Below are 71,487 nucleotides of genomic sequence, written 5' to 3' on the forward strand. Positions count from 1 at the left end.
GCTCCAATGGCCCAAGTGTCACTCCTAGATGTATCATAAGTTCAACGTGAACGGAAGGTAGCCCAGAAAACAGGTAAGACAAATCTTCATGCCATTTTTCTTTTTCTTTCTTTTCTAGTTTTTTGAGGTAGGGCCTTGCTCTAGCCCAGGCTGACCTGGAATTCACTATGTAGTCTCAGGGTGGCCTCGAACTCATGGCGATCCTCCTACCTCTGCCTCCTGAGTGCTGGGATTAAAGGCGTGCGCCACCACTCCCGGCTGCCACATTTTTTTCCTTTAAAAGCTACACACCCATACACACATTTTTTTCATGTGCATCTCAATGTACACACATTTACAAAAATTGTGTAGAATTACTTACCCCAGATAATCTCAGTGGCAATACAGTAGCTCCCCATTATCCATAGTTTTGTCTTTTGAGGTTTCAGTTACCCCCCCATCCCTCCGCCCCATCCACCTTGGTCTGAACCACTGGTAGGTAACACTGTCACAGGAGGAGTGAGCCTGTCATCTCAGCAACTGGGAGGCAGAGACAGATGTGATATGCATTTGAGGCCATTCTGGACAACAAAGCAAGATCCTGACTCCAAAGTCTAAAAAAAAAAGCATACAATCCAATAAGATGTTTTAAAAAATTATTTATTTATTTGAGAGAGGAAGAAAGAGAGAGAGAAAATGGGCACACCAGGGCCACCTCCAGCCACTGCAAACAAGATGCATACACCACTTTGTGCATCTGGCTTCTGTGGGTATAAGGAATTGAACTTGGGTCCTTAGGCTTCACATGCAAACGCCTTAGCTGCTAATCCAACCCTCCAGCCCCAGTAAGATGTTTTGAGCCATCACATTCACCTAATTTTATCACCATATTGTTACAATTATTATATTTTATTGCTAACTATTGTTGCAAATCTCTTACTGTGTCTAATTTATAAATTAAGTGCCGGGCATGGTGGCACACGCCTTTAATCCCAGCACTCGGGAGGCAGAGGTAGGAGGATCGCCGTGAGTTCAAGGTCATCCTGAGACTCCATAGTGAATTCCAGGTCAGCCTGGGCTAGAGTGAGATCCCACCTCGAAATACCAAAAACAAAAACAAAAACAAAAATAAATTAAGTATGTATGTCTGGGAAAAACACATTAAGTGGGATTTGGTACTATCCATGGCTTTTGTCATCGACTGGAGGTCTTGGGACCTCTCCTCCATGTATAAGTGGGGACTCCTGCAATGAAAACAATGAAAACAGGACAAAAGTTAGCAAAAAGTGAGAACTACATATGTGCTAGGCAATCGTCTATGTTTGTATATAGTATCTTATTTAATCCTTACAATGAAAAGGCTTACTCCATTTTCCAGACGAGGGAACTGAAGAACAGAGGATTAAATAACCTGCCTATGTTCACAGAGTTAGGAGCAGCTTGGCAGGGGTCAGACTCAGGGGCCATTCCCCAGACCCCATGATCTTCACGACTAAGGTCCCTAACACATGGATGGACATGTGACTGAAGCTAGAAGTCAATCTCCAACATATTCTCAGGACAAGTAAAAAAAAAAATTCTTGCACCAAGGAGTGGTTCTTTGTAAAGATTTATGGTCTGCATTTGGAAGCAGTTAATTCTTATTTTATTATTAAATAAAATTTATTATTATATTTTATATTTATATATTTTAATATATTTCTATTATATATTTATATTATTATTAAAACTTAAGAAACTGAATATAATATCCAGAATATTGAAATAGCTGCCTTAAAGCTGAACAGCTATAAACAAGATTATTTCTAAATTTATATTTATAACTATCTAAAAGTTGTTAGTAACAACAAACTGAAACTCAATACTAGGCTCCACAACTTTTTTTTTTCTTAAAAGGAGTCTATGTGTTACTTACATTTGACTAACAGCAGCATTCTTATTCTAGAAATGAGATGACCCACTCTTTCAAAATATACAGCAACTGCCTCTACATAATCAGTGCCAGGCTTAGGAGATTTACGGTAAAGCCATGTTTCCAAGGAGCCCAGAACAAAAAACCAGACTCTACAAGCAGTTTCTGAGACAGATACGTTTTCTGTTCATCACAGCAAGCGCCTTTTTCTCGTGATATCATAGAAAAAGCTCAAACTGAGGTATTTTTCCGCTTCCCCTGCTCCTCTGGCGTTTGGTGGCATTGCTAAGAGGCTGAGGATAAAATAAACTGGTTATCCCAGAGTCATGGAATACGTGGAACCAAAGCTCAAACATGCTCCTTATTATCGTTGTGAAGCGGGGCAAGACTGGGTCCCCGTGTGCCGGAAGTGTGAAACTTGCGTCTTAGCGTGGAAGTTCTTTTCTACCAAAGAATGGTTCCTGAGGGTCAGCGAGAAGTCCCAGACGAGGTTTCTAGTTAGCATCCTGGGACAGTTAAATAACTTGCATTTATTGCAGTATTTCAAACACATTCTGCAGACCACCCAGGGGAAGGATTTCATCTATCACAGATCCAGAATCGACCTCAGCAGGCAGGACAGGAGGGTGGTGAAGTTCTTCCTGAATCAGATGCTGGATAAAACCGTGGAACGGAAGATGAAGGAGATCCTGTACTGGTTTGCCAACAGCTCTTACCGGACTAAGGCGAATTACACTCTCTGGCTGCTGCAGATGTGCAAGCCCAAGTTACTGTTTACTGCTGCCAATGTGGTCGAGGTCCTGACTATGAGAGAGTCGAGCCACATGTCAGGTAAACAAGGCCATGGGGAATGAGAGCAGGTGAGCCCCACAGCCAGGGCGCGGGGCGGGGCGTGGTGGCGCACCCTTTAGTTCCAGGATTTGGGAGTCAGAGGTAGGAGGATCGCCTTAAATTGGAGGCCACCTGAGACTACATACTGAATTCCAGGTCAGCCTGGGCTGGAGTGAGACCTTACCTTGAAAAATGGGGAAAAGAGAGAGAGAGAGAGAGAGAGAGAGAGAGAGGGGGGGGGGGGGAGTGAGGGAGGGAGAATTTTGAAGTTAGATGATCTGGGATGTAATTAGATCGCAAGTTTCTCTTTCTCTCCTTCCATACATATAGATCTCTAATAAATTTTGTATTATAGATTTTTCTGGACGAGTCTAATAGGAATGAGTTTTTTTTTTTTGCGGGGGCGGGGCTTGGAAACTCAGAGGCCCCAAATGAAAAGAATTAATCTCTGATCTATTTTGTGTGTATACTTATCTATCTGTAGTTGTGGGGGAGTGATTTTAGGACCCTATTTGGATATCAAGATTCATGGATGTTCAAGTCTTTTTTTTTTTAATATTCATTTATTTGACAGAAAGAGGGAGGGAGAGGGAGAGAGAGGGGGGGGGGGGAGAAAGAGAGCAAGCGAGTGAGCACCAGAGCCTCCAGCCACTGCAAACGAACTCCAGAGGCATGTGCCACCTTGTGCATCTGGCTAACATGGGCCCTGGGGAATCAAACCTGGGTCCTTTGGTTTTGCAGGCAAACCCCTTAACCATTAAGCCATCCCTCCAGCCCATGTTCAAGTCTTTTATATAAAATAATGTGATATTTGTTTAAAGCCTCTGCCACCCTCCTATATACTTTAAACCATCTCTAGTTTAATTATAATACTGAACATAGTGCAAATGCATAAATTGTTCGTGCTGTATTATTTAGGGAGTAAAGGCAGAAAAATCTACATGCTCAGTGCGGATGCAATTTTTTTCTTAGTATTTTTCAACATGTGCTTTGCATGTGTCTGAGTACACAGGCCTGCAGATAAAGAGGACTGACTAGACTTAAAAGAAATACAGAAAAATCTAACCGTATCTCTTTTATCTCTTTCACTCCATTTCCCTCCACACTTTTGCTTCAAGAACAACCCTGCCTTGGTCTTTTGTTCTTCAGGGCTGCCTCGCAACGCTGCTGATGCGCTGTTTTTCCCTGAGAAAAACTACAACACCACATCTGAGCCCTCTAATGTCTATCGGGCAGCTAAACCCAAGATCTTGTCATTTCCTTTGTCCAGAGAGTCCAAAGATAAAGATGGGGCTGAAACTGTGGAGGGACATGCAACCCATACTGGTAAGTCAGCTGGTACAAACAAAGCTACTATAGACCAAGTTTGATGTCTTGTCTTAAAATTTTTTGGACTTTATTATAGGTCTACTGGAACATCACCTAATGTAAGATAGAGACCATCTGGGATTTTTGATAATTTGACTTGGATTTTTTTTGACGTGTCAATAGATTATTGGGTATTAAATGCATTTTGTTATTATTATTATTTTGAAATCAGAGTCTCATTACATAGCCCAGACTGGCTTTGAATTTATGATTTTTCTACCTCAGCCTCTTGTCACAGTCACTGACACATGCCACCATGTCCAGTTTATATAGGCTTTTGGCTTATGTATGTTTGACTTATGGGAAAGTTTTTTTTTTTTTTTTTTAGGATAGGATCCCATTTGAGTTGAAGAGCCTATGAGATGGGAAGTCTTGATGGGGTTGGAAGTTAACAGGGCAGTGATATCCGGGGATGACAGGGTTTAGAATCCAACTTTCATTAGCATCTACAATGTATTGGGCTCTTAGATTTTTTCCTCTTATTTAATTCACACAGCTGGTAAGAGGGAAATAAGATTAAAAACTCAATACTGTTATTCCCAAGTTTCACGTTTTCACCTCTCCTCCATTGTGCCACTGAGACACACCTGAAAATGGAGATCAGAAAACAAATTTTTTTGGGGGGCGGTTTTCGAGGTAGGGTCTCACTCTAGTGCAGGCTGACCTGGAATTCCCTATGTAGTCTCAGGTGGCCTTGAACTCACGGAGATCCTCCTACCTCTGTTTCCTGAGTGCTGGGATTAAAGATGTGCACCACCACGCCTGGCCAGAAAAGAAATTTTTAAGAGCTTCCTTTGGCATTCCCCTCTGTCCTAGGCCACAATCCTCCCTTTAGCCCTGGAGCTTTGGCATGGCACAAGGTGGGCCTCTATAGTCTAGCTCACCAGTTGCTGTTTTTGCAGTATTGGAATCAGTTTTGAGGGAAAAATAATGCAGTGGGGAATAAAGTTACTGACCTCAAAGGCCTCCTAAGTTGGTTTCTACAACAAGACACATACAGTCATGGGTCACTTAACAGGGGATAAGTGTGTGTGTGTGTGTGTGTGTGTGTGAGAGAGAGAGAGAGAGAGAAAGAGAGAGAGAGAGAGAGAGAGAGAGAGAGAGAGAGAGAGAGAGGCTGTCTCAGTATTCCTAAGTGGTATAGCCTACTACACACTTGGTCTGTGATGCATGTGCAGCCCATCATTGACTGGATTGTTATAATACTCCTGACTGCACATGAAATCCACGGGAAATACACAATATAGGTTCTAAAATACCTTTCACATGGAAAACGTCATGTTTTAAAAGGAGAACAATGTAACAACCATTCACGTCATCTAACTTCAACTATTATGACTGTTTTACCAATATTATTATGGTTGTGAGCTGTGGATTGAACCCAGGACCTCACACTTGCCAGGTGAGTGTTCTACCACTGAGCTACAACTCTAGCTCTGACAATCTTATTTTATTCATTCTCCCTATTTCCTTTTAAATTACCTTACATTTTTTTTTCTCATTGGGGTATTTTTTGCTTGTTTGTTTTTCAAGGTAGGGTCTCACTCTAGCCCAGGCTGACCTGGAATTCACTATGTAGTCTCAGGGTGACCATAAACTCACAGTGCTCCTTCTACCTCTGCCTCCTGAGTGCTGGGGTTAAAGGTGTGAGCCACCACGTCCAGCTCATTGGAGTATTTTTATTTAATTTTACTTATTATTTTATTTTATTTCATTTTTTGTTTTTTCGAGGTAGGGTCTCACTAGCCCAGGCTGACCTGGAATTCATTATGGAGTCTCAGGGTGGCCTTGAACTCACAGCAATCCTCCTACCTCTGTCTCCCTGAGTACTGGGATTAAAGGCATGCACCACCACGCCCGTCTTATTATTTTATTTTAGACAGAGAGAGAGAGAGAGAGAGACAATTGCTACACCAGGGCCTCAGCCACTGAAATAGAACTCCGGACACTTGTGCCACCTAGTGGGCACGTACGACCTTGTCCTTGCCTCACCTTTGTGCGTCTGGCTTACATGGGATCTGGAGAATTGAACATGTCCTTAGGCTTTGCAGGAAAATGCCTTAACTCCAAGCCACCTCTCCAGCCCTCATTGGGATATTTTTAAGGAAATACTATGCAAGATGCAATTTCAGACTTAGACACTATAAACATCTCAGGTTAAGAAGGTTAAAAAGCATTTGTATGTTTGAGTCAGTAGGTTCCTTTTTCATGTGTGAGATCAGTGGCCTAATGGTAGACTGGAAGGAGATTTCCATTTGGGGAGAGCCTTTTCTGTTGATTTGTTTTGGCACGGGACTGCAGTTACTATGGGGACAACTCAACCATATACCTTTCTGTGCCTTTACTCTAGAAGAACAAGGGAAGAGTTCACTCCAGTGTATTTCAGAGATGAAAAAGATGTTTTCTGGAAAAGCAGGCATTTCCAGGCTAGAGAAGGATCCGTGCAACTTGCTGATGAGGCTGGAGGATGTCCAAGCTCTGTCTTCTGGGTTCAGCAAATACCGGGACTTTATCCGTTACCTGCCCCTCCACCTCTCCAAGTACATCCTAAGTATGCTGGGTAGTATGGGACTTCTCAGAGCCTGCCCATTCCAGCCCTGTTCTGAGGGTCTTTAGGTCCATCTTTCTTCTTTTCCCCCAGGAATGCTGGATAAGAACAGCCTGAGCAAGTGTGTCTTTGTGAGCCGTCACTGGGCTGCTCTGGTCCAGCAGGTCAGGATGGACTTGTCAATGCAGTCCTTGCTCCAGAACCAGATTTCCTCCGTGCAGGTACTTTGAGTCGGAGAGGGGCACATTTGGAGACCTGCTTCGGTTCCCTGTGGAGGTTGAGCTTTTGTGTTTTCCTGATAGACCCTCAGCTGGCCTCCCGCCCTGCATTGGCTGTCCCGTCTTTGCACTCTGTCCTCCCAGTGCCAGTGCATCCAGCAGGGACAGCATGAGTAGAAACCTCTCAGAGACCCAAGATGGAGAGAGCCTTTCCTAACCCTCACAGGGCTGGGGCAGTAGCCCAGGCTGGAGCACTTGGGTCACATATGTGAGGCTCTCGAGTCCATCTCTAGAACTGCAAAAACGCAACCCCAGCCGAAATTCCTTTCTCCTCTCCTCACAAGGAATGATAGTTTCTGAACCAGCCTCAAAGGTTTCCCAGAAGTTTCCAAAGCCACAGTCCATGGGTGGAGGTGAATATGCCATTTCCTCTGACAATAAGCGGCTGTGGCATTTTCACTTCTGTTTCTCGCCTGAGACCTAACTTGAGGCGGAGTGGCCTTGGTCGTGGGTCTGCTGCTGTTACTACCAACCCCCACCCCCGGCAAAGGTCCATGACACAGGAAGAGAAGAAGAGAAGAGCAGCGCAGCAAGGCAGATCATCACTGCAGGCAGTTGATGTTCTGTGACCTCCTTTACTTGTCCACATGCCATCTTGGTGTAACTGGCCAGCCTGGGCCTTCCTTCCTTAGCCAGGGTTTGCCAATCTTCAGATTTTTGCCAAGAACTAGATTATTTTTCTTCTTCCTGGAGAATAGAAATGAAGGAGAAATCATTTCTTCTTTGTTAAAAGAATATTTAGGGCTGGAGGGATGGCTTAGCGGTTAAGGCATTTGCCTGCAAAGCCAAAGGAGTCAGGTTCAGTTCCCCAGGTCTCACGTGAGCCAGATGCACAAGGAGGCGCGTGCGTCTGGAGTTTGTTTGCAGTGGCTGGAGACCCTGGCGCCCCCCCATTCTCTCTCTCTCCCTCCTTCTCTGTCAAATACATGAATAAATAAAAATAATTTAGATAGAGTGCTGGCCTAGCATGCTGAAGGCATCAGGCTTGAACTCTAGCATCACAAAATATTTTCTTGGAATGGGTAGGTATTATTGCATGTATTTATCACACACAATGGGATGTTTTGGAGGATACATGCATTATGGGATGGTTAAGTGTATCTAACAAATGTATTACCTCTCATTGTTCTCATTTTTGTGGCGATAGCATTTACTTTGTAATTTTCAAGAATCCAGTATATTGTCATTAGCTATAGTGACCTGGTTGTACAATAGGTCTCTTGATTTTATTCCTCCCATCTAACTCCAATTCCATATCCTTTAAGCAACACTTCTATTTCCCACTGTGCCTTAACCACTCCAGGCTCTGATGATCATTCTGCCATCTTCTTTTATGAGATCAGCTTTGTTAGATTTCACACAATTGAGACAATGCAGTATTTGTCTTTATCTTTCTGGCTAATTTCATGTCACATAAGGTCCTCTACATCTATGCACATTACTGCAAATGACAGGGGTGTCTTCATTTTTATGACCTAATATATTTATTCACACACACACACACACACATATACATATAATCTCACATTTTATTTATAAGTCTTCAATTAATGGACCTTTACCTCCATTTTATATTTTGGCTATTGTGAATAGTGCTGCAATATACAAGAGAATTCAGATGTACAAGTATAGCCAAGTTTTGTTTTTCCCCACAGGGGTCCTACACAAAGGGTGTAGATCCTAATTATGCCTGCAAGATCTCTGTCCCAGTTCCTAAAATAGTAGAGGATGGGAAGCGAACACGTTCTAAAAGTCAGAAGTGGAAACTGAGGGCAAAGGTGGGTTGCAGAGATATCTGTGGCAAACACGGAAGTATCGTGTTTCCTTTGGCACCGAAAATCGATGTTTATACTCATCCTACAAGCAAGGCGGACTGAGGGGGGCCCTGGGGGTGCCTAGAGTTCTTGTGTACTGCTGCCCCATGAAAGCCACTTCCTCTCTGACTTCCTCACCTAGTGGATGAGTGGGGTTGATGGCTTGTCCTCTCAGGGTCCTATGTCCATAGCCTTAGGTCACCCAGTGGACAGCTCAGAGGCCAAGAGAAGTGCCAGTCATAGTTGGGAGTCTCCATAGTCCCAGCAGTTCAGGCATCCCAAGAATCCTTGAATCTGCTGCTCGGAAATGTGGACACGAGGGGAGGGCCGGGGCTGGGCCAGAATGTAAGTTTCTTCATCTCTCAGGTTCATTCTACTGCTTGGGTGTCACAGGGAGGATTAATTACCCATAGCTTTCCCTATGAATTCTAAGGCATTTTGCATCGACTATCCAGGCATATGTTACTCCAGTTAGATTCATATTCCCTGCTCTCTGCTGGAGAGTCTTTTATTTTGAAATCTATCCAGGTGGCCTAAGAAGGATACTTCATGAGGGGTGGCCTGACTTGGGTTTCCATAGGGAACCTGTGGGGTGTAGCTTAGAGTTTGAGACATGGAAGCTTCCAGAGAGGTCACTTAGCTCATATGTGTGTAGGGGTTAGGCAAGTCACATGGATGAGGGCTTGGGTGGCATGGTTATTAAAGGATGGTGAAGCTGATGATCTGGAGAGCTTGCTGCCCATCCAAAGGGCTCATTTGCTATTCAGCTCCAACCAGTTATTGCCACTGGGAATTGTAGATCAGGACCTGTCAGACCATCTGAGCTTTCAAGAGAAGACAGAAATCTGAGTTGCCATGTGAAACTTTTCGCGCTGTCAGGTGTGGTGGCACACATCTGTAACTCAAGTTGAGGCAGTAGGATTAGCTGGGCAACATAGTGAGGCCCATCTCAACATCAAACAAAATATTTTGTTTTTCTTAAATGATGGTGTCATTTTAAGGAGTTTTCCAAAACTATATCGGCCAAAGGAAACACAGTTTTGAATGTAATTTAACGCAAATTCTTATCTCTGAGTTGGTTCATCTGCTCATTTTATAAAGAAATTGAAGCCGGGTGTGGTGGCACATGCCTTTAATCCCAGCACTCGGGAGGCAGAGGTAGGAGGATCACCATGAGTTCGAGGCCAGCCTGAGACTACGTAGTAATTCTAGGTCAGCCTGGGCTAGAGTGAGACCCTGCCTCCAAAAAAGAAAAAGAAAAAAAAAAAAAACAAAAAACAGAAATTGAGGCTCAGAACAAGTCCAGGTCACCCAGCCAGTTGAGTGAGAGAAACAAGTTACACTGAGATGTGTTCTTTCCAAGTCTGTTTCTCTTTTATATCTAACAAAAATCAATAGCTTTTTTCTCTGGGTGATAGAATTTGCCCAACTAAAAGTACTACTCATATGGTGTCTGGCCACTCAGGAAAATGTCATTTACAAAAGAGGAGAGAAACGGGTAACAAGTGTGGGGACCGGAAGAGAACACGCCCAACAGCAAAGCTGAGCAGTTACAGGGGACGAGGGGACGAGGGGACGAGGCACCACAGGAACGCACTGTTGGTTTTCAACGAATGCTGGACTCAGTGCTGACCCGATGTGAGCGTGTCATTTCTTTGTTTTTCTCCATAGCTCAAGTAGGCACTGTCACTCTGTGCTTGTGGATATAAAAATGAAGCATATAATGATAGGAAACTTGCCCAAAATGTCATAGATGGCTAAGTCTATTCCTTCTAGAGCTTCTAAACTTAGGAGAGAGGCAAAAAAAAAAAAAAAAAAAAAAAAAAAAAACCCACCCTGGGATGTCTCCTATAACTCAAGCTGGGCTGTACAAATCTTCTCAGACCCCAGAGAGGAGGCAGGTTGGCAGACTCTTCTGGGGTGGTACTTGTAGATGGGCATTTTGACTTGGTTAAAGCTGAAGAGAGAGAGAGAGAGAGAGAGAGAGAGAGAGAGAGAGAGAGAGAGAGGAAGGGGAGGAAGAAAGGCATATGAGGAAGAATCAAGGACGTGGAGGAGGCTAGAATTTGAAGAAGGCGTCAGAGGTGATGTTCCCAGGACTATCAGATGCAAACCTGACGTTGTGGTCTTGGTTTGTATGATAAACTCATTCTTTCTCCTTACCAGTCTGACTATAACCTGTGGACTGCATACCAGAACCAGGAAACCCAGCAGGTGCAGATGGAAGAGAGAAATGTTTACTGTGGCACCTACAATATCTGCATTCTCTCTGACACGTAGGTACTAGGTCAGAAGGTACATCTTCAGGGACCCTTGAGTTATACCCCAATGGTCACCTGGCCATTCTCCTGACCCTTAATGACTTAAAGAACCAGCCTTTCCCCCCACTTTCCGTGTCTGAACAAATATCAGATCTGTTTGGACAACAGATGGTTGATTTTATACCATTTTCTGTAGCTTGTGGAAAGAATTTTTCCTTTATAAATTTTGGATATTTTGATCAACAAGCTTTTGTACATGGCACACACATGAAACCTTCCTTTTTCACTTGAAATATTATTTTATTCCAACTTGAGAACTAGTACATGATGACTGGAAAAAAAAATCTTGCAAATGCCAGATTTATAGAGAAATGCAAAGATCTCCTACAATCTTGATGCCTACAAACAGCCACCATCAATATGGAAGTCTAGCGTTATTTCTTTCATACGTGCTAGACATAGTACACATGCATGAAAGAAATTGGACAAGTCCATACATTTCTATAGTCCAATGCAGCAAAACATTATGATATCTTTATTTTAACTAGGAAAAGCGTATTTATAGTAATTGTGTGTGTCTGTGTGTTGGCGGTCCTGGGGATGGAATCCAGATCCTCATATAGGTTAGGCAAGCTCTCTGCCACTAAGCTACATCTCCAGGCCTCTTAATGTCAATTTTCTGCCACACGTTAGCTCTAAGTCCTCTCTCTTTATTCATAAGGCTTTGTGGAGACCACCTCTATTTCATTTTTCCAGGCTAATCTTATTACAAATTGCATCTTGGAAACAGACTTGTCTGTTTAGGGACATTTTCTGAATATTGTGGTAATAAATGCTCATTAAATGAAGAATGGTTGAACTCTAGATATGACACACAGAATGAGGAGAAAATACGAAGAAGTGCTTTTCATATTAAGAATGATTACAGGACTCAAAGGCTAGAGGTGCTTGCTTGCAAAGCCTACCAGCCTGGGTTTGCTTCCCCAGTGCCCACGTAAAGCCAGATGCACCAAGTGGTGCATGTGTCTGTTGTCCATTTGTAGTGGCAAGAGGTCCCGATGTGCCTCTCTCTCATCTGCTTACAAATAAATAAAACTAAAAACAAAAGGGGTGATTATACATTTCTGTTTACTGGAAAAATTCCACCTTATTCTGTGGTCCTAGTGGATTTAATAATAGTGAACTCTTTTTACAATAAAAAGTCTCAGGTTGGAGAAATTATTTGATCATCTGTTCATATTTCAGCTGTTTTCTAATAATTTTATTATTGGAAATTAATATAAATCATGTGGCTTTCTTAGATCTAGAGCTTATTGTGAGCAAGGTTCAATTCTTATTCTTTACATTTTCTGTAGTACTTACTAGCCTAGAACTTTGAATTTAATAACTGCTCTTTGGATATTGGTTAAGAAAAATAAAAGAGACAGAAAAAAAGAGATGTGCCTATAAACATTCTCAACTATAGTCCTCTGAAGTTTTCCATTAAAGGAAAGGTTTACATGAGGAAATATATTTAGGAAATACCACATATTCTCTTCTCTCTCTTGAGAACTTAGCATGCCTTAATAGAGTATCTTTAATCTTTATAATTTTACCTATATCTTTAGGCTTTAAGTCTCCATAGATTTAAAATTCACCCCAAGGTGAATTCTTGTCATGGTGTGAGGTGGGGATCCATCAGGGCCTATTAATACTTAGCCTGGCCTTCTGCTGCCTGCTCTGTTGAAAGGCCCCAAATTTCCTAATATATCACTGCTGTAGGAAAAAAAAAGTTAGCTGCTAAGTAAGTTCTAGGAAGAAGACTAACTCTTTCTTTTCATGCATAACCCTCCTCATTCCCACTCTGAAATGCAGGTGGGACCAAAACAGAATCATCCACTATGCCGGGGGAGATCTGGTAGCTGTGTCATTGAATCGGAAGATCCACCTGCTGGACATCTCACAATGCAAGGAGACACCCATTGAGTTCCAAGGCCATGCCGGCAGCATCAAGGCTCTCTTCTTGTGTGAAGAGGAAAACATCCTTCTCAGTGGGAGCTTTGACTTAAGCATCAGGTGAGACATGCACCGGAGGCCAGCTTAACAGTGGCTCTTGGGTGAAGTGTGATTTTTTTTTCCCCTTTTCATTTATTTAAAGTTATCCTATTACTTCTACCACAGTACCTTTTTTACTTTTTGCAAAGTCAAAGCCAAGATTTTATATACTATTTAAAATTTATTTATTCATTTATTTATTTATTTGAGAGCGACAGACACAGAGAGAAAGACATATAGAGGAAGAGAGAGAGAGAATGGGCGCGCCAGGGCTTCCAGCCTCTGCAAACGAACTCCAGACACGTGCGCCCCCTTGTGCATCTGGCTAACGTGGGACCTGGGGAACCCAGCCTCGAACCGGGGTCCTTAGGCTTCACAGGCAAGCGCTTAACTGCTAAGCCATCTCTCCAGCCCTTCTATACTATTTAAACTTAAAAAAACACTTTACTGGGTTGGGGGATGGCTTAGCGGTTAAGGCATTCACCTGCAAAGCCAAAGGACCCAGGTCTGATTCCCCAGGACCCATGTAAGCCAGATGCACAAGGGGGCACATGCGTCTGGAGTTTTTTGCAGTGGCTGGAGGCCTTGGCATGCCTATTCTCTTTCTCTCCCTCCTTCTATGTCAAATAAATAAATAAATAAATAAATAAATAAAATATAAATTTAAAAATATTTTATTTATTTAATTGAGAAAGAGAGAGAGAAGCACATAGAGAGAATGGGCATGCCAGGACCTCCAGTTACTGCAAATGAACTCCAGACACATACGCCACCTTGTTCATCTGGCTTCACATGGGTCCTGGGGAATTGGACCTAGGTCCCTAGGCTTCACAGGCAAGTGCCTTAGCTGCTAAGCCATCTCCCCAGCCCTATTTAAACTTTGAATGAAATAGATTTGTAACAGCTCGGAGATGTTGCCACTGTAATCAATTTTTTTTTTTTAGCATTCTTAGATTAAAAACATAATTTATGTTTTATTTTATAGATTCCTTTAGGGCAATGTGTTTTGTGGGTGTGAAATGTAATGTAGAAGCAAAACATTGCTTAAAATGTGTGTATTTGTATATTCTAAGACTATAAAAGCTCAGATCAGGAAGGAGGGCGTCACCTTGCCCATCACCATGTGCCCGCCCTCACTTCTTGCTTCTTCCTTCCAGCCACAGGTCATGCTACCCTAAGGTTTTTTTTTTTTTTTTTGAGGTAGGGTCTCACTCTAGCTCAGGCTGACCTGGAATTCGCTATATGGTCTCAGGGTGGCCTCGAACTCATGGCGATCCACTGACCTCCCGAGTGCTGGGATTAAAGGCATGTGGCACCATGCCCGGCTAGCCTAAGTTTTATATTGATTGCCTTCTTGTCTGTCTTTTCAGAATGTGCTTCTTGCTTATATACTTATAAACACATTAACTATGTTTGCTCATTTTGAATTTGACAGAATGGAATTGTATTTTAAAATACTGGCTTCTTACACCAGACTCTTGTAGAGATTCATCCATGTGATGTAAGCAGCACTCATTAACCTATTTTCATGGCGACACAGTGTTTTATGAGATGAACATTTGTGTTGGTTGGGTGTGTATTTATTTAGTGTGTGTGGAGTGTGTGCACATGTGTGTGCGGAGGTGTGCACTCCAAGCACCCAGAAGCAGCCTGAAGCTGATTTTTTTTTTTTCTGGTTTTTCAAGGTAGGGTTTCACTCTAGCCCAGGCTGACCTTAAATTCACTCTGTAGTCTTAGGGTGGCCTCAAGAACTCATGGCGATCCTCCTACCTCTGCCACCCCTGGGATTAAAGGTGTGCCCCACCATGCTGTGCTGTGTGTGCTTTTGAAATCTGTATCACTTCTTGGCATGGTGCTTTCAAACTTTGTACTTGTGTGTTTCTCAGATACACCCACTTAAAAAATTGTTTAAACGTTTCTTTTTATTTGTGTGAGAGAAAATGAGAGAGAGAGAGAGAGAGAATGGGCATGCTAGGGCATCCTGACACTGCAAGAGAACTACAGAGATTCATGCCACTTTGTGCATCTGGCTTTATGTGTGGCTTTATGTGGGTACTGGGGAATTAAACCCAGGCCTCAGGTTTTGCAAGCATGTACCTTTAACCACTGAGCCATCTCTCTGGCCCAGATTGTTTGTGGCTGGCTGTCATTCTCCAGCCTGTGTACACGTGTTATCCACTTGCTTCTCTAAGGAAGGACACTAAATTTGCTCTACATGAACATGGCATTGAACACCTTTATTCATGTCCCTATAGAGACACGGTGAGGAGACACACCCAGGAATGAGCTTACTTAGATAATGGTTGGGCAGCACCCAATTTGCTTAGGAAGCACCTTATAGAAGTTTGGAATGACTGTACTGCCCGCCCCCCCCCCCCACTCTCATGAGCAGGACTCTGGTGTCTTACCAACACTGGGCACCATGGGCACCACTTAGCTTTCCAATTTCTGCCAGATGAAAATGTGTAAAATCATTTCCAGAGCACTGCTCTGGTTACAGAGGCTGCTTGTTACCTTTTGTAACTTCTTTTGCAAATTGTGATTATGTCCTTCTGCCCATTTTCCCATTTGGGTGAGTCTCACTGTCTTGATTGGCATTCCTTTTGTTTCCTTCCAGGCATTGGTCCCTGGCCAGTGTTAAAAGTACACGTATAAAAACTCACATGCTCTGATCTGTTAACTTTGTTCATGGTGTCTTTTGTTGAACAACAACAACAACAAAATCTTAAATTGATGAGAAAATTTATCAACTTTTCTGGTCCCCCACCCCACTTGTGGTTTTTCTCATCTTTTGGTGACAGGAATTTCCCCACCCCAATATTGTCTTATATTAACTTTCAAGTTGTTTTCCTTTTTGCATTCAGTTGACACATTCGTAGTCCAGAATTGATTGTGGTATTGTACAGGGCTTCTAGTCTTCCATTCTACTTACTGAGTCTTAAAATATTTATTTATTTGTAAGCAGAGGCAGAGAGAAGGGAGAAAGGAAGAGAATGGATGCACCAGGGACTCTAGCTGCTGCAAATGAACTCCAGATGTATGGGCCACTTTGTGCATCTGGCTTTACATGGGTACTGGATAATCAAACCCCAGTCGTTAGGCTTTGCAGGCAAGCACCCTAACCACTGAGCAATCTCTACACCTCCTTTTCAGTTTTATTTGTTTGTCTTTTAATTTTTTTTTTGTTTTTTGAGGTAGGGTCTCACTCTGGTCCAGGCTGACCTGGAATTAACTCTGTAGTCTCAGGGTGGCATTGAACTCATGGCGATCCTCCTACCTCTGCCTCCCGAGTGCTGGGATTAAAGGCGTGCGCCACCACGCCCAGCTCCTTTTCAGTTTTAAATGCAGTGAGCTCTAGCACGGCAATGACTACGTGACTCAGCAGTGCTCCTGTCCACCTGTGGTTCCATCTTTCTACATATGACAAAGCTCTCATTCTAATCCATCGCTCTGTGTTGTTTATCAAAATTACCATTTTAATTATTTTAAACTTGTTCTTTTAGTAGTGCACTTGGTAAATGTCTGTATCATAGTGGGGTAAGTTCTACTATTTTCTTTTTTATGATCATAGTTGTAGTATGTGTTTTGAGTTTCTGGAATAAATTTGTTGACTTAAAATGCTATGTAGGCATTTTTATTTAGGTTACATGAATTTTATAGATTAATTTGGGAACACATTTATTTAGATCATCTTTTTCTTCCTTTTACCTTAAAATTTTTCTGTCTAAAAGTCTTGTGTAGTCTCATTAAAAATCCTATAAATCTTATAATTATATTGCTATTCTGAATGATATATATTTGTGTTTTCAGATCGGTTATTGATGGAATATAGAAATACTTTTCAGTTTTGTAGGCTGATGTGTCTGACAGCCTTCCACACCCCTCTTATTAGCTCTCAAAGTGCTCTATGTGCATTTTTCAGCTCAGATGATTTGTGTAAGTGCCCATGATGACAGGGCTCCACTATTCTCCAACTGCCTGCGGATCTCAAGAAACTCAATAAGGTAGGATCCCTTGGGCCCTGAGAAAATCTCAATGACAGTTGGTTTTTTTTTTTTTTGGCCCAATTCCTACAGATGCTGGGATCTGAAAAGTGGAGCTTGCCTCCGGATGTTGTATGGCCACCAGGGGGCAGTTACTTGCATTGATTTATATAAGAACAGGCTTGCATCTGGAGCAAAAGATGGCCAGGTGAAAGGTGAGCAAACTGAATTGAACTTTCTTTTTTTTTTTTTTTTTTAAATTTTATTTATTTATTTATTTATTTGCGAGCGACAGACACAGAGAGAAAGACAGATAGAGGGAGAGAGAGAGAATGGGCGCGCCAGGGCTTCCAGCCTCTGCAAACGAACTCCAGATGCGTGCACCCCCTTGTGCATCTGGCTAACGTGGGACCTGGGGAACAGAGCCTCGAACCGGGGTCTTTAGGCTTCACAGGCAAGCGCTTAACCGCTAAGCCATCTCTCCAGCCCTGAATTGAATTTTCTTGTTTCCTTCCTTTCACTTGCCCTTCCCCTTCCCCCATGCTCATCACTCCCTGCACTTAAGACAGATTCTCTCTTTTTTTATTTTTATTTTTTAATTGAGAGAGAGAGAAAGAGAGAGAATTGGCGTGCCAGGGCCTCAGCCACTGGGATCAAACTCAAGATGCTTGCGCCACCTAGTGGGCATGTGTGACCTTGTGCTTGCCTCACCTTTGTGCATCTGACTAACATGGAGATAATCTGTAGAGTCAAACATAGGTCCTTTGGCTTCACAGGCAAGCGCCTTAACCACTAAGCCGCCTCTCCAGCCCTCTTAAATTTTTTTTCTTACAAAAGAATTATTTGCAGGCAGAGAGTGGGAGAGGCAGAGAGGGAAGGAGACAGTAAGGGAGGGAGGGAAGGAGGAAGAGAGAGAGAGCGAGTGCATGCCAGGATCTCTTGGCACTGCAAACGAATTCCAGATCCATGGGCCACTTTGTTCCTCTGGCTTTATGTGGCAGCAGACTTTGCAAGCAAGTGCCTTTAACTGTTGAACCATATGCCCAGCCCCTAGACAGGGTCTCTTGATGGAGCCTGGGCTGCCTTGAACTCACAATCCTCCTATCTTAGCTTCCTACGTGGTGGGGGCTTAGGCATGTTCCTCCTCACTCAGCTTGTGTTTTGCTCATTTCTATAGGTAGTCATTTAGTCTTTTATTCATTCATCTGTCCATAAATCTATCAACCCATTCACTCAACAACTATTTGAACTGTTGAGTACCTACATGTTAGACAAGTGCAAGGTGCTGGTGAGAAAAGAATGAACATGATATGGCCCTTTAACTATAGCTTTTTATTGCTCCAAAGACTTTTAAAAGAAGCTCTTTTGTAACTGTATAATGGGAGATACAGTAAAGATGTGAATGATTAAAAAAAAAAAACCCTATCATGTACTGACTATCAATTTTGTGGTAGATACTATATATATATTCTTACTTATTCATTACAAGGAGCCCATGAGGTGAAGGTAGATGAGGAAATGATAGCCGAGACAGATAAACTGCATGCCCCAAATCAAAGCTGCTACAAGGAAGAGGGTGGATTTGAACTCAAGGCTGCTTGGTTCTCAGTCATGTGCTCCTAAACACATGCAGAGTTCTAAGGGAGCACAGAGGGAAGAGGAGCTTAGGACAAGCTCTACAGGCATGGTGCCACCTGAATGCCACCTTGGAGATGAGTAGCTGAACAGGCACAGGTGGAGACACCATATTCAGGGCACTCTTTTTAGTTTTTTTAAGGTTTTTTTTTTTGTTCATTTTTGTTTATTTATTTGAGAGTGACAGACAGAGAGAGAAAGAGGCAGAGAGAGGGAGGGAGAGAGAATGGGAGCGCCAGGGCCTCCAGCCACTGCAAACACACTCCAGATGCGTGCGCCCCCTTGTGCATCTGGCTAACGTGGGTCCTGGGGAATCGAGCCTCAAACCAAGGGCCTTAGGCTTAACTGCTAAGCCATCTCTCCAGCCCCAGGGCACTCTTATTGTTTATGAGGTGGACTGCTGTGTGCCGTTTTGGTCAGCAGCCGAGCTTCTTTCTACCTCATATGTGAACTCTCAAAGCCGTTGGCATGTGTTCAGTTGGAGACTGGTGTGATGGAATGTGTGTTTCACAAGATAATTCCAATGAGTTGGGAAGAAGAGACTGGACGAGGGGACTATGTGGAGACAGGGGACAAGCTAGGGCACCTGCAGTCTAGAGAAGTGAGGATGCTCAGGCACAGAGACTCAGGTAGATGTGGCCCAGGTCCATCCTCGAGAGGCACTGAGAGGGAAATGGGCAGGACTTTCCCACCAGCTGGATATGAGAAGTGATAGGGAGAGAGAAGCAGGTAAAAAAAAAAAAAAAGCCAGTTAAGAAACTCCAGGTTGGGCTGGGGAGATGGCTTAGTGGTAAAGGCAAAGCCAAAGGAGCTAGGTTCAATTCCCCAGGACCCATGTAAATCAGATGCACAAGGGGGCATGTGCAGCTAGAGTTTGTTTGCAGCAGCTGGAGGCCCTGGTGTGCCCATTCTCTCTCTCTTAAATAAATAAATAAATAAATAACTTCAGGCTATTGGGTGTATGAAAGTTCAATTTATGTCAATAGTAAGCACAACAGGGGAAGAGCATGGGCAGGAAGAGCAAGAGGGAGCAGGTCATGGGATCACTTTCAGACATGTTGGGTGGGGTGTTTATACCCTAACCTTTGAGATCAACAACTACGTCATTTATTGTGTGCTATGTTGGATGCTATTTCCCTCCTCATGTGTTGGAACCTTGGTTCCCAGTGAGGCTATGTGGGAGGCGATGGAGTCTTTAAGAACTTGAGTCTGGGCGAGACTTCCGGTTAAGATGGCGGCGTAGGTACCATGCCAAAGCAGCCTGGGGGAAAAAAGACCAAAAAAACCTCAGCAAAGTACACACTTTTACTAAAAAGTGGGGTGTGTAGGAAATTGAAGCGGCAGCAGAGAAGTAGAAGAGATCCAGAGCTTCCAGAACCTGCACAGGCTGGCAGAAACGGCCCTGGCAGGACCGCCGACTGTGGCGGCAGCGGCGCACCAGAAAGTGGCCAGGCTCGGCTCCAGCCGCAGGAAAAGCCAGGTGCGGGCGCTTCCCCTCACACCGCGCTCTCCGCAACTCGGGAAACGTGAAGGGAGAGCGGCAGCGAGCAACGGAGGAGAAGACCGCTAGGTAGAAGAACGCGTGGAGCAGCGAGAGAACCGGAGCAGCCGCGGCTCCCTCCCCTCCCCCACCGCCTGAGCCCAGCTCCAGCGAACACAGCAGCGTCCCAGAACTGGCCACGCCAACTGGAGCCGACAGTGGGACCCAAGCAGGAGCAGAGTCCAGCAGCAACATTAGAGGCTCTGGCACCGGTAACAGTGGCCCCAGCAGCAGCAGACCCAGGAGTGGCAGCAGCGTCAGACCCAGCAGCAGGAGCTTCAGTGGCAGCAGTGGCAGATCCAGCAGTGGCAGCTTCAGCAGCAGCAGCAGCAGCAGTGGACCCAGCAGCAGCAGCTTCAGCAGCAGCGGCGAAAGACCTAACAGTGGCAGCTTTAGCAGCAGCAGTTCCAGCAGTGGGGGTGCTGATCTTCAGGGCCACAGTTGCCAGGCTCGGTTTGCCCTGTAGGAAATGCCAGTGCCCAGCTCCAGAAATCAGAACAGCAGCCCGACAACCCAGGCAGCAACTTGACTGAGACCAAAATCATCCAGGGTAACTGGGATTGCACCAGGGAAGGGTCTCACTTGGTCACAAGCTGACCTGGATCCCTCAACAGACCAGAAATCTTAACCTCTTTGTTGATAGAGGATCTGGTTGTTATAATAACTACTTTTGTATACATACTTGGGGCTGTTTTTGATTGAATGACTACAGTGTTTAGTTAAAGTTTAGAATCTACTTGTATTTTATTCCACTCAGCCTACTTGAATACTCCCATAGCAGGGAAACTCAACCCCTAGGAACACCTTTGTAGATACTCTGAGAGTCTTAAGAGCCACACCTAACACCTTAAGCTCCTACCCTGAAAACATATTATATCAAATCAATTGATACAGCTAAGAATACCCAGCTAGCTAGAAAATCTAAGCATTAACTTAATCCAAGATGCAAAAATATATACATTATAACACAAGAAACACTAAAAAGCAAGATGATATAAATCCACCTAAAATTATTAATGCATTAGAAATTACCTCCAATGAGAATAAGTTAGAGGAAATGCCTGAGAAAGATTTCAAAAGAATGATTGTAAATATGTTCAAAGAGGTCAAAGAACAAATCAAAGGAATCAAAGAAGAAATCAAAGAGGAAATCAAGGGAATCAAAGAGGGACATCAAAGAAGATGCAGGACACCAATTTCATGAAATAAAGAAGGAAATACAAGACATAAATAAGGAAATAGAAATAATAAAGAAAAACCAGTCAGAATTACTAGCAATGAAGAACACAGTTAATGAAATAAAAAACTCTGTAGAAAATCTCACCAGTAGAATGGATGAAGGAGAGGACAGAATATCTAAGCTAGAAGACCAGGTGGCAGATCTAATACAGCCCAACAAAGAGAAAGAAAAACTTATAGAAAAGTATGAGTGGGAATCTCAAGATATTCGGGACATTATGAAAAGATCAAAGATAAGAATTCAGGGCATAGTAGAAGGAGAAGAATTCCACTCCAAAGGCATAGTAGGCGTCTTCAACAAAATCATTGAGGAAAATTTCCCCCAAATTGGGAAAGAGGTGCCAATGCAGATACAGGAAGCCTTTAGAACCCCAGCCAGACAAAACCTGGAAAGAAGCACTCCTCGCCATATTATAATCAAACTTCCAAACAAACAAACCAAAGAAAAAAATATTGAAAGCAGTTAGAGAGAAAAATCAAGTTACCTGCAAAGGCAAGCCTATCAGGATTACAGCAGATTATGCAACACAAAGTTTAAAAGCCAGAAGGGCTTGGAGTGATATATTTCAAGTTCTGAAAGATAACAACTGTCAACCAAGGTTACTTTATCCTGCAAAGCTATCCATTCAAATAGATGGAGAAATAAGGACATTCCATGACAAAAGCAGGTTAAAGGAGTATTTGAAGACAAAACCAGCTCTACAGAAAATACTTGATAGAATTCTCCATGCTGAAGAAAAGGAAAAACACACATATAAGGAACCTAGAAAAAACAAGCAATACTTAAATACTAGTTAACACAAGATAGCACAGGTAGAACTGGAACCACAAAAAAAAAAAAAAAGCAAATAAATACACATCTTTCAATAATATCTCTTAATATCAACGGCCTCAATGCCCCAGCCAAAAGACATAGGTTTGCAGACTGGGTTAAAAAGCAGGATCCGGGCTGGAGAGATGGCTTAGCGGTTAAGTGCTTGCCTGTGAAGCCTAAGGACCCTGGTTCGAGGCTCGGTTCCCCAGGTCCCACGTTAGCCAGATGCACAAGGGGGCGCACGCGTCTGGAGTTTGTTTGCAGAGGCTGGAAGCCCTGGCGCGCCCATTCTCTCTCTCTCTCCCTCTATCTGTCTTTCTCTCTGTGTCTGTCACTCTCAAATAAATAAATAAAAAAAATTAAAAAAAAAAAAGTTTAAAAAAAAAATAAAAAAAATAAAAAGCAGGATCCTACAATTTGTTGTCTCCAAGAAACTCACCTTTCTACAAAGGATAGACATTATCTTAGGGTGAAAGGTTGGAAAACAGTGTTTCAAGCAAATGGGCCTAGAAAACAAGCAGGGGTTGCTATCCTAATATCTGACAAGGTAGACTTCAGTACAACGTTAGTCAAGAAAGATAAGGAAGGTCACTTTATATTGATTAAGGGCACACTCCAACAGGAGGACAGTACAATCCTTAACATATATGCACCTAACACGGGAGCTCCCAAATTCATCTAATGCCAGGGTCAGAGCTGAGGCCGTCTGCATCGCTGGCTTCCCAAGGGCCGGTGGTCAGAGACCTCTGTGCCGCAGCTCTGTGGAGCTGATGGTACACCTGCAGGGATGCTGGCCAGATGAAATTTCTGGGTCTGACTCGATAGACTCAGCTCAGTGCAGAATCCACCTGCCCTTGTCTCTCCTCTCCCCCTCTCCCCTTCAGAATGGGACATAGACACGGGAAAGTGCCTGAAGACCTTTAAACACAAAGACCCCGTCTTGGCCATCAGGATCAGTGACACTTACATTGTGAGCAGCTGTGAGCGAGGGCTGGTCAAAGTGTGGCATGTTGTCACAGGCCAGATGGTAAAGGTGAGCGAGTGGGAAGTGGGCTGGAGCTGCGGGGAGGGGCCTTGGTGAGTGATGAGAGGACGTGGTCAGTCTGTCCCCCATATAACTCCCTAGGCCATCCTTAAGCAATTGCGTTACAGCCATCAAGAGCAGCCCCGAAGGGCTTCCAAAGGGGTCGTTCTGAGAGGTGCAGGTTCAGGGCCCTACCTTCACATCAGGAACCATGTTGACAAGGGATTGGTGGAAGAAGGCTGCTTTCAGGCTTGGCAATACCACAACATATGAGCCCCAGGGCCTTTTACCTGTGGCAGAAGTGAAAGTCCCTTCTTGCAGTATACTCTACCCTGAACCTAGCTTATGGTGAAGGGAGGAACAAAGTCCTTCCCTTCCTCACCCTTGCAGTAAATTATTTTTTAATATTTTATTTATTTCAGAGAGGGTGGGGAGGGAGAGAATGGGCATGCCCGGGCCTCCAGCCACTGTAAACGAACTCCAGACGCATGTGACACCCTGTGCATCTGGTTTATGTAGGCCCTGGGGGATTTAACCTGTTTAAGCTCCTTAAACACTAAGCCATCTCTCCAGCCCCTTAATAAATTCTTTGTTCTTTTTTTTTTTTTTCTCTCTCTAAAGCAGCATCATTACTCTTTTAGTAAGGAGATAACATTGGGTATTGAAAAAAATATATTTCCTTTCCCTCTAATGAGGAGAGAACATTGGCTATCTTCAAACTGATTGGAAACTATCTTCATCCATTTTTTTTTGTCACTCTAATACACTACCCAAAACTAGATTTATAAATACTAGAAGTTTATTTGACTCGTAGTTCTGGAGGCTGAAAAGTTCAAGAGCATGGGATCTGGGGAGAGCCTTCCTGCCAGGTCTTATCTTGGTGGAGAGACACAGAAAGTGTGCCAGGGAGCTCTGTTCTCATTACCAAGGCACCCACACGATAGCCCATGAGTCCACGAATCCATTCATGAGGGCAGAGTGTTATGATACAACCTTCCCCCAAAGGCCCTACCTCCAAGTACCATTAATACATGAATTTGGGGGTTAATTTTTAACATAAACTTCAAACCCTAGAAGATATTTACAAAGTATGTTCTTGCTGGATCTGGAATGCTTGGTCTTAGCAGATGTGCTAGATTTGAGTCAGGAACATGGGACAGCACTGAAAAGTGGCTGGCTTGGTTTGTCCTGCCATTGTGGGTGAAGCTTAATGGTGGGCACAGGGTGTTCCCCCTCCTCCATGCCCTTTGAGTTCTGGCAAGGAGCTGAGGATGACTGAGTAGGAACTGTTGGCCACTCTGTGCTCCAGGAAGATGGGCATGAGGCCCTTCTCCAGACACATTCTGCCTGAGCAGGGGAGGGGAGAATCCTGCTGAAAGGGAGGCATGGGTGGGCTTCTCTGAGAACAGATGTCAGCTCAGGGGCATGCCAAGTGAGTGGCAGTCACAGATGAGTGGAGTGTGGCTTTGAGGTTCATGTAAGGAAGCCTCCAGCTCCGGCCTGTGGAGGACTCACCGTCTGAGTTGGAGAGGGTCTGAAACCACTGGCATCTTTCCTTGCAGACTCTCATGGGGCACGAGGGAGCCGTGAAGTGTCTGTTCTTTGACCAATGGCACCTCGTCTCAGGAGGTGATGATGGCTTGGTCATGGCTTGGAGCATGGTGGGAAAGTATGAGCGGTGCCTGATGGCCTTCAAGCATCCAAAGTAGGTACTGGCAGGGGGACGGGAGGATAGAGATAGCACAGGTGGCATGCCAGCCTTTCCGCAGCATGGTCTAGATGGAATCCTTGGCAGATGGGTCTCTCTCTCTCTCTGCTCCCTGCTGGCTTCCTGCTCCTCCTTCTTGTACCTGTTACCCACTTCCTCTCTGTTCTCCCTTTTGACCATTCCCTCTCTTACTCTCACTTGTCTCTCTTAAGAAATAATACTAGATACAAATTTTGAGACATTGCTTGGAGATTTCATCTTGCTCTAGAGCCCAGGCTTTGAACTTGCAAGTCCTCCTGCCTCAGGCTCCTGAGTGCTGGGACCAGAGAGGAGTTATTGAAATTGCGCTCGTGACACATAAGAAATTTATATGTTACCTATTCAACATGTAAATTCATGCATTGGCAGAACCATCCCAAAATGATGGCAACTCTGAACTTAGAATTCTTGAACTTGGTCTTTATGCCAGGAACCTTGTACTCGCAAAGTCTCCAAATGATACACATGCCAGAAGTTTCAAAATAAAAGGACTTTTAAAAAGTGTATACTTAGCCAAGCATGGTGATGCACACCTTTAATCCTGGCACTTGGGAAACAGAGGTAGAAGGATTGCTGTGAGTTTGAGACCAGCCTGAGACTACATAGTAAATTCCAGGTCAGCCTGGGCTAGAGAGAGACCCTATCTCAAAAACCAACCAACCAACCAACCAAACAAACAAACAAACAAAAAAACATTTATACCTAAAAGTTTGTGGACTAAATTATATTCCAGGATGGCAAACAGGTCTCATTTTCCCATTCCAGTTCAAACTTAATGCTGATTTATGGTTGCTTGGTTCCTACTAAGATGTATTCTGAGGGCTGGGAAGATGTTCAGTGCTTAAAGGCACTTGCCCGCCAAGCCTTACATCCTGGGTTTGAATCCCCAGTACTCATGTAAAGCCAGATGTATAAAGTGGCACATGTGTCTGGAGTTTGTTAGCACCCATTCTCTCTCCCTGTCCTTCTCTTTCCTTCTCTTTTTCTCAAGATAAGTAAATAAATATTTTTAAAAGAAGTTCTGAGGCCTCATCTTGGCTTGTTTGAAAAAGATGTTGTGGCCCATTAGTGATTCTGCTGTGGCCCCAGTTTACAGGCTGCTTTTTATTATTCTTATATTACGTGATTAATGCTTCTTACACTGAGAATATTATAAAAAAGTTCCTGAAAGCTAAATGCTATATTAATAGATGAAAAGAGTAAGTGGATTCCCCAGGGGAATCTGTCTGAGGATAGTCATTCAATAAGTTAGACTCTAAATTTCCCAATACTCTTACAGGAACTTTTTTAGCAGGCATACTGGTCTTGAGGACGGTGTCTGGGTATGACATAGGTGTGTATTTGGGAATGCTCTTGACTGTGGGAGATGACTGCGTCACCAACACATGGAATGTCTGTGTACAGTGAGTGATTCATCCAACCCCTTGCTAGATGCCAGTAAGCCTTTTCATGTGCCATGTAGACTACATTTGGCTTGATTTCAAGGAAGAAGTCCAACTTCATGATAGCACCTAAAATTGTTGACTATATGTTTTGACAAACCCAAATAGGATTTAGTAGTATTTAGTGACTGGAAAATAATTTGTTCCCAGCCAACCTGTAAGCTTGGTTGCCATCTTGGCAACCAATGGGAATGATCTCCCATTACACCCATGCTGGGGGACCACCTCAGACAGCTGCCACTTCCCATTGGATGTCACCAGCAACACACCATTTGTATAGGTTGTTGGTAGTTGGCATGGACACAGAAAAACCGTAGCTCCCTTGGAGGACTTGGCTAATGTCTCTGTCTGTAGGACCCCTTGCCTCTCTCTGCAATGGTGTTAGGTAGGTGTAAGTCAATAAATATGTCTAGTTAATTGGTGACAAGCACTTATTTATAGGTTCTAATGGCGGGACTGACACTCATCTTTTGAATATGATTGATAGCTACAATCTGCCCTTTTTGGTAGAAAAGGACCTATGAAAAGAAGTTTCCTTTTCTGAACCCAATTTTTTCAACTAAAATTGTGAGTTGGGGGCTGGAGAGATGGCTTAGCGGCTAAGGCACTTGCCTATAAAGCCAAAGGGCCCAGGTTCAATTCCCCAGGACTCACGTAAGCCAGATGTACAAGGTGGTACATGAGTCTGGAGTTTGTTTACAGTGACTGAAGGCCCTGGTGTGCCCATTCTTTCTCTCAAATAAATAAAATAAAAATAAAAATAAAAATTGTGATTTTGCATACAGTGTGAGAGAAAGAAATCTCAGGATGTAAAGTAGGGTTGACAGAATAGTGATCGTTGGAAAAGCTTCTTACTGTAGTGATTTAAAAAATTATTCTTAAAAAAAAAGAAAAACCAAAAAAAAAAATTATTCTTTGAGCTGGGTGTGGCAGTGCATGCCTTTAATCCCAGCACTCAGGAGGCAGAGGTAGGAGGATCACCTTAAGTTCAAGGCCACCCTGAGACTACATAGTGAATTCCAGGTCAGCCTGGGCTAGAGCACGACCCTACCTTGAAAAAACAAAAGTAAAAGAAAAAAAAGAAAAAAAAATCTTTCCCATAGCTCACATTATAATTAATATTTTTATAATCTATAACTGAGATATAGTTGCATAACGTAATATTCACCACATTATCATACTAGTTTTCACTACATTCCTAATATTGTAAAACGATTATCTATTTACAGAACTTTTCCATCAGTCAATGAAATAGTCACTATTTCCCTCTTGACATTAGGCTTTGAGCCTTCTCTGTTGCTTTTGCCTTTCTTTTTTAGTGCTGTGGGTTGGACCTCATGCCTCAGACATGCTAGGCAAGTGCACGATCCTCGAGCTAAACCCACAGCCTTACTGCTCTTTTTTCCTTTGTCAGTTTAAGCAGATTTTTCAATTGTCTAGCTTAAAGTTTGTTGACCTTTTTAAAGAACCACCTTTTTTTTTAGCCGGGCGTGGTGGCGCACGCCTTTAATCCCAGCACTCGGGAGGCAGAGGTAGGAGGATCGCCGAGAGTTCGAGGCCACCCTGAGACTACATAGTGAATTCCAGGTCAGCCTGAGCCAGAGTGAGACCCTAACTCCAAAAACCAAAAAAAAAAAAAAACAAAAAAACAAAAAACCACCTTTCTGTTTCATTGACTTTCTATATTGACTTTTAATTTCTATCAAATTAACTTCTGCCATATCCTATTATTTCTTGCCTTCTGCTTGATTTGGGTTTAGATGATCCCTTTTCTAGTTTTTGTTTTTGTTGTTTTTTACCAAAAGCTCAAGTTATTAATTGGAGAAATGTACACATCCAGTGAAACTGAGATTTATCCTTAGCACTGCTTCAGCTGTATTTTCTGTGTTTTGGTTTTGAGACGGGCTCTTGCTCTGTAGCCCAGGCTGGATTCTCAAGCTTGACCTCCTCCTGCTCCAACCTCCTGAGTGCTGCGATTACAGGTCTCTGTAACCTTTGCTATGTTGTGTTTTTATTTTTGTCCATTTGAAAATATTTACTAATTTTCTTCCTGATTTCTTCCTTGAGTTGTCTTAGCCCTCACTTCCTGTCTGCACGGAGCATCAAGATTAGCTAGGGGTGGGAGCTTAGGATGGCTCCTAAGCATGTGGCCTGCTCTGCACATGCATATGGCCTGTATTTGTACGTGATTCTTGAGGATAGGTGTGAGAATTTTCAAGACTCACTCATTTCCTAGCATTTTCTTCAAGGTGTTTTTTTTTTTTTTTTAGTTAGTATATTGTTTATTCTAACAAGTTTCTAGTTCTTTAGGCACCAAGAACTAAAATATTTGTCTGTAACTGCTTTCAACAAAAGCCCCTTGGGTACCAGCTGAGTGAATTATTAAGCAAAATAAAGACAAGTCATTATTATGTCTTATGAGACCCTCTTCCACAAAAACATGAGACAAGACAAATAACTCACTATGGATACAACCTGTTCTGTTCTGTCAGTACCAGGAATGTGGGTCTTATTTTCATAGCTACCACTGAGGTGGGAAGTGGAGGTTGGGACCAGGCCTAGTTAATATGCCACAAAATGTATCAAACCCATTTTTTCTCATCTAAAGACTCCTTGGGTTGCTGTAAGCTTTCGATAATTTTCCAGGTTCTGAAGAAGTTGATTCTGACAGGTTATTTTTTTTTTTTTTTTCTGTTCTGAAAAAAACAGAAGGGAAAAATTTTTGTAGTTTCTTACTGAGATCACTCTCTGTAGTGTCCTTCATGGGGAAATAGCAAAGCAGGAGACAGATGGTTTATTTCCAGGGCAGAGATAAAAGCTGAAAGGAGACTGAGCCATTCCAGGACGTCAGCCACCAAGCTAAGTTAAAGAAAAAAAGACTTTAATTTAGTCACAATATAATCATGTGAGGCAGAAATTACTATTCCTTTTCAGAGAAGAGAAAAGTGAAGAGTGGGAAGTTGTTAACTTCCTCAGAGTTACATAGCTAATATATGGTACAACCAGGTGTTTTTTTTTTTTTTTTTTTTTTTTAGTTTTTCGAGGTAAGGTCTCACTCTAGCCCAGGCTGACCTGGAATTCACTATGGAGTCTCAGGGTGGCCTCGAACTCTCAGCGATCCTCCTACCTCTGCCTCCCGTGTGCTGGGATTAAAGGCGTGCGCCACCACGCCCGGCTCACAACCAGGTTTTGATGCCAGGTTTTTTGATGCCAAAGCCTGTATTTTCATTATTAGCCTATAATGGTATGAGCTAGGTAGACCTAGCTTAGCACAATCCAGAGCTCCACGAAGAAGCAAAGTCTTTAGCACAGAGCTTCTGCCTCCTAGTACTAGGTTACCTCATGGCAGACCAAGATATGCTGAAGGCACCAAGAAAGCGGTCATATTTCCATCTTGGAAAAATGTTAGAAGTTCGTTGTATGCCTAAATAATAGCCTAGTTTTACTGCCTGTCTGTCCATCTGTCTGTGTAATCTATCATCTGTCTGTCTACCTAATTATATAAGGAGGGATTCAATCCACACTGGCCACTTTCTGCTTTTGAGTATGCTAAGCATATTCCTATTTTTTGAGGCATTTGCTGTTTCTCTTGTTAGTGGGTCTTGGCGGGGGGGGGGGGACACGGACGGGGGGGACAAGGCTAAGATCAAATGGGAGATCTGACCAAGGCTTAGGCCAAATGGGGTAGATGTCATTCTTTTAATGGTCGGTAGCAATGACCATACTCTGAAGATACAAGCAATTACCCTTTGAACAAGTAGGGTATTGAGGGCCTGCTACATGCTACATGGTAGGCACTCTGCTAGGTGCTGAGCATTCAAAGACACAAATGACATGAGTTGTGCCCAAGAGAGCATGTTAATGTTCCGGAAGTTTCTGTATATGTGTAGTGGGGAGGAGATAGAAATCAGGTTTCTTTTTCTTTTTTCTTTTGGACAAAGTAACAGACTACCCAGGGTTTTGTTACTTTAACAAACTACCTGGCTGAACCTTAGAGAAGAGTGTTTTATTTGGCTTACAGTTTTGGAGGCTGGAAATCCAATATTAGGCAACCCTATCTGTTCAGCCTACGGGAAGGGTCTGGTTGGCTGTATTCAATACAGTGGAGAAAGACAAAGAACACTGGCTGCATGCAGGAGGGACCAAGCGTGTGAGGTGGCCTTGTTTTATAACAACTCACTCTTCTAGTTACTGACTGGAGGTGTGTAGCCAGTACATCAGTTCCCGCTGAGGGCAGCCTCCAGCAACCTAACCACCTTCTACTAGGCCTCACCTCCTAAGCGTTTCTCTCAACACTGCCACCCTGGGGACCAAGTTTCCAGCATATGAACCACTGAGGGACATACATGTACAAGCCAGAGCAGACTTGCATAGGTAGAGATGTCAGCACCCAGTGGACTTGCTTTCCATATAGGACTTAACAAGTCAACACCATTAAATCCAACTTTTCAGTGCTAGCGACCATAGTAGGAGTGTTATATTTGTCAGAGTTGAATAAGGCACACACATAGCATCCAGCTTGCACCTTGCTGCAGTGAGGGTTTCGTTGGAGGGATCTGTCTAGATTTTTTCTCCCTCTCTCTCTCTCCCTCCCTCCCTCCCTCCCTCCCTTCCTTCCTTCCTTCCTTCTTCCTCCATCCCTGTCTGTGTGTCTGTCTGTCTTTTTTTTTCTTGAGAAAGAGACAGAGAGAGGAGAGAGAGAGAGAGAGAGACAGAGAGAGAGAGAGAGAGAGAGAAAGAGAGAGAAAATGAGTGAGAATGGGCAGCCTTTCAGCTGCTGTGAACGAACTCCGGAAGCATGCGCCCCTTGTGGGCATGCATGGCATTGCACCCGCGCATCACTGTTGAGTCTGGTATACATGGCTTCTGGAGGATTCTAACAGGAGTTCTTAGGCTTTGCAGGCAAGCCCCTTAACCGTTAAGCCACCTCTCCAACCCAATTTCTTCCTCTTTTGCCTAAAGGCCACAAAAACAGTCATCCCTGGGTTCAATTTTCCTAATGGATGTTGATTCTATGAAAAAAAAAAAAGCCACTAAGAACCAGTTCAAATGAAAACATTTTTTCTCTCCTTTCTCTCTCAAAAACAAAATAATAAAAAAGGAGAAAGGGCTGGAGAGATAGCTTGGCAGTTAAGGTGCTTGCCTGCGAAGCCTAAGAATGCATGTTCAAATCTCCAGGTCCCAAGTAGCCAAAGCAAGTGACACAAGCATGCAATGCTTCACATGTGCCACAAGGGGGCACACGTGTCCGTAGTTCATTCACAGTGGCTGAAAGGCCCTGGTACACCCATTTTCTCTTGCTCACTCAAAAATAAAATAATAAAAATATTTTTAATAAAAAGAATAATTTGCCCTCCATGTGTTCTTATACAAAAATACTATTTTGAAAGAAATCAAAACATTAAATTATTCTCAGTATGACTTTTGTATGAGAAAATAGCTAGGAATCAAATTTCTAGAAAAAAAAATGCATGGCCATCTATATGTCAGACCTTCCCCCATCCTCAAAAAACTGTAGCATTTGCCTTTTGGCTTTGCCATCTTGTGGTCTTGTGACTAAACCTCAGAATGGAAAGAGGGATGTCTAGAGCTATAAGATGATGGGAAAACCACTTCAAGGACAGTTTACCAGCAGGTGTGTGTGACCTATTACTCTGTTCTTTTCCAGGGAGGTGCTCCAAGTGTCCCTTCTCTATCTCCGGGTCATCAGTGCCTGTGGCGATGGCAAGATCCGAATTTACAATTTCCTCAATGGCAACTGCCTGAAGGTGATCAGAGTCGACGCCAGAGGCAACCCAGTGCTGTCCTTCTTTTACCGGGGCAACAGGTGGGTGGTCAGAGCCATGAGCAATTCTGTTTGCCTTATTACTTGTTCTTCTTCCCTGGGACTCCAGCTCTAAATGTGTTGGCAGGAGGAGGGAGTAGGCTGTGGGTCCCCTCCGATTGTGGCTGCTGTATACTCAGTCTCCTTGAGGGAGACTCACTGGGCTCTGCCCCCAAAGCATTCAGAGCTCATTCTTATTCCTAAGTGCTCTGTGTGTTGGGACACAGAAACTGGTTCCCATTACTAAGCTCTCTGTAGATTGTACTGGGCTTGTGTATAAATAGGTGATAGTACGTGAACGTAACCATGCAGAATTCATGTATCATTTCTACCCATCTTACCTGAGACATCATTTGGTGTCCCTCAACATCATTGCCTTCCTTTTTAATGAAAGTTTATTAATGCTGTTTTTCTGCTTTAAAGGAAAATGGGGTGCTGGTAAGATGTAGCAAGGCTCAGTAACAGAATACTTTTCAGTTAAGCAGTAATAATGTGCTAAAAGGGGTGTCAGGCCAGTGCAGGGCTAGAAGGTGTTCTTAGCATGTCGTACACTCAGTATATGTGGGCCTGGGGCTCAATCCCCAGCCCCCAAACAAGACAATGAGAAACAGCAGCCATCTGCCTCTGACCTTAACTTGAATTCAGAGATTATTTCGATTTTTTTTTTTTTTTTTTTTTTGAGACAGGATCTCTATGTAGTACAAGGCTGGTCCAGAAGTTGTAGTAATCTCTTGCCTCTGCCTCCCAAGTGCTAGGATTAGAGTGTTGAGAATACATGTGTGTGCCACCATGCCAAGTTTTAGATTTCCTCTGGATATGGATAAAAACAATTCTGAAATTTCTTAATGGAATTAATTCCATTCCAGCATTTCTAGCCCAAACAAGTTACTTTTCTGGAGTTTAGACTAAGTCTTAAAATTACAGGCATTTAGGCGGAAAGAAACCTATATACAGTTCCTTTCCTCCCAAATCTGGACCCAAAGAGGAAGGTGGTGGTGGGGGGAGGGGGAAGCTTGCTTTGTGTAGATGATAAAATGAAAGAAAACAGTGGGAGATGGAAGTCAGCGCAGGGACCAGGGACAGCAAGTCCCCAACCCTTTTGCTGGGGCATAAAGGTGGGTGTAGAGAGGAGCATAGCAACCATCTTGCTTTGACAGGTAGAAATGCTCCGTTAGATCTCTAGTATGTCCACAGTCCCTGAAGAGATGTTGTGAAGTCCTGTGGATCTTTTATGAAAATTTATTTATTTATTTGAGAGAGCAAGAAAGGGAAAGAGGGAGGGGGGTGAGAGAGAGAGAGAATGGGTGTGCCAGGGCCTCCAGACACTGCAAATGAACTCCAGATGCATGCTCTCCCTTGTGCATCTGGCTAACATGGATCCTGGGGAATCAAACCAAGGTCTTTTGGCTTTGCAGGCAAATGCCTTAACCACTAAGCCCTTCATCTCTTCAGCCCGTCCTGTGGATCTTTTTGTGGAGGCTCAGCAGAGGAAAGAAAGCCTTCCCGGAAGAGTTTTAACCCCTGTCATAGTAATAGAAACAGCAGGTCTGGAAGCTGAGCATAACAAGAAGGGAAAAAGGAATGAATTTCCAGACCTCTGTGTGCAGGTGTGTGGATTACCTGAGCTTCTGTCTTAGGCATCCTCAGGACCTGACACTCCAAGACTGGAAGTGCATCGAAATGGTTTTTTAACTTGAGCAGTGGAGCAGTCAAAATACATGTGCCCCTTTCATGTTTGTTTTTGAAAGGAAGCAGTTGTAAAGCTAGCCATCCCGTCTGCATGGTCTGATGCTTCAGGGTTCTGGCCTTCCAACACTCCAAACTGGGTTGTTTGCATGGTCACCATGTGGGCACTGCTCCCTCAGCCTAGGGGTCAGATGGGATAGCAACTGTGATGCATAGGTTGGCCTTCATGATCCTTTTTTTGTGGGCAATCTTGTTTTGGTTCCAGGATGGTGGTCAACACAGAGAGCAATATTATCATGTTCCAGTTTGAGAATGTCAAGTGGCAGTACTCCACGGACAAAAGTAAAGCCAAGAAGACTAAGGACAAAGAGGAGGAAAAGGAAGAAGGTAGCTCTGGGGACATTCTGTCCAAGTCTAGCACGCAAGTTCAAAGCTTGAAAGTTTCTATGTCTAGTAAACAAACTGTGACCCAGGAGTCCTCCATAAGTAAGTTTCACAAGTCCCATGTTCGTCTGAAGCCAAGAGAGGAGTGAAATACGGCCCAGCGGAGGTGGGAAGGGATGCCAGATTTAGCTCTGTTTCAGTGAGTTATTTTGGCCATGATTAAAAATCCTGACTCTTTAGGAAGATGGGAGTCATTCCCTTTGGTCCATCAAACAATTTGTATTCTGCTAAAAGGACTCTCCTGGTTTCCATAAGCTACATCTTCAAACTTACTAGTATTTTTGTACAGTAGATAATAGCCATAATACTTGCCAATAATTAATGCAACATACAACCCACCACCTTCAAACATATATAACTATTTCCCTAAGTCTCCTGCATGTTCTATGCAGAATGCATTATCTTTAGGCCTCTGAGAGACTTATATGTGCATCTGAAAAATATCATACATAAAGTAGATGTGCATGAATGTATTGGAGGGGGTATGGGCATGGTTTATGCCATTTACGGCATCTAAAGAATAGATTATATGTGTTAGACTAGAAAGACACCTTCCTTTTATATGTCCTCCACGAGGCATGAAAATGGATCTGCCGTGAACAGCAGCATATCACACTTCAAGGAGTCAGCTACCTCTGGAGAAGCTCATGGTTTTAGATAATGTTTAAAGCCTGCTAATCTATAGGGGAAAAAATGTGTGGGAGGGGACTCAGGACATGATCTAGACCTTCGAGCTCAGGTTACTGCTCAGTTTCAGGTGACAATAATAATGCTATAGTGATATCTTAAGTGAAAGTCCATTGAATTGTTATTGCTATGCCCAGTTTTCAGATCAATGAATTATATAATGACTACAATTTCTTCTCCAATCTTAACTTAGCTATGTTGACAGAGGCAACTGAAAACCAAGGAAAACCAAGGTCATACCAGAAGGATGGAAAGATGACGCCTGGTCCTATTTATGGGGAAGTAAAGGGCATGGATGCTGGGCAAGAGGATTTGGAAGCCAAGTTGGAGGCTGCAGGTGGGATGAACGATATTTTATTCTGAATTAGTGGCAAGATCTGATTCCCCCTCCTCACCTCTCTCCTTTAGCGCTGTTTTTCAGCAATCCAATAGTGCTGCTTCTCTTTAAGGGTGGATGCCCTAGTACCTTCTTTTAAGAGTGATTCGTTTTCCACTGGTTTCTCCTATGAGTCGTTGGTTTTATTGTCCCCTCGGTAACTTGAGGAGAAAATCTAAGAAGTTCTGAGTTTCAGGTCTCTGGCAAACAGCCATGTGGCCTTCTTGCATCTTTTTTTTTTTTAAATATTTTGTTCATTTTTTATTTATTTGAGAGTGACAGACAGAGAGAAAGACAGATAGAGGGAGAGAGAGAGAATGGGCACTCCAGGGCTTCCAGCCACTGCAAACGAACTCCAGATGCGTGCGCCCCCTTGTGCATCTGGCTACGTGGGACCTGGGGAACCGAGCCTCGAACTGGGGTCCTTAGGCTTCACAGGCAAGTGCTTAACCACTAAACCATCTCTCCAGCCCCCTTCCTGCATCTTGCACTATTATGTCATTAATCTGAGTAAAAGGCACAGCCCAGGAGAGGAGAGATGAGGCTGGATGTAGCAGCATTCCTAAGAGCAGAGAGACTGGGGGACTACTATGCGCGAGATGAGAAGGAAAGATGAGGGAATTTTTAAAATGTGCCACTGGACATCACAATTACATGTTTCTTTGTTGGAAAAAAAAAAAGCCTTTCAAACGATTTTCAAATACATTTGTATTTTTTTGGTTAATAATAGTGGTGTCTCTTTGAAACAAACTCCCTGCACAGACTGGGTTCAAGGTAAGGTCAAAACAACTAAGTTAAAAAAAAAAAATCTTTTATGTTTGTGGGCATGGTCACGCATGTGCCACAACATTAATGTGGAGACCAGAGGACAATACTGAGTGGTGGCCCTCACTCCCACCTTGTTTGAGACAGGATGTCTTTTGTTATTCTCCACTGCATGTGTCAGACTAGCTGACCTGTGACCCAGTCTTCTAGCTCAAGGTAAGAGTTCTGGGATTAAAGATATGTGCTATTGCATCTGCCTTTACGTGGGTTCTAGGGCTCTGAATTCAGGTCCTCAAGCTTTCTCAGCAATCACTTTACCCACCAAGCCATCTCTCCAGCCCAGCTCCTAAGTTTTGATGAAATCCTAACCATGAGCATCCTGTGTGTGCACATGTAGGTTGAAGCTCCGGAGTGAAACTGCTGAATAAGTGCTCTAAACAATTAGAAAGATAGGGCTAGAGAGATGACTCAGCATTTATTTTTTTAAAATTTTTTAATTTTTTTTTTCTTCTGAGGCAGGGTCTCTCTAACTCAGGCTGACTTGGAATTCACTATGTAGTCTCAGGCTGGCCTTGAACTCATGGTGATCCTCTTACCTCTGTCTCCTGAGTGCTGGGATTAAAAGGTGTGCACCACCACGTGTGGCTGACTGAGCATTTAAAGGGACTTGCTTGCAAAGCCTGCAGGCTTGAGGGCAACTCCCCCGTACCTACATAAAGCCAGATGTACACAGCGTGGTGCGTGTGTCTGGAGTTGGTATGTAGTGGCAAAAGGCCCTGGCATGCCCATTCTCATTCATTCATATTCTCTCTCTGTCTCTCACACACACATAAATAAATAAAACTATTTTTAAAAAATGAGGAAGGCATTATTATCATTGTCCTTAAACTGGAATCAACGTATATTCTCATTAACAGTGAACAAGAACTCTCCTCAGTCCCATGCCAGCTCTGGGCATCATCTATTACCTTGTATTTGCTTATGTGATAAATGCAAATGGTATTTACATTTCTTTAAGTTTGATCATTAATGAACAAGTTGTCCATTGGTGGGCAATGGCTTAGAAGGTAAAACTACTTATACTATGAAATATTATACAATAGCAAAATTTACACAATGAGAATCTATTAATCTGTGTAGCTATATTCTATATCTATGTAGACTTGGGAAGAGATCCCAGATAAGTAAAAACAACAAAAAAAGACAATCTAATGAACAGTGAGTCCATCACATTTCCTTTTTTATAAAAGAAAAATATGTATATTTTCTGGAATTGGATGGAGAGAAGATTTGGCATCTTAATTCCCTCAATTATGTATACATATATTAATCTTATCTTATTTTTTCAATTTTTTAAAACATTTTCCATGATTATAAAAAGTATCTCATGGTAATACCCTCCCTCCCCCACTTTTCCCCTTTGAAATTCCATTCTCCATCATATCCCCTCCCCATCTTAATAAGTCTGTCTTTTATTTTGATGTTGTGATCTTTCCATCCTCTTATGATGGTCTTGTGTAGGTAGTGTCAGGCACTATGAGGTCATGGATATCGAGGCCATTTTATGTCTCTAGGGAGCACGTTTTAAGGAGTCCTACCCTTCCTTTGGCTCTTACATTCTTTCCGCCTCCTCTTCTGCATTAGACACTGAGCCTTGGAAGGTGTGATCGAGATGTTACTCGGTACTCTAGTTACTTCTTTCCAGTACCATGATACCTTCTGAGTTGTCCCAAGGTCACTACCCAAAGTGAGAGTAGCATTAATATAAGGGTATGAATATTAAGAGAAGTGCTTACTGGGCAGTTTGATAAGCATAGTATATACATTTATCCAGACATCAGCAGATGTTACACCCTTAGGGCTCATGACAACCCCTGTTTTAAGTTTTCAGTATCAGTGATGTATTCCCTCCCTTGGAGTGGGCCTCCAGTCCAATTGGAAGGCAGTTGGTTTCCACCATGACAGACCTACCACTATTGCACCCTTTGGCTCATTTGGCCTAGCTGGCCAATTATAAGGCTCGCAGTGTCCACTGTTGAGTATCTTCACTGGTGATATCTCTTTCTTCCGTTGAATTGCATGTAGAATGGCTTCTTCCAGCTTTCTGTCAGTTGGTCTACATGGAGGAGGTTATCAGCTCAGTTTCAGCAGGATTTCTCAGTGGCCTTGCAGCCCAAGTATGTGGCGTCTTCAGCAGTAGAGTCTTACCATTGACTCCTGGTGGGAAACCAAGGGCCTCGGCAATGGCCTATAATGTTTTGGGGGCATCAGGGACCTCCCTGGCCAACAACTCACTGAAAGGTATCCCATCCCTGGCACTGAAAATTTTCTGGCAGTGAATTTTATATTTTAATAAAATGTAATTTGTTACTTTAACAAAGAAAAGCTCATGGAACAATCTGAAGTTTCATTCCACCCTATTCTATCCCTTTGGGCATGAAGTCATCCCAAGGGGTATTGCATGCACAACACAGTGCGCTTTTGCCTACTTGGTCCAGATTATGCAAGCAATTTATCCTGTTTTGATTCTGTTACTTTGAAAATGAGGGCAGTATTTTTAATGCTTCTGTGAGGTACCATAGGGCCTGAAAAGCCTAAATGAGAGATATATAATAGATTTAAGGACATCTTTGTTAACTTAGAGATGTTACACACCTTGGAGGCTTTGACCATAAAAGGATACAATGAAAAGAATCACTTGTCCTGGTGAATGACTTTTGGGTCTACTGCTGCTGTTCAAACCATTTTGGGAACTCCTCTTTCAAAACCTAGTTTTATTCATGTTGAGATACATGGCACACGCCAGGAGTGACATTCTTTGAAGGAAGGCGTGGTTTGGGGCAACATCTTAGATTAATTGATGTCAAAGCTGGTCAATAAAATAAGAATCAACCTTTGCAATATGATTATTATTGACAATGTAGGTATGCTATTGTAAATCTGTAAGGTCTGTTTGTGGGAATCATAAATGAGGTGTGAAGGTCATTCTCACAAGGATTTTTGAAAATGTGCTGTACAATGAAACCACATATGCTGCCTTCAGAACATGACACTTTGCATTTGTACAACACCTTTGTTAAAAACCCAGGTCATTTCTGGCGTTATCATATCTGATATCAAAGATGTCTGCCCACATGATGGCATGGCAGTTGAACAGCCAGACCTTAATATGCCTAGCAGTTAGGATGCCTTCAACTAATATGCATAAATACTTAATATGCTTCGTGGAATGTTGATTTCCTTTTGCTTTGTTTTTGAAAAAGCAGATGGTGTGGAAACTCCTAAACGAGTAATCCACCATCCAAAGAGAAAGTCTTGGAGAGTCCCTATATCACCTGACCAGTTTCTTCTGACTGTGAATGCCCTGCAACAAGCCCATCGTAGCGAGGAGTTTGCCTATCCACACAGGCCCCCTACCCAAGTTGTTGATGCCTGGGGACCTTCAATTTCATACCCAAGGAAGGTCTTAACTTTCAAAGGAAAATCAATCCAGCATGCAGTGGATCAGCTGCGACTCAGCAATCCTCTCATGGGTGTGAAGAAAACCAGTATTCCCCTTGAAATCCACAAGTTGCAGCCCAACTTGCGAAAATCTTTACACAGTCCCAGTGTCCAATCCACTATACCCCAGCCCATGCTCATCCGCTCTAGGTTCTCTGGGACAGTAAGGGGTGGAGACCATTTGACCAGTTCAATTGGTGGGGTATTGCACAGTCCAGGCCCTCTGACCAGTATGCAGGTTATTAAACCCAATCGCATGCTGGCTCCACAAGCAGGCCCAATCACCCCGTCTCTCAAGAAAGAGCGGTATCCTTTCTACACAACCCTTGATCCTCTTCGAATGAATACTGAGTTCATGCTGTTGACTGTGAAGGAGGAGAAAGAGTATGGACAAGCCAAGATGAGAGCCTACCAGGCCAATGAGTCCACCAGAGCCACTGACCCAGGTAGAGCCAGCAAGGCTGCATGGATCCGCAAGATCAAAGGTCTGCCTATTGATAATTTCATGAAGCAAGGGAAAATAGCAGCCCCGGAACTTGGACAAAATGTGTTTATCTAAACCAGGCTTGGGAAATTACAGTGCCATTACAGTAAACAGAAAACTGGTGGTTGTTGGTGTCTGTTCTTTTCCTGTTTGAAATTTCCTTATGAGGAGAAAGAAAAAGAAAAAAGAAAAAAGATAGTACTCCAGTCAGCAAACAGAAGGAAGCAGGGAGAGACTGCCGTCTGTATTCTCCTCGGTGAGTCCTGTCATGGCTTCCGGGGGGATTACCATGGTGGTGCTTTGGTACTTCCTAGATGTTTTTAGCACAGAAATCCAACCAAACTGTTCAGGTGAAATTTTAAAAGGGGGAGGCCTTTAGTAGGTTGATCTGTTGCGTTTGAGAACATGTTGTGTACTTTTGTCTGCTCAGAAAAACTTTTTTTGGAAGAAAATTAAGCATATTTATGCTCTTTACAAAGAGGGCCACTAAGGGCAAGTATATTGAGGCTCCTATTTAAATCTTTAAGGGGGTATTATTAGAGAGAGGAGGCTGGTCTCTCTCTCTCTCTCTCACACACACAAACACACACACATATTGTATTAGCCCATCACAGGAGCTATGGCTCACTGAAGGGCTTGGGTCCCTGAAAAGGGGATAGCTCCTATTTATAGGCTCATCACACCTAGATCTTTAATTTCTTCAAATCTCAGCACTTGGGAGGCTGAAGCAGGTGGATTAAGACCATAGCCTGGGATTTTTAGTGTGTTTGAGATCAGTCTGGGCTATATAGCAACATTTTCAAACATACTCTCTCTCACACATACACCAAAGCCAAAATAACAACTCAAATTCCAAAAAGCCAAAAATTTAAAACCTAGAAAACAAAAGCCAGAAAGCTACTTTCTTGTTAAAATGCTCTATTTTTGTTGTTTATTTTTATTTATTTATTTGAGAGCGAGAGCGAGAGCGAGAGAGTGAATGGTTGCGCCAGGGCCTCCAGCCACTGCAAACCAACTCCAGATGCATGCACCACCTTTTGCATCTGGCTTATGTGGGTCCTGGGGAATTGAGCCTGGAACCGGGGTCATTAGGCGTCACAGGAAAGTGCTTAATCGCTAAGCCATCTCTCCAGCCCCAAAATGCTCTATTTTTTTTTTAATGTTAGTGAATTGAAACTGAATTCAGATCAAAAGTTAACAGAACCAAAAGACAACTCTTTAAAAAAAACCCACAACACTGGGTGGGCTTCCATAAACATCCTCCAAGCAGGTTTGATGCACATACAGGTCTTGTAGCTACATGCAATAAGTTTGTCATTTCCTCTCCTTTGGGGTGTGTTTGTGTGTGTGTATCTTTACTATTCAGAGAGTAGGTTTGAAACATTGCTGGCAAAACTAGCCACGTGAAGTCTGGGTTTCAATGAAAGCAATCCCTTCAATTAAAGTGTGAGACTACACACACCAGGTGCCTTCAAACCTCAGTGTGACGTAGGTCCAAAAGATAAACCATTGTGATCAACATAGCTCCAAAGATGACCTTTTAAGGCTTGTGAATTTTGGGACTGGGCCAGAGCGTATTATTACCAGCAGAGCCCCTAACACTAAAAAACAAAGCGGAAGTGGAATAAAACCCCACTTCTCACTCAGGTCATCAACGCTGTTTGCGCATCATGGGTGGCTAAAAACAATTTCCCTTAAATGTCCAAAACCAGGCGTGGTGGCGCACGTTTAATCCCAGCACTCTGGAGGTAGAGGTAGGAGGAGCGCCAGTGAGTTCGAGGCCACCCTGAGACAACATAGTGAATTCCAGGTCAGCCTGAGTTAGAGTAAAACCCTACCTCGAAAAGCCAAAATATAAATAAAGTCCACAAAGCTGCCAGTTAAGGCCCACTGCGTTACTTCACTCCTTTTCCCCACCCCCATGCCGTTTTCTTTTTGAATCAGCTGGGGCTTCTGGCAGGCCCACGGGCCTCTCGCCCCGCCCACGGGCCTCTCGCCCCGCCCACCAGGCTGAGGCCCCGCCCATTACCAGGAGCCCCGCCCATCCCTCCTGGACCCCGCCCATCCCTCTGGAAGCCCCGCCCCAGGAATCGCTCCTCCCACGAGAGGGCCTCGAAGCGGAAGTGTGGCGGAGGTGGGAGCCGGCCCCAGGCCGGTCGTGACGAGCCCGCGGCAGTTGCACACCGGACCCGGCGGCGGCTGCGCTGACGTGGCTCCCGGAAGTGGGGCTTGGCGCCGGCCGCCATGTTGCCGCAGGTGAGAGGGGCGGCGGTCGCGGGGCGGCGGGGCCGTACCTGGGGTCGGTCCTGCGGGTGTCTGGGTCGGGAGCCGGGCGGCCCGAGGCGCCTGTGCCCAGGTCCCTGCTCGCCGCCGGCGCTCTAGGACGGGCCGGCGTGGGGGCCGCGCTTCGGCGGATCCCGGGAGGAGGCGCGGGCACCGGATGCCCGGGGGCCAGGGGTCCGGCGGAGGCCGCGGTGGTCGAGCGCAGGCGGGACCCCGTGCCAGCCGTGTTGCGGGGTCGGGCGTCGCCCCTCCGCAGCCCCTCCTGCCAGCCCGCGGGCTGAGGGGCTGGGATCGACCTGCTGGGAGGGGACGCGGCCTGGGCCCTGCGTTCAAGTAGCTGCTGTCACCCGGCTTCACGTTCACGAGGGGTGCTCACGTTCGTAGTCCGTAGGTTTCAAGGAGAGAGTCCCAAACGTAATTTAATCACTTCTTTAAAAAGAATTGCACTGTGATCTTTCACTTTGTGTGCATGTGTGCGTGCCCCTTTCATCTCACAAGTAATTTCCTGAGGAATTACTATTGGCTCAGATACTGTTCTTGGTCCATGGATAAGACTGAATAGTACAAACGAGCTTTTTATTTACTTATTTATAGTGTGTGTGTGTGTGTGTGTGTGTGTGTGTGTGTGTGGTGGGAGGGTGGTTGTTAAGGATGTGGAGAGGGGAGATGTTAAACTTGAGGAACAAAAGATGTCGTCATATCTTAATAGCACTGGGGGATGACCAATCAAGCATCTCAGGATGGGATAACTAGAATTTATGGTCAGCCGAGTCTACTATGAGGAAGTGATCTGAGTGGAGAAAATTCATTGGTTTCTTAACTTAAGCTCTCTGAATGTGTATCCCAGCTGAAGGAGGCCTGGGGTCCACACAGTCATGCGAACTGTTTCTAAGTCCACTTTGTGTCCATGAACCTTGAATGAGCCTGCGAATCTCTGTGTTCCCTTTTAGGCAGCGTGTGTATTAAAAACTCTCTTTCACAAATCTTCCTTCCTTGTCTTTCTGTCAGCTGGTTTTTTTGTTTAACGGAGAAACAAGTCATCGGAAGGGAATGTTTATACCACTTGCCTGCTGGTCTGTAATTTTGCTCATCATCACCCATATATTCTTTTTTTAAAAAAAATATTTATTTATTTGACAGCGACAGAGAGAGAGAGATAGGGAGAGGCAGATAGAGAGAATGGGCACGCCAGCCTCCAGCCACTACAAATGAACTCCACATGTGTGCACCCCCTTGTGCATCTGGCTAACGCGGGTCCTGGGGAAATGAGCCTCAAACTGGCGTCCTTAGGTTTCACAGGCAAGCACTTAACCACCAAGCTGTCTCTCCAGCCTCATATATTCTTTTTTTTTTTTTAATTTTTATTTATTTATTTGAGAGTGACAGACACAGAGAGAAAGACAGATAGAGGGAGAGAGAGAGAATGGGCGCGCCAGGGCTTCCAGCCTCTGCAAACGAACTCCAGACGCATGCGCCCCCTTGTGCATCTGGCTAACGCGGGTCCTGGGGAAATGAGCCTCAAACTGGCGTCCTTAGGTTTCACAGGCAAGCACTTAACCACCAAGCTGTCTCTCCAGCCTCATATATTCTTTTATAATTAGACTGCTCTGTGCTTCATTCTTGGGCCACCCGTCATGCCCTGGCTTCATCCCCTCTTCTAGTAGGAAGCATTAAGCAATTCCTGCATTGACAGGTTTTTTCCTCCCCTTTTGAAACACTTGTTCTCATCAGCCATCAGCATACACATGCTTTAATTCCCCCCCCCACCCCAGATGATGTTACTCTGTACCACCCTGGCTGGCCTTGGTATGTAGTCCCTACTGTTTTCCAAATCAGTGCCATCATCCTGCCTCAGCTTTTGCACCTGCTGGGATGACAGGCAGCAGGCATTACACTTAGAACTCCTGTTACTATAAACAAAACAACAACAACAAACACCAGCAGCTAGGGAGATGGCTTAGCTGTTAAAGGTGCTTGCTTGCAATGTCTTGTCAGCCTAGGTTCAATTTCTCAGCCACCCACTTAAAGCCTGTCCCAAAAAAGTGGCACAAGTGTCTGGTGTTCATTTGCAGTGGCAAGAGACCCTGGTGTGCATACACATGCATAAATAATTAATAGAAATTTAAAAAAGCTGGGCTGACTCCTTAAAATGCAGACAGAAATTGGCCTCAATACCCATGACCTCGCAGTGCCTAGCAATACCTTCACAAGACCCTCATAAAAGGAGAAAAAGGATGATGACATCAAAACAAAAGAGAGAGTAATGGGGAGAGGGAGGGCATATGATGAAGAGCAGAGTTGTGAAGGGGAAAATGGGAGAGGGAAGGGAAATAGCATGATATATTGTCTGTAAGCATGGAAGTTGTCTATTAAAAAGAAGATTTGCTGAAGCAGTTCCTTTACGCTGAAAGCAAATGTTGCAAGATGGGAATTGAGTATAGACAGGAAGGGTGCACCCCCCAAAGAGTAGTGACTAAATAAGGTTAACATTTTCTGTTTTAAAAAAGTGACCGAAAAAATACTATGTACTATGCATGTATATTGTGTGAATTAAGCTGTATGGGTAAAAAGATCTGGGCTGGAGATACAGCTCAGTGGTTAAAGGTGCTTGCTTATAAAGCCTAATGACCTGGGTTCAACTCCCCAGTACCCACATAAAGCCAGAAGCGCAAAAGGTACATGCATCTGTAGTTTGTACGCAGTCGCAGAAAGCCCTGGCATGCCATTGTCTCTCTCAAATAAAGATATTTTAAAAATCCTCACATATCCTCTAATCTGTGACCACATTCCTTTTTTTTAGACAGTCTTGCTCTGTATTTCAAGCTAGCTGTGAACTCACAATTCTTTTGCTCACCTTCCCCATTGCTGGAATTACAGATGTGTACAACCATGTTCAAGGTTTGAACTTGGGGCTTCATGTATGCTAAGCACAGATTCATATCACTAGTCCAGTGATCACCACATTCCTTGTTCCTTGCAAGGCTTGTCCTTACCTATCTCTAGGTTCTGTTCTCTTACCAGGTCTAGTCAGCCTTTTGTCCCCCCCTTTCCCCTGTAGTTCTGAAACGTCTTTTTTTTTTAAATTTTTTTTGGTTTATTTTTATTTATTTGAGAGCTATAGACAGAGAAAGAGGCAGAGAGAGAGAGAGAGAGAATGGGTGCACCAGGGCTTCCTGCCACTGCAGACAAATTCCAGATGCGTGCGTCCCCTTGTGCATCTGGCTAACGTGGGTCTTGGGGAATTGAGCCTCGAACGGGGTCCTTAGGCTTCACAGGCAAGCGCTTAACCGCTAAGCCATCTCTCCAGCCCCTGAAACTTCTTTATTGTGGTCATGGATGATCTGTTACAAGTCAGTAGTCTTCCTTTGTCATCTTAATGTGAGCAGCACTGGTTGGACAGTTGTTGGGATTCTCCTCCCTGTAAACTTGCAGAGGCTTCGGACACTACTTGGATTTGAGGAATTTTTATATGCTTGAGGACCTAATAGATAGGAGATAAGGGGGTGGGGATGATGGAAGTAGGCCCTAGAGGAAGGATAACAGTGCTTGAGCTTTGGATAAGAAAAGAAAGCATGATAAAGAATCCTAGAAACTCTGTGCAGTTACATGGCTTTGTAAAGGAGCCCAAAACATTGAGTTTTTCTCCAATAGCTTTAGCTTTTTCTGTGACTTTGGGAAAGAGTAGCTTGAATAGCCATTAGCATCATCTACCTCCAGCCCCAGTGATTTATCAGGGCCCAGCTGCACAAGGAGCTAAGCACAGCTGGTTCTAGGATTACCATGGGTAGTGTTTGCCAGCATATCGGCGTGGTGGGTGCAGGAGCTCTAGGTGCCTTTTACCTAGGCTGTGAATACCTGGTGATGGTGATCATGTGATTTCATATTCCATTTTGAAGATTGTGCAGCTTTATATGTAGTAGCTATGTAAATACTGAATTTCCTTTTCCTCATGGATTTTTAATTTTTCTATTAGGACAGTAACGATGACACGGAAGATGTTTCACTGTTTGATGCTGAAGAGGAGGCAACTAATAGGCCGAGAAGGTCCAAGATCAGGTACAAGTTACGTTGTATAGGTGGTTTGTGTTCTGTGAGTTACTTTGGTCTGTCCATATTGCGGTGCTAGCTAATGGGATTTGTGTTAGACTTTTTGTGGCTGTGAGAAAATATCTGACGAAACAAAGGGAGGAGAACTTTATTTTTGCCTTATCCCTGTCTGTGGTCACCTAGTTCTGTTTCTGGGCCCATAGTGATGCAGGACATTATGGAAAAAGGGCACAGAGGAGGAATACTGCTTACCTCATGACAGCCTGGAAGCAGAGAAAGAGATGCAGGAAAGGGCCAGGACAAGATAGAGCTCTAAGGACATCCCCCTCCCCATATCCTCCAGCTAGGCCCTCCTCCTAAAGTTTCTAGCACCTTCCAGAATAGTGCCACCAGCTGGAAACCTGAGCTTTAACACATGAATCCCCAGGACATTTTATATCCATATAGGATTCAGGGTAGAGTAGTTGGAAAATGCTTGAAAATTTTATGTTCACTTGATGTAGAGATGGAGCCTGGAATTATATTGATTACTGAGTTTTTAAAGTACTAAATCGAGTTATTTGAATACTGGTGTTTTTATTTCATGCTAGCTACTGTTTTCTGAGAATGCACTATTTCTATAGATGCATTTTGATTTATATAAATTTCTGCAGATGCATTTTGATACATTTTGCAAATTTTAGAATTATATCTTGTATAAATAGCAAAATTTCAAAGCTTGAACATATTTTTATAGTAACTTTAGTTTTTTTCTAAAGGAAGTCACTTACATACAAGTCTGCTAAATTCTACTAATGCTGAGTACATGAACCTGGTCACAAAAGACTTAATATTGTGTGATTTTATTTATGTGAGATATTCAGAGTAGGTATATCTATCAGCAAGCACCTTTAACTGCTGATCCCTCTCCCCAGATTGGACCTATCTATAGGGACAGAAAGATGTTAGTTCCGCAGGGCTGAAGGGATTGGAGCCAGAGGAAAGGTGATTGCCAGTGGGCACTGACTTCCTGTTTGGAGTTGTCAAATGGGTGATTGTGATGCATGTACACCTGTGAATATATTAAAAACTGTTCATTTGTATGCTTGAAATAGAGGAATATTGTGGTGTTTAACTTATATGCTATGACGCTGTTAGGCTGGAGAGATGACTTAGCGATTTAGGCACTTGCCTGTGAAGACAAAGGACCCAGGTTCAATTCCCTAGTACCCACACAAGTCAGATGTGCAAGGTGGCGCATGCATCTGGAGTTTGTTTGCAGTGGCTAGAGGCTCTGACATGCCCATTGTCTCATACTCTCTCTCAAATAAATAAATAAAAATATTTTTTAAAAAATTAGAAAAAAAAGAATTCCAGTTCCTCAGCAATCACTTCAGGCATTAAGATAAAGTCACTATCAGAGTTGGGGGGTGGGGTGGGAAGCTGTTATGGTTCTTTTTATTTATTTATTTATTTAATTTATTTTTGTGCCGCCTTGTGCACCTGGCTTACGTGGGTCCTGGAGAGTAGAACCTGAGTCCTTTGGCTTTGTAGGTAAGTGCCTTAACTGCTAAGCCATCTCTCCAGCCCTGGGAATTCTTTTAATATCAGTATTTTGTTTGTTTGTTTTTTTAAGGTAGGCTCTCATTCTAGACTTGGCTAACCTGGAACTCACTTTGGAGCTCCAGGCTGGCCTCAAACTCTTGGCAATCCTCCTGCCTCTGCCTCCAGAGTGCTGGGATTAAAAGTGCATGCCATCATGCCTTTAACATAATTTGATTAAGCTTGATGCTTTGTGAGTGCTTATATTCAGTGAGGTGTCAAGGCCAGCTTACATAATACATTTTCTGTGGCAGTAGCACCTGGTTAAGAATCAGAGAATTAAGGAAAATGAGGTAGGAGATTTGTTCCTTAAGTCATCCTTTGATTTTGACAAGACTTTATGGTTATGCATGGCTAATATATTTTCAGTTACGCTTGCTAGTGCTTATAAAACAAAACAATGCAATCACATTTTTTTATATTTTATATTTATTTTATTATCCTATTTGAAAGAGGGAAAGAGGCAGACAGAGAGAATGGGTGCACCAGGGCTTCCAGCCACTGCAAACGAACTCCAGATGCATGTGCCACTTTATGCACAAAGTGGCGCATGCATCTGGCTTACGTGGGTCCTGGGGAATCGAACTGAGGTCCTTTGGCTTTGCAGGCAAGTGCCTTAACTGCTAAGCCATTTCTCTAGCCCCTAATCACATTTCTTTTGTTGTTTGATTTTCAGACATCCGGTGGCATCATTTTTCCATTTGTTCTTTCGCGTCAGTGCGGTTATAGTCTATCTTCTCTGTGAACTGCTCAGCAGCAGCTTCATTGCCTGTATGGTGACAATCATCTTACTGTTATCATGTGACTTTTGGGCAGTGAAGGTAGGTTTGATTGTTTCTATTTTAAAATTGTATTGAATATGAATTTAAATAATGTGAAAACAGTAACAGCATATTGGGGTAGGTTAATTTCTTTTATTTACTTTAGGCCTTCTCTTTGTTACAGTGCTGGCTGTGTCTGATCATGTGGCCACTGCTGAGTTTTCTAAAATATTCTAGGTTGTAAATATTCCTGGCATAGACCTGCATATTGCTTCTAGGTCATATCACTGGTTTTGCTTCATGTCATTTGTAGGTATTCTGTGTGTACTTTCTGTGTAAGCTTTAATATAGTTTGTGCACAGATACTTAGGAAGTACCCATCATTTGCATCCTCCCCACACATGGGAACTCTAGGGCAGTCTTTTTCAACTATGGGCAAATTCTCCTCCCCGCTCCCATATAGGATAGTTAGTAGCTGAAACATTTTGAAATAAAACTGGGGGCAGGGAGTCAGATGCACAAGGGGGCGCACGCGTCTGGAGTTCATTTGCAGAGGCAGGAGGCCCTGGTGCGCCCATTCTTTCTCTATCCCTCTATCTGTCTTTCTCTCTGTGTCTGTCACTCTCAAATAAATAAATAAATAAATAGAATTTCTTAAAAAAAAAAAAACTGGGGGCAGGGAGAAATGCATTTAGTGAGTAGAGGCCATGTATGCCTCTAAACAGGGCCACCACCACAAGAATTATCCAGCTCAAAATGTCAGTTGTGCCAAGGTGAGGAAATTGCTTTAGAGGGAATTGAAAGGACTGTAAAAACAATAGTTTGAAAGTCAGGAGACTGATGTATAGTGAGGTGGATGAACCGGTGGGTAGGTAAGTACATAGACAAGGAGACTTGTTGCTTACCCTGTAACAGAGTGCAGATACTTTGGTATTCACTGTAAAATTTTACTTTTCTGTTCATTTGAAAATTTTCATAGTGAAATCATGAGAAAGACCAAAAAGTAATAAGAGGTTAAGTTTGGAATTCAAGAGACATGTACCATGGAGATGTTACAAGTCTGTTTTATACCCACAAACCCAGCCATTTTTAGATCTTTAAATTCTTACTGATACCCAAAGCAGTTGGCTTACAGGGCCAGCTTCTGTGGGCCACGTAATTCTCAGAACCATTGCACAGGTCTGCTTTCCTTTCCTTAGGCTTTTCTTCTATGCGCTCTGCTTTGACTTGATTTCTCCTGTTGCTTTATACTCTAGAGGGTTTGCTGTGTCCTGATTAGTTTCATTTTGAAAAATGTTTCCCTTTGTTATATTCTTCTTGTGGTTCAAATAGAATAGGCCTCCAGTCACTTGATAGTAATTTCCAAACTCTTACACGGGTTAGTATCCCTTTTCTTCAAGTCCAGAAGTGCTTTAGATTTCAGAGCTTCTGAATGACAGAGAAATTTAGACTTTGCATTTTTAGGTCAGAAATGCTCAGCCTTGATTTTTTTTTTAAACTTAAAATATTTATTTTTATTTGAGGGAGGGAGGGAGGGAGTGAGAGAGAGAGAGAGAAAAAGAGGCAGACAGAGAATGTGCATGCTGGGGCCTCTATTCACTGCAAATGGAACTCCAGACGTGTGCACCATGTGCATCTGGCTTTATGTGGGTACCAAGGAATTGAATCTGGGTCCTTCACAGGCTTAAGCAGGCAAGCGCCCCAACCGCTAAGCCCTCAGTCTAGAATTTAATCCTTTTGGATGATGATCTATCCCTCAAGTACTTCTCTTCTGTATGTGTTTGCTTTTCCAGGGCTTGGAATCAGTTTTTTAAAGCAGACTAGGAAGAAATATTTGAATTGCCTCCTTCACACCCTAAGTCTCATAAAGCCATGAACTTTGCTTCATTTCTTAGACCTCCTGTGCCTGCTGCTGTTCTACCGGGAATGCTGTTCTCACTCTTATATCACATGAATCCTTTTTCTGCCATGAGGCCTTTCTCCTCTTGAAGTCATCAATAATATTTTAAAATATATAAGATTACAAAGAAATCACTTACGTTGAAATTCCGTTGGCCTTTAGTCTCCATGCGTTATAAATTAGTAGGTTGAAAATATTTAGCGTAACAGAATTGTATTTCACTGATCACGTACAGTGCAGTGTAACAAATTTGTACAGAGCATTAACCCTGGTGAACCGATTTAAAATAAACAGCAGGATGTGCGTACATTTTGTGCAAATACTATGCTAGTTTACAAAGGACTTGAACACCTGATGTGGGTATATGTATGTTTGTTGATGGGTTGGGGGAGTGTCTCTATCATTAAAATTATAAAAAAGGTAAATTTCAGATTTAGTAATGTATGCTTGTTGATGGTAACATTAGCAGTAAGATCTAATAGTAAATGAATGACTGTCAACTTGGTGATAAGTACCCGATTTTTGATGTGACAGTCATGGGTTTTTATTTTATCTACATTCATTGTTTGTTGTTCTGTGTTTATAAAGATATGCTAAACTTCAGCTACAAAATGAAAATAAAAAATTTTCTCCATTCAAACTGACAGAGCCTCGAATTGCTGAATCTGTTAGTAGATACAAATTAAACATCCCTTGTATTATTGACTCCTATTTAGTAAGTTATAAACCAACCAAATTTTTTGTTGTTGTTGTTGTTTTGAGGTAGGGTCTCATTCTGGCCCAGGCTGACCTAAATTTCACTATGTAGTCAGGGTGGCCTTGAACTCACACGATCCTTCTACCTCTGCCTCCCGAGTGCTGGGATTAAAGGCATGCGCCACCATGCCCTCCTGACCAACCAATTTTTTGAGGCTGGCCTTCCTTCCCTCCTCCCTCCCTCCCTTTCTCCCCCCCGCCTCCCTCCCTCCCTTCCTTCCTCCCCCCCCCACACGAAAGAGAGAAAGGAAGGAAAGAAATAAAGAAAAAAGCTGGTCATACAAAAAGAAGGTAGGAAGAAAATAGAGAAAGGACAAATGTAAAAGAGAGAGGATAATGTTTATGAGTAGACTTGTTGCTTACCCTGTAAGTTCCATTCTTGCTAATCTTGGCATAGTCATTTTGTTTAATCTTTTAGCCAGGCCTAGTACATAGTGGTTAATTAGCTATTGTAGAGGTAGAGCTGAAGAATTTTATTATATGATGTGCTAAGTTATAAGTTTATAATGCTTAAAAATAAGTATTTATATTAATCTTCCCTAGAATGTCACAGGTAGACTAATGGTTGGTCTCCGATGGTGGAATCATATTGATGAGGATGGAAAGAGCCACTGGGTGTTTGAGTCCAGAAAGGTAAACTGTTAAATTATGTGTAGATTACATTGACTATGAGGGTGAAGGATTCAAGGCTGAAAGTGTTCCTGCCAGGCACTGCCTTGTTAAGATGGCCTGAACATAATACATCAGCCTGACTGGCCCAGACTGGAAATGAGGCTTATGCAGGACAGAATCCTGTGAAGCACTGATTGCCTCTCAGGGTTACTGGTAACAGATCCCTTCCTATTGGCCTTCAGTTTGTTGCTTTGCTGGGTATTAGTAACCTTCTGTGTCCAGCAGATAATTGCTCTGGTATCTTTTTGCTCACATGGTAATTTTCCATTGTGAAAAAAAAGGAGGGTTGTAACTAGATAGAAAATGAAATAGGTATATTCTTTAATCCTGTGTCCTCAGGAATCTTGGGGAACATGTTTGTTTTAGATTAGTTTGTTTTCCTATAGTGAGCGTTCTGTTTCCCTATGGTAATCCTGGGAGACAGAGGATAGGAATCTTTTTTTTTTGGAAGCAATTTGGCCTGGAACTTAAGTATTCTGTAGCCCAGACTGGCCTTGAACTCATAGTGGTCTTCTACCTCAGCCTCCCGAGTGCTGGGATTAAAGTTATGTGCCACCAAGGCAGGCTGAGAATCTTTTTTTTTTTAATATTTTTTTTTTGGTTCATTTTTTATTTATTTACTTGAGAGCGACAGACACAGAGAGAAAGACAGATAGAGGGGGAGAGAGAGAATGGGCGCCCCAGGGCTTCCAGCCTCTGCAAATGAACTCCAGACGCGTGCGCCCCCTTGTGCATCTGGCTAACGTGGGACCTGGGGAACCGAGCCTCGAACCGGGGTCCATAGGCTTCACAGGCGAGCACTTAACCGCTAAGCCATCTCTCCAGCCCCAGGCTGAGAATCTTAATAGCAGTCCCACTTACTTGCTTTCTGCTTAGACGGGCCTTGCTGGGTAACACTTCTCAGCAAATATTTTGTTCTGTGAGCTGATGTTCCTCAACAGGGGATCCATTACCTTCTTGTTGATTGGACAGAATACCTGACTGGAAGCAGAGGGTTTCTTTCAGCTTACAGTTTTGTGGAGAAGTTTCACTGTGGTAGAGAAAGCATGACAAGAACAAACAGCAGGGCATTATATCTTGTCACATCATCTGGGAGGAAACAGCAATTACGAGATAGCTATGAACACCCAGTGGGTCTGAACTCACGACTCCAGCAACATACTTCCTTCAGCAAGGCTCCACTTCCCGAAGGCCCCACAGTTTTCCCAGATTGCCACCAACTTGGTACCAAATATTCAAAAAATATGAGCCTATGAGGGCATTTTATTCAAACCACACCAAGTCCTGCTTGGGAACAACTCACCACCCTTATTATTAATTCCTGAATTTTGCTGAGTCTCCAGGATGACTGTAACTTTGATTTCTTTGAATCTTACCTAAAAAAGTATCATGTAAAGCTTCCTTATGAATAAATGTACAATAGTCAAAAAAATTAATGACAGAGAGCAGAGTTATGAAGGAGAAAGTGGGGGAGGGGAGGGAAATACCATGGTTTGTTGTCTGTAAGTATAGAAGTTGTCAATAAAAATAATGTGTGTGTGTGTGTGTGTGTGTGTGTGTGTGTGTGCGCGCGCGCGCGTATGTATTAAAAAAATTAGTAGAAGCTCCTCTAAGACCACTTGTTCCTAGTCTATTCTGGAAATACAAAATTCTTGAACTGAAGATTACTAAGATTGACTAAGACTTTGGTGGTTACAGGCTTGTCTTTTGGTTCTAACTTGGGACTTGGATTATTTATAAAAACTTTGAATTTGAGGTTAATGTATTTTCTGTAAAAATTGATTTTATTATTGTATTTATTTTTGTAGTCAACTCCTCAAGATGATAAAACTGTTTCAGAGGCTGAATCAAGAATCTTTTGGTTAGGACTGATTGCCTGTCCAGTTCTGTGGGTGGTTTTTGCCTTTAGTGCACTCTTCTCCTTCAGAGTGAAGTGGTTGGTGAGTAGCCCGGGCAGCCAGGACAAAAGGGACCCGTGTCTTCTTTGTACATGGTCTTCCATTCAAGTACGACTTGTACTTTGACCATGTTCATCCTCAGTTCTCTCACCCATATCACTTCTCTTATCTCTACTTCTTTTACTTGGAATATGAACCACTTCTTTGGTTGAACATTTAAAATCCAATGACATGCTTAAATCTAGTTATTTAGTTTATTAAGGGTTAAAGAGAGTAAATGTAGATTGGAAAAAGACATTCTATTTAGCTGCTTTACTTTGACATATGTAAACATTCCTGAGTGCAGTTTGTGGGCTGTTGATTATAGATACAGCCTATGGCTTTCAGGCCAATCTAGTCCAACTCCTGTTTCTGTAAAGTGCCATTAGACCACAGCCTGGCCCACTTGCTTATGTCTTGTCTGTTGCTTTGGGGCTAGAGTGTCAAATGGAGTAGTTGCAACAGATGCTAGACTATGAAATATAAAATACTTGGATCTTCACAGGAAATATTTGTTGACTCTTGTTCTAGAATATTTGGTTGTGGGACCTCCTTGCATTATCCTAGTGAACTTTTCTTTGTAGTATTTAAAGAATGGTTTTGAGTTTTGGGGGTCAGTCCACAGCACTCTTTTTTTAAATTTTTTAAAATTTTATTATTTATTAAAGAGCAACAGACAGGGTGGTGGGGGGGAAGAGAGAGAATGGGTGTACCAAGGCCGCCAGCCACTGCAAATGAACTCCTGATGCGTGTACCACCTTGTGCATCTGGCTAACATGGGTCCTGGGGAATTGAGCCTTGAATCTGGGCCTTAGACTTCACAGGCAAGCACTTAACTGTTAAGCCATCTCTCCAGCCCAGCCCACAGCACTCTTACTGGGTCATCTGTGTGGTGTCTGGTGTGGCTTCAGTGACTAAGCAGCCCTGGATAAGTATAACTTTTCCTCTTGAGGGGCAAACCTATCACCTTTCCTAGTTGTCACATCAACATCAGCATGGAGCACTGATTCACTTGGCCTGCCTCTGTTCATTCTGCTTGGTCTGCCTTTTGACAGAGGCTGGGAGGGAAGGAGAGAGGAAGAAAAGAGAGGAAGGGATGGGGTGGATATTCTTAAGTGGATGACAACTTCTTCTAATACAGACACTAGGTGGGTCTCTTTTGTCAAGTTAAGGAGTCTCATAAAATCCCTGCCTTGCAGAGCTTTCTGTTTCCTTCATTTGTCACTGCCTCTGTCTTGCCTTACTTAATACATACAGAAAAGTCCCTTTTTGGCAAATAAGCATTAATTATTTTTCTGTTCTCCCAGGCTGTAGTTATCATGGGTGTGGTGCTACAAGGGGCCAACCTGTATGGTTACATCAGGTGTAAAGTGGGCAGCAGGAAGAATTTAACCAGCATGGCTACCTCGTATCTTGGAAAGCAGTTTTTAAGACAAGTAAGTATTTTCTGGATATGATCTGTGACTAAGCATTGGTTTCTAACTTTAGAGTAATTATTTATTTATTTATGAGAGTCACAGAGAGAGAGAGAGAGAGAGAAAGAGAGAGGGGGGGGGGAGAGAGAGAGAGAGAGAGAGAGAGTGCGCGAGAGCGTGCTCGCTCGCACAGAACAAGAGTAGGTGTGCCAGGGCCTCTAGCCACACTGCAACTGAACTCCAGACATATGTGCCGCCTTGTGTATCTGGCTTATGTGGGTCCTGGGGAATTGAATCTGGGTCCTTTGGCTTTGCAGGCAAGTACCTTAACCTCTAAGCCATTCCTCTAGCCCTAGAGTAGTTAGTTTTTTATGAGATGGTTTTTCATAAGTTTGACATTTTTCTTTAGTTTCATGATTGAGTATGAGATGATGATAAAGCTGATTACTGCTCGTGGGACACCTTTAGGGCTTTTCAGAATATATCACAAGTGTCTTTAAGAGAAGTCAACTATCACTGACAGTCATTTACTTTCAAAAAATTACTTTAAGTTGCTTTTCATTAATGATGTGAAAAGCATATGTTGCATGGTTTCAAGATTTATAGCAGGAATAAATTGAAGCAAGACCTTATCATTAAGATTATTTTAAAGTACTCTGACCCCGCCGAACGTAAGTGTTTTATTGTAATTCCACAATACGAGGGTTTAAATTGAGGTTTTCGGTGAGATAGTGGACACAGTGACAGTGGCATAGGTATTGGCTAAGCCGCTCGGGAACATTGACTCGATCTTGTGAATACTTCAGCTTGACTTAGATTGGGCGAGCAGTAGTATATAGAACAGTGGTTCTCAGACCCCAGGACACGCACCACAGGCCTCAAGATTGTCGGACTTCACCTCTGAGCTTATTCTGTAGATGTGGGAGTGAAATGTCATAATTAGCATTTCTAACAAATTTATGGTTTCATTGGATAACTAAATCCCTGAGATTTAACTGGTACACAACTAGACTTGAACCAGCCCTCTGCACTAGAAATTTACTTTTTTTATTCTATTGCAAACTTTCTCCTTAGAAGACCAGATATAGAGAAAACAAATATTCTTTCTTTTTTTTTTCTCCCCAAGGTAGGGTCTCATTCTAGCCCATGCTGACCTGGAATTCACTATATAATCTCAAGTGGCCTCAAACTCACAGTGATCCTCCTACGTCTGCCTCCCAAGTGCTAGGATTAAAGTCATGAGCCACCACGCCCAGCTAAAACAAATATTCTTACAGGGACTGAATATCACTATAGGACTTTTGCACTTTAGTTAGGGTGATCATCATGAATGTACTTCTTAGTTTTTTTCCCCCTAAGATTTTTGATTTTTCAAAGTGGGAAGGATTTTGGATAAAAGCTAAATTGAGCCTTGGGCTTGCTATAATGTGGATGGATAAGGTGATGTCTTACATAAAATCTGGCCGTACTTCATTCAGTGGAACAAGTTGGATATCTGAGTGGATAATGGTATCCAAGGATTTACTTCTCTAGTGTGCCTACTCTTTAAATATGATTGGACTGTTGAAAATAAAGTAGCAAAGTATCTGGCACTCCTAACAAATCAGAATACTTCCCTATATCTGGTACTTCAGTTCTTGTTATATGAAGTGAAATAACTTTGAAAATATATATATATATATATATTTGGGGGGTACAAGGTAGGATCTCACTCTAGCTCAGGCTGACCTGAGATTCACTATGTGGTCTCAGGGTGGCTTTGAACTCATGGTGATTCTCCTACCTCTGCTTCCCAGAGTGCTGGAATTAAAGTTGTGTGCCACCACACCCGGCTGACTTTGAATATATTAAGGACTTTTTTTTTCCTCTTACAGAGCACTGGAGATGATCAGACTTCCTAAACAGAGACACGGGCTTATGTTCTCTGTTACTTTGGTGGATGGCCGAAGAGATTCTTGACTGAATGGTTTAGACTTCAAACTTCAGAGCTCAGCCCATGTTGCAAAGTAGAATGTTGGCTTTTTTCCACTTAAAAACAATTTATAAAAAAGAAACATCTTAAGTATTTTCTTTCTACCATATGAGGTGAAAATGTGGTGTCATTGGGAACACTGTCAGGATGTACATTTTGAAGCATAAAACACAGGAGGATGTTCTCAGTCTCTCTTAAAGCTCTGTTTACATTTTTGTAGATGAGTTTTAGAGGGAAGCTTTGATTCACTGGTAAGAGTGAGCACTTTGATTTATATATGAATTAGAAATAATTGTTAATTTTTAATGTGTACTTTATGGTAAAATGTTTTATTTTAGATATACACAAGCAAGTAAAAGCCAAGTTTGGGCCAATAGTTAATATAAATGGAATCTCCATAAGTTATGTGAAAGGGATACCCAGAGATTGCTGCTGTCTTATTTATTTTATGGACAGGTTTTGCTTTGAACTGTCTGAAAGTTCTTCATTGGTCTTAGTGGTAAAGGTAATATTTTATTAGTTACCACTAGAAGAATATTATTCTTATGTAATAATGAGAATAATCATTTAAATGCTTGGCATAATAAATGCCTATACAATATTTTATTTTATGAATCTGTTTTCTTGCTGTAATGGGAAATTGTAAATCATGCATTTATATTCATGTGTTTCCTAAGACAAAGCAATATTAAGTATGAACTAAAGCAGTCTGTAAACTCGTTAATTCTTTTGTATGTACTGTAAATTTTGTTGGAATCTTTTAATTAGCAGGCTATGTTGTGAATGTATTTCTATATTGTTAAAATATTTTAAAGCTGTTTTGTTTAATTGAATAAGTGTCTTTATTAGAGTGGTAGCTTGGAAAGTGCATAACTTTATATTTGTATAAAACTGTTTACAAGCATTGGATGTGTATAATCTCATTTAATCATGGCAAGTATGTGGTAGTTTTGATAAAACTTATGGCTGGTGATTGAATGACTTAAAACAGACTACAGGAATATCTCTAGACTATAAAGCAGGGCATGTACTGTTTTCAGAGGACATACTCTAAATGTCTTCTTTCTTTGGAATAAGTATTGTATGTTGGCTGTTTTATTTATATTTAGCTATTATTCCAGCTGCTGAGAGAAGTTGACACTCTGCTAAAGACATGTTTTTTATTTAGCCGGAGAGATTGAAATCTTAGGGTTGGAAGTTTAACAGGGATATCTTGGTACAGCTGTTCTGCTAACCATGTTGTTGGAACCTGAAATCTTACCAAATATGTGGCAGGCAGGATCGACCTCACATCCCTCTTCCTTCTCTTGTTCTCCCACTTTCTGGCTGGAGCATGGAGACCTGGAGTAAAGAATACTTTCCTTAAATTTTATCACTCTGTTTTGGTGTGGCCATGTGACTAAGCTCTGGCCAATGGAAAAGGAAAGGGTTGATAGATTCCAAGAAGAAGGATGGGGCATCATCTTGCCCTTTCCTTTTTTTCTTTCTGCAGGCTGAAATAATACACATTGAAACTGGAGCTGGAGCATGCATCTTGGACAGTGGGGCACAGGCCTTGCTTTGTGCCTGGCAGAGATCATTTGATTCCCGTCTGGTGGCCATTACAGCCCTCAGCTGCCTCTCTGAAGTGAGAGCGAGAAGCAAACTTATCTTGTTTAAGCAGCTGTTGTGGCTTTTCTCTTGCTCATAGCTTGACTTAACTCTTACTGGTGCAGTCACCCGTACTAACTAGTGCAATGTTTGAGATATAATAACCCAGTGATACACTCAAGGTGTCGCCTTTTCTGTGGTCAGTAGTCGAGTTTCCAGGTGGTAATGAGTCCATAATTTCTGCTGCTGTTACTACATGAAAACTGACCCTACAAGTTAGCAGTATATAGCAGGGATTTTTATTGTGCTCAGCAATTCTGCAGAACAGGAATCTGAGTGGGGTACTATAGATATGGCTTCTTGCTAAAACAGTGTGGGGCTCAGGTGAGACTATTTGAAGGCCCCACATCATGTTGGGCAGGAAACATGGGTGTACCTTCAGCCAGAGGTCAGGTAAGCTGTTGGTTGGAACATCTGTATTGGTGTGACTTATCTGTAGCTCTTCCATAGGGTCATGCACTTTAAAACCTGGGGCTGGGGTTCTTAGAGAGCAGAAGTGTGTGGTATTTTAGACTAGTCTCTAAGTTCACATCGTAGCTCTTCTGTTGTATTTTGTTGGACAGAGCAGTCACCATGGCCTACCCAGGACCAAAGGAGTGGCAGGGAGTGGTACCTCTACCGCTTGATGAGAGGACAAAGTGTGTGTGTGTGTGTGTGTGTGTGTGTGGTGGGGGGTGTGGTACTGTTATAGCTAGCTTTTTGGAACACAAAATGCTGTACTTTAGTCATTTTATTACAATTTTAAAAAGTTACTTGGGCGAGCATAGTTTAAGTAGTTTCTTCCTTGTGTGCTCACTAGTCAGCCCTGGATACTGGATATGAGCAGCACTGTATTGTACACCCCAGAGTGTTTGGCCTGTAACTCACATCTTACTAAAAGGGGAAGATGTGTGTAGAGTTGAAAGCACAGTGATGCTACTGTAGTCAGGTGCTGTGGTCCTTTTAAATCTCTGTTCCCTTAGTAGTCATTGTCATTTATGAACGGCCTCATTTGCTTCCCCCAGAACCTTGCGAGGGAGGAAGGGCTGCTATGTAACATCACGCTGCAAATGCACAGCTAAGGTTCAGAGAAGTAAAGTACTCCACGGAAGGTTGTGTAGAATGGAATGATGCTCACCAAGCATTCTGTTTGTTCTGTTTCTTGGCTCCCTTACTTAGTTGATGTCACGTAGTTGGTGCCCGTGACTCGTGTTTCTGGATGAAGGAGGTCAGCCCTAATGTGTGCTTCTCCAGTCTCATCCCTTCTGTGGCATCCACTAGTCCTCTGGGTGATAGAGCCTCGGCCAGCTGTGGGGAAGGGTGACTGGTACAGTCCCTCTACCTACTCCAGTGACAGGCTGAGGAGTGGGTTGGTGGAAGTAGCTCTTGCCACACACCTCCCAGTACCTGAGTTCATATCCTTAGGCCCCAGAGGCCAGGAGCTGTGGTGGGCTTCTGTTATCTAAAAACCTATAGCAAGAACAGGTGGAAGGCAAGGACTGACCTGCAAGTTGTCCTCTGACTTCTACACACTGCTCTGGGCAAGGCATGCACACTCACCCTCATATATATGAACATGTGTTTACACACTTTTATTTTAGGCTTCCATGTGGTTGATTCACAAGCCCTTATTTTTAGTTCATTTACTTCCATAAGCCATCTTTCCTTCATTCCCCACCCCTATCTCAATTAGACCTGTTACCTCCTCCTGCTTGCTTATCCCATGTGTTCTGATATCCTATAGTTTAAAATAATGTAGTGTGGGCTGGAGATACGGTTTAGCGGTTAAGGACCTAAGGACTCAGATTTGATTCTCCAGAACCCACATAAGCCAGATGCACAAGGTGGTGCATGTGTCTGAAGTTCATTTGTGGTGGGGTGGAGACCCAGGTATGTCCATTCCCTATCTCAAATAAATAAAAGTATTTAAAATGTACTTTATTTCAGTATAGCACTTAAGTACTAAAATACTACTTTAAAATTTCTTTATTATTATTTGCAAGCAGAGAGAGAGAAAATGGGTATGTCAGATTCTCTTGCTGTTGCAAGCAAATTCTATGTGCATGTGCCACTTTGTGAATCTGGCTTTATGTGGGTAGTGAGGAATCGAATTCAGGTCATCAGGTTTTGCAACCTTTTAACTACTGAGCCATCTCTCCAGGCCAAATGCTTTGATTTTTACATTTTGGTGTAGTTAACTCTATTACTAAGTACTTTGCACAAGGTATTTCCTGGCTTATTAAGCAAACTTGACTCCTTGCTGTCAGTAAACATTTGAGTCAAATGCTTACTGCACATAGTTTGGGCAATTTTTTTTTAGTTGGTTGTGATGCTATGGTTACACAGGCTTTACACAGGGCATATTTCTTCATCAGTTTTCTGTTGCATGTTTTGAGTTTTAGCTCTCCTAGGAATTAATTCAAATGCAAATAACAGAAAATCTCACAAATAATGGTGGCTTACACCAAAAAAGGGCTGCTAGCCTACATAAAAGATGCTGATGCTTAACCATCATGGCCACACAGACCACACTGCTCTTTCTCCTGTACCTAACTCAGAACTGCCCTTGCTTTCTAGAGGAATCCCACCCAGAGTAAAACTGACTCCTGGAACTCCCCCCTGACAGTGGAATTAATGCAAAATTGGCAACAGGAGGGGGGGGAACTCATGCATGTGGGAATTAAACACTACTAACTAACCAATGGGTCAAAGGAACACAAGGGAGATTAGGAAAAACCTTGAGGTTTATGAAAGAATGGTGCCACACCAAAATTTGTAGGAAGCAGTTGTAACAAGTGTTTAGAGAGGAAGTCAATGAGCTGAGAAACCAGTGAAACACACCCAGTTGGCTCTGAAGGGATCAGTAATATTGACAAGCCTTTAGCTAGACTGGTAGGGACAAAAAAGACATAAAAGATTACTAGAATGTTGCCCACAGCTTTTTCTGTCTGGTTAATGACAGCTTAATCAGAATGGAGAACCATCCCTAAGCTTGCTGAAGGACAGAGCTGTCAGGAAACAACCCCTGGGTGAGTGGCTTTGCTTTAGTGTGGGCTCTAAACTAGAACATAACTCAGGATCCAAATGGAGCAAAGCGGTTATTTCTGGGATTTTAGTTCTTACATTATTAGAACAAGTTAGGGGTGCTAAAACCTATGATGTAGACAAGAACATTTTATTTGAGCCCAGAGCAATCTACGAACTGGACAGCCCTCAGAATGGGAAGAGGCTGAGTGATTTGTGCAACATGCGTAGTACTGATGGAAGCGACTAGAGAAAGCAAAACAAAGTAATGGGGTGGTCATTTCAAAGTTACTTTGTAAAAATTAAATGGGGGATTCCTTAGGCTGGCTGTCTGAGGACAACTCCTATCTCCCTCCCCTGGTTTTTCAGAAAGTTATACAACTAAGTTTTAGATTGGTGTAGAACTAATCTGCTAGGCACTCATCTTGGTTTGATATTTTTGAGGCCTATGCAGGAGCTGGGTCCAAGTCCATGGCCCCTATAAATATATGACAGACCCCAAGATGGTGAGCTGGAACTTACTATATGTGAAGTTATAAGTTGTTCTTTATGTTTCTTTTCAGGGAGTTGTTGAAATCCAGCAATGCTATGGATTAGTCTACTTTTCTAAACATTTCAGGATGTTGCCTTACAAGAACTCTTTTTTTTGTACGTGCATGTAATCCACTAGATGGCACTACACTAACATACAATGTAAGAAACAACTGGGCCCTGTAGCAGCCAATTTACTTTGTTTATGTAAGAAATTATTTTTTTCCCCTAGTTAGCCTGCAAATAGTTAAGACTAAATACATATCTCACGTTGTACAATTGACTAAAATCATTGTTTTGCTTTTACTTTTAAGACCTTCAACTGGCTCAGACTTACCCACACATCAAGGGTATATTTTTTTAAGACTAGTTCTCTCTCTAACCAGGCTGGTTTTTAACTTGTGAAAATCCATCTGCCCCAGCTTCCCAAGTGCTGGATTACAGGTATGAGCCAACATGGGGTCATGGTAATCTCTTGTGATACTAACCGTATCTACAGAATACCTAGTCTGTTGTTTGATGCTCCATGCCCTAGCAAATCGACACAGGAAACTAGCCAGGAAACCCTTCCACTTGTCTTCAAGCATTGACATCCCTACATGAGTGTGTACCCAAGTGCTAAGTGCCTAATGACAATGAGCCTTAGGTATGTGCTACCCTATGCTAACCCCAGTGATAGCAAATGTGCTTTTACCTGTAGACCTTCCATGGTGTATGACTCATGCTTTACTTTCCCTGGGCCTCTCTGGTGTGGCAGGAAAACAGAAGGTGGATGAATCTTCTTGATGCCCAATGCAGTCATCTTTGAAGACTTTCAGGGAATGAAGCAACAGATGATCATTGCCACCTGGGGCCATGAGCAGGTCTTCCATCACCAAGAATCAAGAGGTAGCCTTGGAGAACATTGTGTAACATCCCTGTTTGAGGTTCAGGTGACACCTTCTTCCAGGCCCTGAAGCTTTCTTGTGATGAAAGTATGAAGGCTTTCAAGCAGCGGAATCTGGCTAGGTTAGATAAGATATGTAACTGTGGGCCTGTAGCCACAGTGTGCTTCCTTCTGTGGCAAGGTAGCCCCTTCTGAGAAAATAAGAGATGGGGTAGTGGACAGCACCCAGATGGAAACATCCCTTGGACAGCCTTCTTGGATGTCTTAACTTCATTCTTCAGTCTTCATTAAAGAGAATGATGTCACCTCCTAGTTGAAAAGAGTTTAAACATATCTTGGAACACTTGCTCAGTGTTTCTGTTCTTTTTCTGGGATTACATCATACTGCTTCCTAGGATTCTGTCTGTTAGAATTTATTCACACAAATCATTTGGCCACAACCTAACACTCATCTGTTAATCATAGAATTATCCAGGTCAGAGCCAGACCTGTGGAAGATGCTCACAGGTTGTCTAATACAACAGGGAAAAATCATGCTAGGCTTGGGGATTCAGGAGGAGGCATAGTACTATTCATAATGAATTATAATTGTTTTAAACTTGCCTATTAGATTATATAAAACAAGACATAAAAGCATGAAGGATGGTGATACAAATTTCCATGAAGTCTGCCAACTCCAAGAATAAACAGAAAGAGCTTACTGTATTAATAACCTTTCTCATTGTTATAACCAAATATCTGACAAGAAGCTTCTTGAAGGAAAAGTTTATTTTGACCTACAGTTCCAGAAGATACAATCATGGGAGAGGAGGAATGACAGCAGAAGTAGGAGGTTGGCTGGTCACATCTGAGGTTGGGAAATAGAGAGCAAATAGGAAGTGGGCCTGAGCTCTAAAACCTCAAGTCCTATCCTAGTGATCCTACCTGTCTCACATTACCCAGTCTCAGCAGTCATCTGAAACTATGGAGCTAGGCATCATGAACCCCTTAATCTTGCATCTGTCATGCCATTGTAGTATGGAGCCTGGCCCCCTTGGACCAAGGCTATAGTGTACCTCAGAAGCTGAATCTGTGAAAACACTGTCCTAGGCTGGTTTTGATCAGAGAATCCCTTCGGCAGCATTCTCTCTTCAGGCTTTCTTCTTTCAAAAGAATTTGCATCCTTACCAAGTTTGATCCTTCAATAGGTAGGGCCTTTGCCTTTAGGGCACCTTTTGTATTGTCCCAGTGCAGAGCATAAGGTTTCTCTTTAGCTGCTTTTGCTGTAAGCTCCTTTGGGAAACTAAAGCTTCTCACATTCCTTGCTAAACTTCATACTTTTCTGCTTCACTTGGTTCTGTGTGTCTCACTGTAGATCTGAATAACTGCAGTCAGATGTCACCATGACAAAGCATGAATGCTGTCTTGTCTTGGCATTTCCTCTGCCAAATAAATTAGGCCATTTCATTTGAATTCAGCCAAACTCAAATTCTCAGGACATGGGCATAATTCAGCCAGATTCCTTGCCAGAAATAGGACATAAATGGCCTGTAGCCCAAGATTCTGATTGAATCTTGCTTCCCTCTGAAACTTCATGAGCCAGGCCTCTGGTATTTGTATTTCTTTTAGCACTGTGGTCTTCCAAATTCCCACCAGAATGTTCCATTAAAAGCTCTCCTTACAGGGCTGGAGAGATGGCTTAGCGGTTAAGCGCTTGCCTGTGAAGCCTAAGGACCCCGGTTTGAGGCTTGGTTCCCCAGGTCCCATGTTAGCCAGATGCACAAGGGGGCGCACGCATCTGGAGTTCGTTTGCAGAGGCTGGAAGCCCTGGCGTGCCCATTCCCTCTCTCTCCTCTATCTGTCTTTCTCTCTGTGTCTGTCGCTCTCAAATTAAAAAAAAAAAAAAAAAAAAAAGCTCTCCTTACAGTATTTCTAGGGCTTTTTTTGTTTTTGTTGTTGTTTTTCAGAGCTCTGAACTCTTCCAAAATTCCTCCCACAAACTAGTTCTCAGTGGCTGTTGAACCTCATGACCAAGCTTATCATAGCAATGATCCTACTCCTGGTACCAACTTTCAATATTCGTTATTTTTCTTGTTGCTGTAATCAAATATCCTATAACCAGCAAATTATGGGCACGGGGGGGGGGGTGGGGGGGCTTATTTCACTTACAGTTCCAGGAGACCCAGCCCGCCATGTAGGGAAGGCATGGTAGCGGGTATGAGAGGCTGGTTGGTTACATTGCAGACCCAGGCAGGAAGCGGACAGTAAACAAGAAGTGGAGCTGGCCTGTGAAACCTCAGCGCCCACCCTCAAGGGCTCAGTTCCTCTAGCAAGGCTCTGCCTCATAAGGGTTTTACAACCTTCCCAAACAGCACCACCAGTGGGAGCAAGTGACCACACACACAAGCCAATAGGGGATATTGCACATTCCAACTTACAAAGTCAAAAGACTTTCTTCTGCAAAAGCATGGAGGTTTTCATGTACACGAACTTGTGTGCCCACATGCATGTGGCATGCTGTCGTAGCTGCAGGAGGCACCCAGATACTGTCTAAATGTACCAGGTTCACTTCTGCAGTACTTTTTTCTTAGTGCATATAGGATAGGTTTGAAATGTGCATGTTTATCTTTTATACGAGTTAAGAGTTACCTCTGCTATGTAACTTCCCTTTGCTTAGGGTGTCTTAAATTGCATATGGTTTTTTACAGATGTCAGATTTACCACGTTTTTCTTTTAGGTCTTGGCTTTTCAGTATTCATTTAAAACATTGTCCTATGATAGTTATTATGCACTACATTTTATTGGAGGTTAGAAAATGTTGCCTTTTCATATTTAACTTTTCAAATAATCTAGAAGTTGGAAGACAATGTAAGGTGTCATTTTATCTTTCCTCACATAGTAAGAGACTTTGGCTCAAACAAGAATAGTAATGAAACAAGACACCTTACTTTCTAATCTGGCCACTGCAGGCAAGTGCATGGAGAGATACGAGGGCAGATAAAGCAATACAAACACACACACACACACACACACACACACGCACGCGAAAAGAAAACTAGAGAAAAGAACCTTGTTGGGATTTTGATTACAACTGTGTATCAGTTAGAAGTCTTGAAAATTGATCCCTTGATTTTTTCAATAATATATTTATAATTTTCTCTTAAATCTCTTTTCTGTTGTTAGATTTATTGTTACATTAATTTTTTGGCATGTGTATCTTTGTGTGGCATATGCATGTGTGTATGTATATTTGTATGTGTGGGCACACATGTTTGTACACATGTATAGCAATTACTTTCTCGTCGCTGGGACTAACCACCCCACCAGAGGCAGCTGGTGGAAGGAGATGACTTGTTTCCATCTTACAGTTCCATTGTGGGAAGGAAAGCATGGCAGCCGGGTGTATCCCATCCCCACATCAGCAGGGGGATGTAGAGAAAGAGTGAACTGGGTGTGTCTAGCAAGCCTGGGCTAGAACACTCCTCTAGCAAGGCTCCACCCAAAACCTCCCAAAGGAACCACAACCTTCTCAAACAGCTCCACCAACTGGGGGTAAGTATTCAAACACATAAGGCTATGGGGCACATTCCACGTTCAAACCACCACAGTGAGTGCATGTGTGCATGTATGTGTGTGTGTGTGTGTGTGTGTGTGTGTGCGTGGAGGCCAGGGGTCAATGCCAGGTGTTTCCCTCTGTTGCTGTACATCTTAGTTATTGAGAGAGTATCTTTCGCTGAATCCAGAGCCCCCCAGCTTGCCTTGGGGATCCACTTGTCTCCACCTCCTGAATTATGGTATGGGATTACAGGCCCACAATGACAAGTCCAGCATTTTCATGGGTTCTGGGGATCTGATCTCAGTTTCTCGTGCTCGTGTGGGGAGCACTTTATTCACTGAGCCATCTCCTTGGCCCACTTTTCTCTTTTTGTTACTATGCTAGGTGATGTTTTCATAATCTGATTTTCTAGTTTATTTTTTTCTTTTTGTTTTGAGTCAGGATCTTGGTAGATAGCCTAGACTGGCCTCAAATTCAGGCCCTTCCTGACTGAGCTTTTAGAGTGCTAGGATTAGTGGTGTCTGCCACCACACCCAGCTCCAAATTGCATTTAAAAAAAATGCTTGTCTTAAATGTGCACTATTGAGGATGCTTTTGAGTGTAGATCCTTCTAGAATTGTTTCTTTTTTTTATGACAGAGAGGGAGAGGGAAGCGGTGTGCCAGGGCCTCCAGCTGCTGCAACCAAACTACAGACGCGTGCGCCACCTTGTGTGCATTCATGACCTTGCACACGAGTCACCTTGTGTGTCTGCCTTATGTGGGATCTGGGGAGTCAAACCTGGATACTTAGGCTTCACAGGCAAGCATCTTAGCCCTCTCTCCAGCACCTTTTAGGCTTTTTTTTTTTTTTTTTTTTTTTTTTTTGGTTTTTCAAGGTAGCGTCTCACTCTAGCCCAGGCTGACCTGGAGTTCACTATGTAGTCTCAGGTGACCTTGAACTCTCAGTGATCCTCCTACCTCTGCCTCCCGAGTGCTGGGATTAAAGGTGTGTGCCACCACACTTGGCTCCTTTCAGGATTTTTAACTACACAACTGTATAAACTACACAAACTTGTTTCTTCATTTATAATATTTATATCAAATGTATTCCTTTTTACACTAGCTTGGAACTTTAGTGTAATGTCATAAAGACATGATGGTGGCAAGTACTTTTTGTTCCTAATATTAAAGGGAGTTTTAAAAATATTATATTTATTTATTAAGAGAGAGAGGGGGGGGCAGATAGAGGAGTGGGTGTGCCAGGGCCTCTGGCCACTGCATGTGCCACCTGTGCGTCTGGTTTACATGGGTACTGGGGAATCAAACTTGGGTCCTAAGGCTTCACAGGCAAGTACCTTAACCACTACGCAATCTCCCCAGCCCAAAGGGGAGTTTTTATAATATCACATTTAATGGTGGAATTTTGTAAACATTGACTCAAGAGTGTTCACTTCCAGCCACGATGTGAGAAGGAGGATTGGTCTTAACCCGCTAGAAGGCTGGGCAAGGAACATGAAATCACTTTCACACATGGACAATAGGCAGTGCATGGTTGTGAGGAAAAGGGCTATGCATGAAACCAGCCATGTGATTGCCCTGGCCTTCTGCCCGAAGTCAACAACTGACAATACAGATTCTAGCAGACGCTCTTGAGTTGAGGAGATGGAGGGTGATCCAAAGATGGGAGCCCGGGGCAGGTTAAGTGATCTGAAATGCCTACGAAATAACTCCAAGTCCTGAGGCTGTCTAATTCAGAGTAGGGAGATGTTGGAGTGACTCTTCAGAGCCTAGAATGACTGTCATGTAGGACAGAGGTTGGTTCTGCATGGCCACAGCAGGCAGAGTTTGAATGGTTGGATGGGAATGAAAGAAGATTTTGGCTGAATCTCAAGAAATGCTTTTTGGCCACTGTGGTTGGTGAGGCTGGAGGGGACTTTCCTGGTGATGGTGGCTGGCTGAAAGAATGGGACAAACATGTGGTTTATTGCTGATTATTCCTGCAGTGGGCAAGGACCTAAGCAAAATTCCAGCCAGAGAACCCTTTCATTCTTTAGTCCCCCCACCCCCCGTGGGTTGGTTTTTGCGGCTTCACTCTCAAAGCCACTAACACAAAATGATGGGTTTAAAAGCATGGTGAGAGTTCTTGAGTAGACAGGGTCTTAAAATAGTTACTGTAGTTTCCTCCAAATACCATATCTACTTAAGATTTTAATGTGATTTCTCACCTTTTCTTGAAGGAAGAGAGTCACATGTGTGTCTTTGTGCCCCAATAATAAAGCAGAAATTCATGGATGATGCCACATGTTTCCTTAAATTCTGAGTGAACATGTAGTGGTTTGGACTGAGGAAAGTTGGCAAATGTTGTTACTCTTCTTCCTGTACTCTGGCAGACATCACTAGTCAACTATAGAGCTCTTTTTTACTGGGGCCATTCTTTGCCATGGGCTTCTTTGTAAAATGCTAAGTAATCATATCTGAATAATTAGTGTTGATGGCATCTAACATTCTGCATGAACACTTGGGATTCTATAAGGCTCAGTTACAACCTGTCTGGTCATACTCTGAGAAGTCCAGCTGTCACCTGCTTTCCAGGGGGAGGAGCTCTGTGGGCATTACTGGGCCACTGAACACTTGGAATGTTTTCTGGATAATGCAGACTAAAAGCTCTAGCTTGGACATGATGCTGATGCAGTGGTTGCAACCAGATGAGACAGAATTGGGATCCAATCACATCTCTGAAACCTTTTCTTTTTTTTTAGAGGTAGGGTCTCACTCCAGCCCAGGCTGACCTGGAATTTACTATGTAGTCTCAGGATGGCCTTGAACTCACTGCTATCCTGCTACCTTTGCCTCCTGAGTGCTGGAATTAAAGGCGTGCACCACCATGCCTGGCTGAAACCTTTTATTTTATTGCTTTTGTATATTCTAGTATCATATTGCTCCCACCTTCTGATTCACAGGGTCCTCCCTGAGAGTGTGGGGACATTCTTCCAGATGAAGCATTATCTTCAGCCTAATTTATGGTAGGGCAAAAGAGAAAAGACATAAAACTCAGCTCAGAGTTCACAGTCTGTCTCTGCCACTCACTGGCTATGTAGCCATTGGCACATTTCCTAACCTCACAGGATCAGGCTTCCACCTCTCTATAGTAGGGATGGAAACATCTACCTTGAACAGTTTTGGAGAGTGAATGAGACAGCCAAGGTAATGTATAAAACACACAGTGGCTGTGAAAAAGGGCCATCACATACGTTGTGTTGACTGCGTGTCCTTTGCTGCTCTCAGTGTTTAATTCATTTAATGCCCAAAACAATTCTACTAAGTACATGCTATAAACACCACTTTCCTTTGATCAGATTAGGAAACTGAGGCACGGAGAGGGTAATTCCGCTCAGGGAAGAACATACTTGTTAGGAAGTCTGGCCTGTGTGTTCATCTGCTCTGCTGAGTACCTCCTAGAGGCTAGCACCATGACCTTGTTTGACCATTGACACATATTTATTGGTTACTTGCTCACAACAGGAAACTCTTAGAAGCCAAATGTTGTGGTACATGCCTATAATCCTAGCACTTGGGAGGCAGAGGCAGGAGGATCTGGAGTTTGAGGGCAGCGTGGGCTATATAGTGGGAATCTGTCTCCAAACACCACCACCATCAAATACAGACAAGCTGTGTTAAATGCTGGGAAGGTCACAGATAGAGTCATGTCCTACATATATGCCATTATCATCAATGATGGGATTATATAGACTATATGTATTACAATGGTCCTATATGATTATATTGTGTTGCAATTCAAAGGTGACATTCACACAGTAAGGAATTAATCATCTAATGACACATTTCTCAGAGCATATCTCCATTGCTCAGCCACACAGCTATATTAGTAAGGATGTTTAGTGTTGAACTACTGAGGATATGAAATTGAGTAGAACACAAGCTAAGTTCACAGAAAAGTTATCAGTGGGAGATGGCAGGAAGGACTAAGGGATAAATCCAAATAGTGATGGAGCATCTTGTGGAAATGATTGACAGTCATTATCTGGCTAGGAATGTCTGTGAGTAAATTGTTAAAAAGGCTATCTCCTTAAAAAAAAAAAAAAGTGATCTCCTCTGAGTTTGTTGAGAACTGATTCACCAGGTCTCAGTCAATCACATGGACAGGTACCACTGAGGGTCCAACCTGCACAGGTGAAGCTTGTGCTGCACAGGTGGCTGAGAGACGAAGCTTGTGCTGTTCTCTTGGGATGCCCTACTGTGGTCATCAGCTCACATCACAGTCCATGGGCCTTCTCTGGAATTTTATGTCCTGACCTTCATTGCAGCCTACCGAGTGTATTTATAAGGTCTGGCTATTGCTTC

The 71,487-nt window shown here is 42.9% G+C and overlaps 2 protein-coding genes across 5 annotated transcripts; both read left to right on the forward strand.

Annotated features, from left to right (window-relative positions):
* The first annotated feature begins 2,024 nt into the window (after positions 1–2,024).
* Cdrt1 (CMT1A duplicated region transcript 1) lies at positions 2,025–40,339 on the forward strand. The gene is made up of 14 exons (XM_045130533.1): positions 2,025–2,722; positions 3,872–4,048; positions 6,441–6,641; positions 6,732–6,859; positions 8,572–8,694; positions 10,897–11,006; positions 12,846–13,046; positions 17,102–17,223; positions 23,121–23,269; positions 24,823–24,965; positions 32,118–32,276; positions 34,225–34,346; positions 35,284–35,427; positions 39,495–40,339. The coding sequence occupies exons 1-14, from the start codon at positions 2,218–2,220 to the stop codon at positions 40,289–40,291; spliced, it is 3,081 nt and encodes a 1,026-aa protein (XP_044986468.1). The 5' UTR covers positions 2,025–2,217; the 3' UTR covers positions 40,292–40,339.
* Positions 40,340–42,337: 1,998 nt separating this feature from the next.
* On the forward strand, positions 42,338–58,444 carry Tvp23c (trans-golgi network vesicle protein 23 homolog C). Of its 4 annotated transcripts, XM_045130499.1 has the most exons (8): positions 42,458–42,472; positions 46,473–46,555; positions 48,056–48,079; positions 48,804–48,948; positions 52,088–52,177; positions 54,025–54,156; positions 55,461–55,589; positions 57,443–58,444. In XM_045130499.1, the coding sequence occupies exons 4-8, from the start codon at positions 48,901–48,903 to the stop codon at positions 57,467–57,469; spliced, it is 426 nt and encodes a 141-aa protein (XP_044986434.1). In that variant the 5' UTR covers positions 42,458–42,472; positions 46,473–46,555; positions 48,056–48,079; positions 48,804–48,900; the 3' UTR covers positions 57,470–58,444.
* The last annotated feature ends 13,043 nt before the right edge of the window (positions 58,445–71,487 follow it).

The sequence above is a fragment of the Jaculus jaculus genome, chromosome 12 (genome assembly GCF_020740685.1).
Source record: "Jaculus jaculus isolate mJacJac1 chromosome 12, mJacJac1.mat.Y.cur, whole genome shotgun sequence".
Classification (NCBI taxonomy): domain Eukaryota; kingdom Metazoa; phylum Chordata; class Mammalia; order Rodentia; family Dipodidae; genus Jaculus; species Jaculus jaculus.

Bases quoted from the DNA above. Each gene is read 5' to 3' on its own strand.
- Tvp23c (XM_045130497.1), top strand. The intron at 46,556-48,803 runs GTACAAGTTACG...TTTGATTTTCAG, and splicing joins CCGAGAAGGTCCAAGATCAG to ACATCCGGTGGCATCATTTT. The intron at 52,178-54,024 runs GTAAACTGTTAA...TTATTTTTGTAG, and splicing joins GGGTGTTTGAGTCCAGAAAG to TCAACTCCTCAAGATGATAA.
- Cdrt1 (XM_045130533.1), top strand. From the start codon at position 2,218: ATGGAATACGTGGAACCAAAGCTCAAACATGCTCCTTATTATCGTTGT. The intron at 13,047-17,101 runs GTGAGACATGCA...CAATTCCTACAG, and splicing joins AGCTTTGACTTAAGCATCAG to ATGCTGGGATCTGAAAAGTG. The intron at 23,270-24,822 runs GTGAGCGAGTGG...CTTTCCTTGCAG, and splicing joins TCACAGGCCAGATGGTAAAG to ACTCTCATGGGGCACGAGGG.